This window comes from Mirounga leonina, unplaced genomic scaffold (genome assembly GCF_011800145.1).
Source record: "Mirounga leonina isolate KUSES-001 unplaced genomic scaffold, KU_Mleo_1.0 Mir_171, whole genome shotgun sequence".
NCBI lineage: Eukaryota > Metazoa > Chordata > Mammalia > Carnivora > Phocidae > Mirounga > Mirounga leonina.
Genome location: NW_023270436.1, coordinates 16,201,739 through 16,272,740, shown reverse-complemented (window position 1 = coordinate 16,272,740; position 71,002 = coordinate 16,201,739). Strand labels below are relative to the sequence as shown.

The window sequence follows — 71,002 nt, the reverse complement described above, 5'->3', positions numbered from 1 at the left end:
CCTGGCTCATCCTTCAAAAGTCAAGTCTCTTTTCCCAAAGTATCGTGGCCCCTGGGCGGGAGTGTCCTCTCTCCTTCCCTGTTCATCCTGAGTCAGCTGTCTGCCGTGATTCATGTCCCGGCTGTGTGACTTTGGGCAAGTCATGTCACTGCTGAGTCTCCGTTTCATCATCTGTAAAATGACAGTGTTGCCCTCTGCCCATTACTTATGAAAATTAACTTTTCTAACAAAAATGTAGCGATGCCTGCCTACCAGATGCCAGGTACTGTGCTAGGTAGGCCTGGGGTGTGCCGAAGCAGAAGAGATCGTGTAATCATGGGATAGCGTGTGAACATTACTAATAAACTCCAAAGCCCATCAATAATCTATACAGTGTGTTAGATAATGGCAAGTGTCAGGAAGAAAAACTGAGCAGGGAAGGGAGTCAGGAATGTATTGCATGGGTGCAGTTTTAAGTAGAATGGTCAGGGAAGGCCTCATGAGAAGTTGGCATTTGAGCAGAGACCTGAGGAGATGAGGGAGGAAGACCAGCCAGGGATTATTCTAGAAACCTGGGAAAGTTTGGACCCATCTCCCATTAAGAACAGATGAGATCTAAAAATGGGCCTGGCATCCCCATTGAAGCTCGCAGTTCTGCGGGCTTCCCTTATTGGAAGGTGGGCAGCTCTGCTGTGGGTTTCTCGCAGCTGATCCTGAGGAAGTGGAAACAGCCTGTTACAGGTACGGGGATTCACAGCCAACAAGCTCTTTCCTTGTATCTCCAGAGAAGTGGGTGTTTCCCTCAGTTCATTCGAGAAGGGTCTGCCATGCCCTTGGAAATTTCTACTTTTTGCTCCATTGGAAACAAAAAGAAGCAGGAAGACAGAATTAGGACCTGTGCTGACATTTTGCTGGAATGTCCTATCTCCACCAGGTTCCCAAATACATGTGGAGGCTCCTTCACACATACGCATCTGCTCAAAGCCCCTCACAGACCCAAGAGTGTTGGCACATGCCCGCGCACACACTTGAACACTTTGCACAGAGAAGTCTAGTCTGGGAAAAAAATATCAAGCCAGGCCTTGGCCAGCTCTCCTTTTAGCAAGGAAAATCTCAGGAGCCAGGCTGAAGCAAGAGAGCCCCCGGACTGTCCACACTGGGAGGCCACAGAGTCCAACAAACTAAGGCCCAGAGAGGTGAAGTTGGCTGTCCAAGCGTACACAGCAAGTCCATGAAAATCTCCCTGAACTCACACAGTCAGCAAATGTTTTGAGCACTATACATGTGCCAGGCACTGTTCTTGGTGCTAGGGATGCAGCAGTGAGCAAAACAGACAACAATTCCGGCCCTCTGGAACCAACATTCCAAAAGAAGGAGACAAAGGAGAAATTAGTAATATGGGCAGCATATTAGATAATGGTAACTGTTGTGGGGGAAAACTGCGCAGGGAAACAGAATAAGGAGTGTATTGTATAAGGTGCAGGGTTTTTTGTTGCTGTTATTTTGAGAGAGAGAGAGAGAGCACATGCGGGAGCTTGTGCATGTGCTGGGGTTGGGGGGGGGGGGGTTAGAGGCAAAGGCAGAGGGAGAGAGAGACTCTTAAGCAGGCTCCACACTGAGCAGGGAGCCCAATGCAGGGCTCGATCTCACAACCCTGAGATCATGACCTGAGCCGAAATCAAGAGTCACTTAACTGACTAAGCCACCCAGGTGCCGGGCGTGGGTGCAGTTTTAAGTAGAATGGTCAGGGAAGGCCTCGCAAGAAGTTGGCCTTTAAGCAAAGAGCTGAAGGAGGTGAGGGAGGAAGACCTGCCAGGATCTGGAGGAAGAGGGTCCCAGGGGGAAGAAACAGAGCAGTGGCCCCAAGGTAGGAACATACCTAGTGTGTTCCCAAGAGCCGCGAAGAGGCCTCTGGAGCGAAGTAGGCAGGAGGGAGGGTAGGAAGTCAGAAGAAGCAGGGTCCAGATGGTGTATGAGCTTTGTAGGCCACTAGGAGGACTTTGGCTTTTACTCCAAATGAGACGAAAAAGCACTGGAGAGTTTGGGGCAGGGAAATGACATGATCTGACCCAATAAAAAAAAAAAAAAACCTGGAGGGGCGCCTGGGTGGCTCAGTCAGCTAAACGTCTGCCTTTGGCTCAGGTCATGATCCCAGGGAGTCTGCTTCTCCCCCTGCTCCTCCCCCCAGCTTGTGCTCTCTCTCTCTCGCTCTGCTCTCTCAAATTAATTAATCAACTTAAAAAAACCCTGGAGCTACTGCTATTCATTCATTCACTCATTCAGTCATTCAGGCGTCTTAGGTGCCAGGCACTCTGCTCATGACAAGCTAGACAGCCCCGGCGTGAGCCATGGGGCCCTTGGGTGTGCATTTTGTTTGATCAGAGCGTCCAGAGCAAGGAGAAAGGAGGCTCAGCTGGTGGCCTTCCCCCACCACTTGCCTTCTCCTCCTTGCTGTGCAGCCCAGGGAGAAGGGCCCCAGGTAGCTGCAAGGCTCCATGCTCCGGAGGCTGCTAGAACCTGCAGGTTATAAATAGCATCTCCTGCGCCTGGGAACTGAGCTGCTCCGTGTGAGTGAGTCAGAGGCTGGGAGCCACAGCCCCTCAAACTGCAGCATCACTCCCTAATCCCACCACTCCAGCCCCGGCTCCCTCACTGACCTCTTAATCAAGGCCAGGCCTCTGCTTCTCACCGTGACCCTCTCTGGCCCTGTCACTCCCCAATTATCCCAGGCTCTAACCCCTGTAGCTCCAGAAAGCCCCCTGATTCCTTAGACCTGAGAGACAGGATTGCATAATATTGAAAAGCCCAAGATCTTCATTTGAGCCTACCTGGATTTCAGGCCCAGGGCTGCTCAGTTCTGGCTGTGTGACCTTGGGCAAGTCACTTCCCCTTTGCGAGTCCCATTTGCCTCACTCATAATAATAACAGTATGATGACAATGTGATATTATGATAGTATGATGATGATAATGATAATACCTACTTCGTGGAAGTGGTGCGGGGAATGCAACAAGATACCCCACCTAGACTGCTTAGCCCAGAACCTGGCAGACAGTAGCTATTCAGCGAACGGAGTGATAGAGCCTGTGCGCAATTAGATTATAACCCAGAGAAAGGTAAGAATAAATAAGAAAACGGCAGCTTTCACCTGTTCTACTGAGCATCCACCATGTGTTTGAAGTACGGGTTCCTGACATATAATGCATATCCCTAATCTTCCATAACCAAGCAAATGTCACCATCTCCATCTTACAGAGGAAGAAACTGAGACTCGGAGGGAGCTGTGTGACTCGTCCAAGCCACGCAGTACCTGGTGAGGCAGAACGTGACGTCAGCAGAAAGGCCCAGCCACCTCCCCTCGGGCCCTGGGGGCATGTGCAGCTGCTTGTTCCTAGCCCACCCCCATCTGACATAGCACTGTGAGCGGAGCCGGGGGAGAAGGGGAGCAGGTGGGTGGGAGTGCAAAATATCTCTGCTTCCCCTGGCATCCCTTCCACTTCCTGAGATGAGAAGTTCTCTGCCACTCCCCAAGGCACAGATTAGCTCTCCTTTGGGTGATATTGAGTAAAACTCTCTACCTGATGGCTCCCCAAAAGATCTGCTTAATAATTTTTTTAGGTCACACACTTTGTTTAAAGATGCAGGTGATGGTGACAATTTGGCTTTTCATTGACACCCCCACTTTGGTCCTCCAGAGTTGTGTCTAGTCACCCCCCCCAACCTCCAGGTGCCAGAGACATCCCCTTAAGTCCCCTCTTCCACCATGCTGGAAGCCTTATAAAATAGTAGAGGGGCGCCTGGGTGGCTCAGTCGTTAAGCATCTGCCTTCGGCTCAGGTCATGATCCCAGGGTCCTGAGATTGAGCCCTGCATCGGGCTCCCAGCTCAGTGGGGAGTCGGCTTCTCCCTCTACCCCTCCCCCCAGCTTGTGATCTCTCTCTCTCAAGCTCTCTCTCTCTCTCAAATAAATAAAGTCTTTAAAAAAAAAAAAAGAAGTGACGGGGCGCCTGGGTGGCTCAGTTGGTTAAGCGACTGCCTTCGGCTCGGGTCATGATCCTGGAGTCCCGGGATCGAGTCCCGCATCGGGCTCCCTGCTCGGAGGGGAGTCTGCTTCTCCCTCTGACTCTCCTCCCTCTCATGCTCTCTGTCTCTCATTCTCTCTCTCTCTCAAAAAAAAAAAAAAAAAAAAAAAGAAGTGACATGAGAATAAAGAAAATGAAACAAGGCAGTGTGCTCATAACTGGGGTGGGGGCAAACGTGAGCTCGCTCTTAGACAGGGGGTCAAGAAAAAGTGGCGTTGCTTCTTCCGAACAAACGACGAGCAGGAGTTGGCTAGGAGACCTCGAGGCAGAGTGAAGCGCAGGCACTCGGGCCTTGAGAAGGGAATGAGTTGGAGAAGGCATTGGAGCTGGCGTGGTGGGAGTGAAGTGAGCCAGGGGGAGAGAGCAGGGAGATGAGGTCAGAGAGGTAGGCAGGGACTAGATCGCAGAGCGCCCAGTGTCGAGCAGCCCAGCCTTGGCGTGCTGGTGCGCATTTGGCGAGAGGATGCATACACTAGCCGGGGACCTGGCGTGCAGTGGGTGCTCCATACGCAGTAGCTGTTATGCTTATGAGCCTTCCTTGTCCTCCTCCTCCTCCTCCCGAGGACCCTCATGTCCCGCCCCTGCCTCTTGGCCCCCTCTGCCCCACCATCCTTCCCTGGTCCCAGGAAAAGGACAAGGACACTGGCAAGGATCACAGCAGGAAGGAGGAAGCACTTCCCACCCTCTCTCTCACCCCCTTCCTCCTCCAAACCCTCCCACTGCAGCCCAGTGATTTTCCTGCCTCTCACAGGCGATTTTATTAAACATCTCGAAAAAATATTCTCTCACTCCCTCTCTCTTTATTTATAAAAATCAACTTAACACCCTGCTCCTTTGTTCTATTTGGAAACTGGAACAGCCTGGTTTATATTTAGCCGAAATCCTGCTCCTTTCCCCACAGACTCCAGCACAGCCCGATGAGTTAGAGGGGCTAAGGAAGGAGGAGTAGGGAGGCTGGGGGAGGAAAGGGTGCTACAAAGGACAGAGGGTCCCCCAGAAGCCCAGGTTCCAACTAAGTCCAAAGGACCCGGAAGGATAGGAGCTGAAGAGTCCTTCCCAAGACGTGGGGTGCCCCAAATCCAGGCTTTGCCCGTCATGCAGTCACTCTCTAGTCCCATCCAGATGTCCCCAGAAGAAGAACGACAGGGGAGGTAGAATACAGAGAAGAAAAAAAACCCAACCCCAATCTAGAACGAGGCTTGGAAAGGCAGTACTTATGGGTGTGGGTCTCGGTTCAAATCCAAACTCTCCTCTGCCCCTCACTAGCTGGCTGACCCTGGGAAGTTAACACGTTCATTGCAGTGTGTGGCACATAGTATGTGCTTGATAAACGATGGTTATTATTATTAATCACGGTGGGCTCAAGGAAACTGCTCTCCTCCTCAAACCTCAAGGCTCCACTCAAAAGCTGCTTCCTCCATGAAGCCTTCCCAGATTAACACCTATCTGGTCAGCTAAGAGCAGAGGGCTAAACACTGGGGATATGGAGATGAATGAGCAGGAACAGACAGGGCCTCCAGTGTGATCAGGAATGGACATACATGATCGTCAGAGAGCATACTAAGTTCCAGAAGAGAATAACTCCACTTGGGGAAGGCCAATTCTCCTCTGTTCTCTGCTGTATCTGGAGAGCTAACGACAGCACCTGGCACGTGGAAAGACAGCATAGAATAGTGGTTAAGAATATATCTGGGTAGGGGCTCCTGGGTGGCTCAGTCGTTAAGCGTCTGCCTTCGGCTCAAGTTATTGTCCCAGGGTCCTGGAATCGAGCCTGCATCAGGCTCCCTGCTCAGCGGGGAGCCTGCTTCTCCCTCTCCCACTGCTCCTGCTTGTGCTCCCTCTCTCGCTGTGTCTCTCTCTCTAATAAATAAATAAAATATTAAAAAAGAATACATCTGGGTAAAGAAATTGTGGTGTTTCCATACAATGAAATATTACTCAGCCATAAAAAGGAATAAAGTACTTCTAGGGGCACCTGGGTGGCTCAGTCGTTAAGTGTCTGCCTTCGGCTCAGGTCATGATCCCCAGGGTCCTGGGATCGTACCCCAGTCTGGGTCAGGCTCCCTGCTCGGTGGGAAGCCTGCTTCTCCCTCTCCCCCTGCTTGTGTTCCCTCTCTCATTGTGTCTCTGTCAAATAAATAAATAAAATATTTTAAAAAAAGAAATAAAGTACTTCTACATGCTGCAGGGTCAATCAACCTCAAAAATGTTATGCTAAGTGAAAGAAGCCAGACACGAAAGGTCACATATTGTACAACCCCATTCATACAAAGGGTCCAGAATAGGTAAATCCATAGAGACAGAACGCAAATTGATGGTTGCCAGGAGCTGTGAGGAGGGAGAATGGAGAGTAACTTCTTAATGGGTGCAGGGTTTCCTTGCAGGGTGATAAAGGTGTTTTGGAACTGGATAGAGGTGGTTGGGCAATGCCACGGAAGGGCTCACTTTAAAAACGGTTAATTGTATGTTAGGTGAGTCTCATCTCAAAAATTTTTTTTTAAAGATTTTATTTATTTATTTGAGAGAGAGAGAGAGAGAGCACAAGAGGGGGGAGCGGGGGAGGAAGAAGCAGACTCCCCGCCGAGCAGGGAGCCCGATGCGGGACTCGATCCCGGGACTCCAGGATCATGACCTGAGCCGAAGGCAGTCGCCCAACCAACTGAGCCACCCAGGCGCCCTCAATTTTTTTTTTTTAAAGGATATATCTGGATCCACTTCATGGTCATGCCAATTGATGTGAGAAGACATTTGATACCATCAACACCCATTCATGATTTAAAAACAAAAACAAACTTGAGCAGGGCCAAAATAAAGAGAATTTCTTTCTTTTTTTTTTTTTTTAAGATTTTATTTATTTATTTGAGAGACAGAATGAGATAGAGCATGAGAGGGGGGAGGGTCAGAGGGAGAAGCAGACTCCCCGCCGAGCAGGGAGCCCGATGCGGGACTCGATCCCGGGACTCCAGGATCATGACCTGAGCCGAAGGCAGTCGCTTAACCGACTGAGCCACCCAGGCGCCCGAGAATTTCTTCAACCTGTTGAAGGGCAGCTTCAAAATACCTACCGCTGAGGCACCTGGCGGGCTCAGTCAGTAGAGCATGAGACTCTTGATCTCCGGGACATGAGTTTGAGCCCCACGAAGAGATTACTTAAAAAAAAATTTTTTTTAGGGGCGCCTGGGTGGCTCAGTTGGTTGGGTGTCCAACTCTTGGTTTCAGCTGGGGTTGTGATCTCATGGGTCATGGCATCGAGCCCCGTGTCAGGCTCGATGCTGAGCGAGAATTTGGCTTAAAGATTCTCCCCCTCTACTCACTCTCTCTTTCTCTCTCTCTCAAATGGATACATAAAATCTTTTAAGAATAAATTAAAAAGAGGGATGCCTGGGTGGCTCAGTCAGTTAAGCGTCTGCCTTCCGCTCGGGTCATGATCCTAGGGTCCTGGGATCAAGTCCCACATGGGGTTCCCTGCTCAGCGTGGAGCCTGCTTCTCCCTCTCCCTCTGCCTGCTTCTCCCCCTGCTTGTGCTCTCTCTCTCTGACAAATAAATAAAATCTTAAATAAATAAGAAATTTAAAAAAAAATTTTAAATCTTTAAAACAAAAAACCTACAGCTAACATATGCTGAAAGTTTAAACAATTTCACCCCTAAGATTGGGAACAAGGCAAGAATATCTGCTCTCACTACTTCTATGCAACATAGGACTGGAGGTCCTAGCCAGGACAACAAGGGAAGAAAAAAATGGGGAAAGGATGAAGTTAAATTGTGTTTATTTGCAGATGGCATGATTATGCACATAGAACATCCTAGAAATTTACAAAACAAAACTATTAGAACCTTGTTTAACAAAATGAAAGGATACAAGGTCAATATATAAAAATGCATTTCTCTATAACCAGCAACGAACAATTGGGAAGTTAAATGTATGAAAACATTTCCAAAAGCATCAAAAAACATAAAATATTTAGGGATGCAGTTAATAAAACATGTGCAAGATTTGTACACTGAAAACTCTAAAATCGTACTGAGAGAAATGAAAGACCTAAATAGATGGAGAGATATACCACGTTCACGTATAAAATGTCACTTCACCCCATACCGATTCTATAGATTCAGGCAATCCTGATTAAAATTTCAGCAGGTTTGGGGCGCCTGGGTGGCTCAGTCATTGAGCGTCTGCCTTCGGCTCGGGTCATGATCCCAGGGTCCTGGGATTGGGCCCCGCATCGGGCTCCCTGCTCCCTGGGAGGCCTGCTTTTCCCTCTCCCACTCCTCCTACTTGTGTTCCTGCTCTCGCTGTCTCTCTCTCTGTCAAATAAATAAAATCTTTAAAAATAAAATAAAATAAAATTTCAGGTTTTTTGTTGTTGTTGTAGAAATTATCAAGTAGATTCTAAAATGTATATGGAAATGCAAACAAACTAGAAGAGCCAAAACAATTTTGAAAAACAGGAACAAAGTTGCAACACCTAATGTTACTTGATTTCAAGAATTACTCTAAGTCTGCAGTAATCAAGGCAGTGTGGAATTAGCATAAGGATAGACATATAGATCAATGAAACAGACTGAATTCCAAAAATCCATATGCATCCAATCAACTGATTTTGCCAAAGGTGCCAAGATGATTCAGTGGGGAAAGGAAGCTGGTAGAACATGTCTGTGCCAAAGAAGAAATGAACCATGACCCCTACCTCACACCATATCAAAAACTCACTCCAAATCGATCAGAGACCTAAATGCAAAAACCAAAACTATGAAACTTCTAGAGAAGAGTATAAGAGAAAACCTCTGTGGCCTAGGGGTAGGCAAAAATTTCTTAAGCACACAAAAGCACAATTAATAAAAGCAATTAATTGATAAATAGGACTTCATCAAAATTTTGAACTTCTGTTCTTTGAAATATACTATTAAAAAATGAAACTAAGCAGCAAGCTTATAGAAAATATTCATTTTATGGATGTGTCTGTGTGTGTCTGTGTGTATCTCACAAAGAAATTATATCCAGAATAGATAAAGAACTCTTACAACTACATAATGAGAAGACAAATAACTCAGTAAAACATAGCAAAAGAATCAGATAAATACTTCCCAAAAAAGAACACACAAATGACCAATATGCACATGAAAAGATGCTCAATATCTTTAGTTGACAGGGAAGTACAAATTGAAACTACAATAAGATATACACAGATTAGGAGCGCCTGGGTGGCGTCTGCCTTCCGCTCAGGTCATGATCTCAGGGTCCTGAGATCAAACCCCACGTCAGGCTCTCTGCTCAGCAGAGGAGTCTGCTTCTCCCTCTCCCTCCACCACTCATGCTCTCTCTCACACACCCTCTCTCTCTCTAATAGATAAATTAAATTAAATTAAAAAGATATACACAGATTAGAATGGCTAAAATTAATGGTGATACAAAATGTTGGTGAAGATATGATACAACTAGAACTCACATCCTCTGCTGGTAGGAGTATAAAATGACACAGATACATTAGAAAAGTTTGGCAGTTTCTTATGAAGGTTAATATACACTGACCATTTGATCTAGCAATTCCACTAGCTTTTTACTTGAGATAAATGAAACACAAGTCCATACAAAGACTTTTTTTTTTAAAGATTTTATTTATTTATTTGACAGAGAGAGACACACAGAGAGAGGGAACACAAGCAGGGGGAGTGGGAGAGGGAGAAGCAGGCTTCCCAAGGAGCAGGGAGCCCAGTGTGGGGCTCGATCCCAGGACCCTGGGACCATGACCTGAGCCAAAGGCAGACGCTTAACGACTGAGCCACCCAGGCACCCCCATACAAAGACTTTTACATGGAGTTCACACCAGCTTTATTCATAATAGCCCCAAACTGAAAACAACCCAAATGTCATTGAACAGGAAAACTGGATCAGGGACTTCTCCTATATCTATGCAGAATACTACTCAGCAATAAAAAAGAAAAAATTACCAATGCATGTAATAATATAGATGAACATTGCAAACATTTTTGTTCAACAAAAGAAGCCAGGCACAAAAAGGAACATACTGTGTGGTTTCATTTACATGAAGTTCTAAACAGACAAAACCATCTATAGTGACAGAAAGCAGATGATTGGCCGGAGCAGAGCCCAGAAATGACCGCAAAGGGGCATGAGGAAAGATTTGGGGGGGGGGGGGGGGAAAATGTTCTGACTCTGTTAGTGTTTTTTATTGTATGTGAATTATACCCCAATAAAATTGATTTTTTAAAAAAGACCGCCTGGGTTGGGGTGCCTGGGTGGCTCAGTCAGTTAAGTATCCGATTCTTGGTTTTGGCTGAGGTCGTGATCTCTGGGTTGTGAGATCGAGCCCCGGGTCGGGCTCTGCACTCAGCACAGAGTCAGCTTCGGACTCTCTCTCTCTCTCTCAAATAAATAAATCTTTAAAAAGAAAAAAAGAGAGAGAGACCACCTGGGTTGAATTCCTGGCTTTACTACTTACTAGTTGCATAATCTTGGGCACATTATTTCATTTTTCTGTGCCTCTATTTCCCCAACAGAAAAGTGACAATAGTAATAACAATAATACTTCCCTCATAGAATTTGTTTTGTTTGTTTATTGTTCTTGTTTTTTAAGTAGGCTCCGTGTCCCATGTGGGGCTCAAACCCATGACCCTGAGATTAAGAGTCACATGCTCCACCGACTGAGCCAGCCAGGTGCCTCATGTTTGTTAGGTTTTTGTTTCGTTTCATTTTGTTTTCTTTCGTTAGATAAGCTCATAGGATTGTTGAAAGGATTAAATGAGCAAATGTATTACGAACTGTGGTAGTCAACCTCTAAGAAGGACTCCGATGGTTCCTGCCCCCGTGGAGTCCCCTCCACATTGAAAAGACTGACCCGTGTAACCCATAGGATGTCGAAAATTTTTGAGACTAGGTCAAAAAACTCATCGAGCCTTCTGCTCTTGGATCACTCTTTCTGGGGGAAGCCAGCCACCAAGTCATGAGGATTTTCAAGCAGCCCTGTGGAGAGGTCGGGATGGCAAGGAATTGAGAGCTTCTGCCAACAGTCAGCACCCGGGCACCAGCCATGGAAGGGGGCCAGCTGGATCCTTCATTCCCAGCTCAGCCTTCAGATGGCTGGCCAACAGCTTGACTACAACCTCAGGAGGGACCGTGAGTCAAAACCACCCAGCTGAGCTGCTCCCAATTCTTGACCCACAGAAATTGTGTGAGGTAAGAAATGTTCATAAGCTTTGAAACTGCTGAATTTGGCAGTAATCTGTCATGCACCAATGAACAACAAATACAAGCACAAAGATAAGAGCTGACGTTTTTGAGCATTTATCCATGTGACCTACTATGACTACTGGGAGGTGAGAAACTGGGGGAGTATCTTCCATTTACCTGTCTAGAACCACTCTCCACCCTCTTCCACTCGGCTCTGTGCCCACGGAGACTGACTTGTTCAGACTCAACAGTCTCCTATATCCTTTGCCTTTTAATCAGGTTTGGCCAATGGGGAGCCTCCAGGGAGATATGGAAAGGAGAAGGAAGAGTGAGGTCAGGATAGTTCTTCCTGCGCTCCCTCCCTGCAGGGCACCTCTGGCTGGTGCTGTTCCTCAACAGAAGGTCACAGCTTCTCCCTCAAGGTGGTTCTCTCCGTACAACCCCTTCTGAGCCGGGGGAACTGCTCCCTTGGCAGCCAGGTATAGGAGGTAGGAGCTCTCACACTGTAACTTGCCCAGGAACGCACTACCCTGGTGAATCCCCGACACCCTGCTGACACCTAACTAGTCCCTTTATTCAGCCTTCCTCAAGTTACCCAATTTGAGCGTGCCATCTGTTTCCTTCTGGGACGGACTGGCCACCCTAATTAAAATCCCCCTACTTTACAGAAGGAAGTAGAAATTCGAAGAGGACCAAGGAGATTACTCAGAAATACATGGAAAAGCAACAGGCCACCCAGAAGTGTGCTCTGCAGGCAATGGGCACTGAAGATGCTCGTTGAATAAATGAATGAATGAATGAATGACTTGGTGGGCGCCAGGAAGGACTCACTCGCCCTGCTTCCTTGAGGGCTATCGGTACTAAAACAGCAATGTCAGCAGCTGAACTACTTCAGCCAGACAACTGATACCCAGCTCCCCAGCCCAGCCCAGAGTTGGCTTCAGGAAGTCTTGCGTTGGAAGGATTAACACACAGCCTGGGACACCAAGGAAGCAGCCCCCCACCTCAGTGAGACTCAGGAGTTATTTTTGAAAAGCAAGCAAGGCCTGCGGGCGGCCCTGGCAGAGCGCAGAGCTGGAAGAGAGAGCCAGAAGCAGAGAGAACAGACAGATACAGCGGAGCCCACGCCCCGTCCCTGTGACGTCAGCCCCACGCACTGTGACATAACATGGCGGCGGCGGCGGGGAGGGGGGTGTCCTGCATCCCCTTGGGAATTTTTTTTATTAGCTGTGGCAAGATGCACATCCCATAAAATGTATCCTTGGGAATTTTTGAGCCACTCCCACCCAGGCTGAATGACCCTGGGGAATGAATTCCAACAGGAACAGGGAGTCAGATCACCAGCCAAAAATATCTGTGTCCAAATGGTGTGTGAGATTTTTGCTCAAGTCTGGAAAAATCCTAAAACTGAAGGGAGGGTCACTGCTATGAGGCAGAGTCAGGGGCCAAGGATCAGGAAAGAGTGGGCAGCCTTCACCCCGACCAAACAGCAGGAAGGCAGGGGAGGGCTGTGGGGCAGGGGAGGAGATGAGCTGAGCGGAGAGCAGGTGTTGGGGCTGGAGTCTGAGCTGAGGGCTGCAGGGGGCAGAGAGCGAGCAGCCCAAACGGTAGCTAATGAACCCTGCAGTCCGTGGGAGAGGTGTGTGCAACGGGGTGGGGGGTGGAGGGGGAGGTCAGAGGCAGCCATCAAGGCCCCAAAATAACTCCTGCTTCTGCTGGGAGGCTCTGGAACTAATCAAGATGGGGATAATCTGAAAATCCATCAGTAGGAGGGTGCTGAGAGGGCTTGTGTCTCCAAGTAGGGATTGGAGGGGAGGGACCTTAACAAAAAGATATGCTTTGCAGTGAGGAGTTGTTGTCCTAGAAGATGGAGCCGACAGGAAAGCAAGGTCTCCCCAGCGTCCCGTCTGTGGAGCACCGGCCGCGTGCCCAGCGCTGTAATATCTGGCTAAGGACGTGAGTCCTGAAGTCAGCCTGCCTGGGTTTGAATCCCTGCTCTATTTCTTGCTGGCTGTGTGATCTTGGGCAAGTCACTTTTTCCCCCACTCTGAGCCTGCCTCCTTACCTGGAAAATGGGGATAAAATTCATACCTGCCCCCATAGGGTAGGTGAGAATAAGCTCAATGTATGAGAATGTTTAATAGGATCTGCCCAGCAACCCCGAGGAGGTGGGGTGGTAGGCTTCCATCCCCTCATCTTACCAGGGGGCAAACTGAGGCTCAGAGAGCCCAAAGCTACGTGGTTAATAAGTAGAAGTGTCAGGAGTCTGATTCAGGTCAGTCTAAGTCAGAAGCTGCCCCGGCCCCGCCTCACTAGCGTACAGACAGGGCTCAACCCCTCACCCACTACCTCTCTCCAGGCCCCATGTAGGAAGGCAGATCCAGCGTGGACATTGGAAACAGTCTCCAGGTGACACACGTAGGGTCCACTGGGGAGAACATTGCCTTCGACTCACTATATGACCTTGGCTGAGTCCTTTCCCCTCTCTGGGCCTCTGACTCCTCAGTTGCTGAACAAGGGGCTGGTAGCAGGTGATTGTAGTCCTGGAAAGTCTAGGTTCTCACTTGCTGTTCTCTCCCAGTGCCTGGTGCAGGAGGCAGTGAGGAAGGGAGTAAGAAAGAGACTTGGGGGGCGCCTGAGTGGCTCAGTCGTTAAGTGTCTGCCTTCGGCTCAGGTCATGGTCCCGGGGTCCTGGGATTGAGCCCCGCCTCGGGCTCCCTGCTCAGTGGGGAGTCTGCTTCTCCCTCTCTCACTCCCCCTGCTTGTGTTCCCTCTCTCTCTGTCTCTCTATCAGATAAATAAAATTTAAAAAAAAAAGGAAGAGACTTGGGCAGGGGTGCCCGGGTGGCTGAGTCCGTTAAGCGTCCGACTCTTGATTTTCAGCTCAGACTATAATCTCAGAGTCGTGAGATCAAGCCCCTCTTTGGGCTCCCTGCTCAGCTCAGAGTCTGCTTGAGATTCTCTCTCTCCTTCTGCCCCTCTCCCCAGCTCGCTCATATGCACGCATGCACACTCTCTCTCAAATAAATAAATAAAATCCTTAAAAGAAAAGAAATGAGACCTGGGCAGCCAGAAAGCAGTGTTTCCTTCATGTTCCCTTCCCTTCCTCTGGGGAATGGGTCTAGGCAGAGGGAAGAGCAAATGCAAAGCGCAGGTGATGAGAGCAGGCATGGCATGTCTGGAGGGCTGCAAGCAGAATGATCTAGGAGCCCCATTAATTCATCCACTTGATGATTTAACCAATGTTCATTACCATGAGCCGGACATTGTTCTAGGCACTGAGGACACAGCAGTGAACAACACAGATGAAACCACCATCTTTAGGGAGCTCACATTCTATTTGGGGGAAATGGGGAAAAGCAAGTAAACACCACCAACCAGGATAATTCCAGGATGGGACAAGTGCTCGATGCATGATAGCAAATATTTGTAAAGCACCTAATAGGGGCCAAGCATTGTGAGCAGGTGTTAAATAATGTCATCTTTACTACAATCCATGGGGTACATGCAATTATCACCATCCCCATTTTACAGCTGGGGAAACTGGCACTCAACTTGCCCAGGGCCACACAGCTAGGAGCATCTCAGCATTACTGAGATTCAAACCCAGGCCATCTGGCTCCATTGTGAGGACATCGTGGGGACATCGTGAGGACAGCATTAAATAGGGCAATTCATTCAGGGAAAAACACTCTAAAGAGGTAAAATTTGAGCTGAGACACATAATAAGACACCAGCCATGGGAAGTCCAGGAGGCAGAAGGTTCCAGATGGAAGCAACACTGAGTGCAAAGGCCCTGAGGCAGCTAGGGGCTTCCCAGGGTGGAAGAGGAAGAAGGAGGCCAGTTTCCGATGGAGCAGAGGGACAGAACAGGTCAGAGGGGCGCAGGGCAGACACGTGGAGGGAGGGAGGGAGGAGATGCAGGAGATGCGCCCAGGATCTTCTCAGCTGGGACGCCGAGAAGCTCGGTCTAAAGCGGTTCTGACAAGCGTGGCACCCTCCTCTCCTCGCTTCAGGCCAATCTGGTCCAGGCAGAGCTGAGCTTTCCCCCAGGGTCTATTGCTGGGAAAGAGCTTTAGCTGGGCTGCCTGCCTACTGTTTATCTGCTGCCACACCTCCACTGGGCGGCCACCTCCATGACTGACGGGGACCAGAAGGAAGGACTCCTCTCATTTCTCACCGCCAGTCCTAAATCCACATCCTCCCTCTCCTTGGGCTCCCCACAGACCCACCCATGAGGGCCTCCTGGCCTCCAGCAGAGGCTAAACTGTCTTGCCCCTGCCCTCAGGGATCCCCTAGGCCTGAGTCTAGTCCAAGCCAAGTGAGAGGGTGGACTGTTCCTCAGCCTGGCCTAGTCCTATAGGCCAGGGTTAGAATCCACATTCCACCTCATGTGATCTTGGGCAAGTGGCTTCACCTCTGTAAGCCTCAGTATCCTCATCCAAAAAATGGGAATAATGCCTCATAGGATCACTGTGAGAATTAAATATAACGGGCCCAAGAGGGAGTTTTCTGGGGGCTGGAAATGGACTATAGTTTTACCTGGGAGGTGGTATATATAAAATTTAATGAACTGTGCACTTTAGGTTTATTCGTTTTATACCATGACCATTATAGCTCAGTTTTTTAAAAAGTGTTAAGTGTCTGGCCCACGGTTCGTGCCACACAAATGTTACCTAGTGTATTAGGTGTCCCATAACTATCTGTTGAATGGATGAAAACTTTAGTGTCCTTCCATATTTCATTTATCATGTATGTGATTTCCAATGCTCTCGGTGCCTGGATGCTAAAGGAGCTCAAACTCATCATGTTCAAGACTGAGTTCTTCCCTTCACCTAAGTCTTCCCCATTTGCCCAGATTAGAAATGTAGATGTCACTCTGCCCGCCCTCTCCTCTTCCCTCCTTCCCCAACCCCTCACAGCTAACCCATCACCAAAACTGTCTCCAAAGATAAACCCCAACAATTCCTTCCCCTCGCTGAAAGGGCATGCTGACCTCCAGTCAAGAGAAACAGCTTAACCACGTGCAAAAGAATGAAGTTGGACCCCTACCTCACTCCATAGACAAAAATTAACTTAATGGATCAATGACCTAAATGTAAGAGCTAAAATGACAAAACAATTCATAAGGGTAAATATTCATGACCTCAGATTTGGCCATGGGTTCTTAGATTTGACACCAAAAGCACAAGCAACAAAAGAAAAATAGATAAATGGGATGAAAAGTAAAAATCTGTGTGCGTCAAAGGACATTATCAAGAAAGTCAAAGGGGGCGCCTGGCTGGCCCAGCTGGCACAGAATATGACTCTCAATCTCAGGGTCATGAGTTCAAGCTCCACATTGGGCATGAAGCTTACTTAAATTTTAAAAAAAGAAAAAGTGAGGGGCACCTGGATGGCTCAGTTGGTCAGGTGTCCGACTCAATATCAGCTCAGGTCTTGATCTCAGGGTCGTGAGTTCAGCCCCAGAGCTGGGCCCCATGCTGGGTGTGGAGCCTACTTAAAAAAACAAGGACGCCTGGGGAGCTTAGTCGGTTAAGTATCTGCCTTCAGCTCAGGTCATGATCTTGGGGTCCTGGGATGGAACCCCGTGTGAGGAATCCCTGCTCAGCAGGGAGTCTGCTTCTCCCTCTCCCTCCGCCCCTCTTGCCTCCCAGCTCATGCTCTCTCTCTCTCTCTCTCAGATAAATAAATAAAATCTTAAAAAAAAAAAAAAAACAACAGTGAAAAGGCAGCCTACAGAATGGGAGGAAGCGTTTGTAAATCGTATATCTGATAAGGGTTTAGTAACCAGAATATTTAAAAAAAAAACTCTTAAGAACTCAGCAACAAAAAAACAAACAACCCAAGTAAGTAAAGGACAAAGAAAATATACAAAAGGCCAAAAAGCACATGAAAAAATGTTCCACATCAGTGGTAACTAAGCAAATGCAAATCAAAACCAAAATGAGATATTACCTCCCATCTACTAGAATGGCTTTAATAAAAATAAAAATATACAGAAAATAGTAAATGTCAGCAAGGATGTGGAGAAATAGGGACCCTCATACATGCTGGTGGGAATGTAAAATGTTCAGCCACCGTGGAAAACAGCTTGGTGGTCCCTCAAAAAGTTAAACATAGAGTGACCATATGACCCAGCAATTCCATTTCTAGGTATATACCCAAAAGAATGTAAAACAGAAACTCAAACAGGTATTTATATACTGATGTTCATAGCAGCATGATTCACATTATGGTAGAAACAACCCAAATGTCTATCAACAGATGAATGAATAAACAAATCATGGTCTATCCATACAATGGAAAATTATTCAGCCATAAAAAGGAGTGAAGCACCCATGTATGCAACTTGGATGAACCTTGAAAACATGATGCTCAGTGAAAGAAGCCGGACAGGAAAGTTCTCATTTATAGGATTCCTTTTGCATGAAATACCCGGAATAGGCAAATCCACAGGGACAGAAAGCAGGTTGTCAGAGACTGGGGAGCAGGAGATGGGGAGTAATGGCAAAATGGGGATGGAGTGTTCTTATGAGGTGATTAAAAAGTTGAAATTAGGGAGAGATGTTGGTTGCAAAACATTGTGAATGCACTAAATCCCACTAAACTGTACAGAAGGAGGAGGAGGAGGAAGAGGAAGGAAGGGGAGGAGAAGGAGGAGGAGGAAGAGAGGAAGAAGTGCTGTTTCCCTTAACCCTTAAATCAGGCTGGTCTTAGGGCTGGATTTCACCAACAGGACGCAGCAGAAGTAATGTTTCTGAGACTTTTGAGCCGAGGCCTTAACAAGCCCGACAGCGTCTGTTTCTCAGAAGCCACCTGCTACGCCGTGAGAACCCGCATGGAGGTGAGCTGGGGCCCCCCAGCCAGCAGCTCCTGCTGAACTCCCAGCTGGCAACCAGCCATGCGGGTGAGGCCATTGTGGAGCCCTCCGGCCACCCCAGTGCCCCCCCGGCTGTCACCACATGAAGCACCCCCGGAGAATCCTAAAAAAATAAGTTGTTGCTTTAAGCCACAAAGTTTGGGGGTGATTTATTACACAGCAATACATAACCAATTCTACATCTAAAAACTTCACAAAGCGCCCGTGGCTCTCCACGCCCACCCCCAGCACCGGAGGCCAAGTCTCTCGTCTCCCTCCAGGCAGTTGCTGCCTCCTCACTGGCTCCCCTCCTTCAGTTCAGCCTCTTGAGGTTCACCCTCCTCCAAAGCTGGAGGGAAACTTCTAGCCTTCCAGATAGCAGCCAAGCCCGTTAGTGTGGGCAGCAAGGCCCTGAATGACCCAAGCCCATCCATCTCTGCAGTCCCGGCGCCCTTCACCCACACCTCCAGCCCCTACCACTCACACTTCCTATAAGCCAGCACTACCACAAACTGTCCACCTACCCAGAACACTCTTTCCTACTCCTCTTCTCTTCTCCTGGCTCTCTTTTGCCTCTGGGCCTCAGCTCAGACATCACCACCTCCAGGAAGCCTTCCCTGATCTCCCAGACTGAGTTAGGTACCTCCTCAGGGTACCTTGTCCCCTTTCTAACCCTCATCACAGTAGCTGCCTCTGAACTGTTGTTGACATTTCGCCGCACTGTGAGCAATTTCAGGGTAGGAACAAAGTCGTCTTTGTGTTCTCAGAGCCTAGTACAGGCCTGGCACATAGCAAGTACCCAGGGAAACCCAGGGGAATTAGGGAGTGCGGGCTGGGAACCCCCTCACATCTCATACGGGACTGTGTTGGGGCCAGAATAATGACTGTCAAGGCTGGGAGAGTGGAGCCCTCCCATATGCCCAAAGCCTGACTGCGCGAACAGAACGACTTGTCTGACTCATCTGTCTCCCCAGTAAAGAGACAGTGACATGCAGTGGCTCCTTGTATGAGCTATGTAGGCGGGCAGCTCGGGGTTCAAATCCTGAGTCTGCTACCTCCTGGCTGTGTGACTCTGAAGAAGTGACTTCACCTCTCTGGGCACACTTCCCTCCTCTGTGATAATGGCGCCTCATAGAGAGGTATCGATGAGATGATATCGGTAAAAATGCTTAGCTCAGTAACTGGCCCATGGCAGGCTCTCTGAAAGGTAACTGGTCTCTTCTTGCCACACGGGAGCTGCAGGATCCAGGCCTAGCACGGTGCCTGGCATATGGTGGCTGTTCAGCCAATGCCTTAGGAATGAATGAGGAAGGGGTCTGGTGATAAGACAATAATAATCATAACAGCACACAAGTATTAACTCTTTCAGTCTTCGCTACCACTAAAGGAGGTGGGTACTGTTACGATGTGCATTTTATAGGTAATGAGATTGAGGCCCAAGAGCACGCAGGTCTTCAGTAATGGAGGTTAGATTTGGATCGAGACAGTCTGAGCCCTTTCACCCTCCAACCACCACCCAGACTGCCTCTCAACACCCAAGGCCTGCTCCTCCTGTCAGCTTGGCTTCTCAAAGCAGCTTTGTGGTCCCAAGCACATGAATCTCTCTCTGGGCCTCAGTTTCCCCATCTGCCAAGAGAGAACTGTAGGAGCCAGGAGCCAGTGTGGAATCCAGGCCCAAGTCATTCTCTGGCCGGGGCTGGGGACCTGCTGAGCAGCCAGCCCCGGCCGGGGCCATATTCTCCATGGGCTGGACTGTCACAGGAGGTCACTGCATATTGACCACCGCACTATCTCCCCACGTTGGGAGGAGTCTGGCCTCTGCTTATTCCTGTCCCCCTCCCCAGGGCCCCTGAGGAAAGCTGAGGCGGCCACCCCCAGATGTCTATTCCTGTCCCTGGCCTAGCGCCGTGCTGGGGAAGCAACAGCTATTTTGAGGCCCTTCTCCCTCCAAGCATAAGCGGTGGGAAGGCGCTGGGAACATCCCGAACTAGGAGGCCGCCCGTCGCAGCCTCACCCTGGATCTGGGCCACACCAGCCCTGCGGCTCTGCCCCTTCTTCCAGCTCTTGGCAATGTGATCGGTTCTGATCACAGCCACCACGGTGGGATAACCCCGGAGAACCAGTTCCCAAGGACTTCCACTAGAGGCTGGAGCACAGGGAGGCCGGGCCTTGCCCTTTCGGGAAAGGACTGGAGCATGCACAGCTGGACATGCCAGCTGCGAGGAGGAACTGCTCTGAGCTTGAAATCGGGGAAGACAATGTTCGGGGCAATAATATAAAAATACCTAACATTTCTTGAGCGCTTGTGATGAGACAGGCCCTGTTCCAAGCACTTGACACGGAGGTAAGTCTTTTAATCCTCACAAAGAGGAAAACTTCGCTGAGGTTTGGAGAGGGTAAGTGACTTGCCCAAGGTCACACAGAGGGTGAGTGGCTGAGTCAGGACTTGAACACGGGCAAGCTGGCCCCGGCATCCATGCTTTTAACCCTCTGAACCTTGTTTTTCTTCCCTCTGAATCTTGCAAGCCCACGGGGCTAATATAAATTAAGGGAATGAGCACTGGCTTGAGAGCCAACCCCCTCTTGTCATCCCCAGTCACGTGGCTGCCAGCCCATGCAGGGAGTTCCAACTTCCTCACCTACCAAATGAGGATGATATTACCCACTCCCAGAGTTGAGGTAAGGACTAGCAATAACATGCTTTGGGGACTCAGAAACGCCTCTAAATTATGAAACGAACACGTGCACCTGGTAAAACAGAATGGTACAAAAGGGGACCCAGGAAAAAGGGAGTTCCCCTCCTACTCCACACCTTTAATTCTTCTCCCCAGAGGCTACTTCCGCCGATTGCTTTTGGATCACTTTTTGGAAATTCTCCATGCACATAAAGACAGAGAAGTTATATTCGCATAGGGATTTAGAATATGGGCTGCCTGGTACTGCTGCTTACTATCTATGTGAAGCTTGGGCAAGTCACCTGTTCCCTCTGGGTCTCCCTTTCCTCACCTGTAAATGAGTTACTAAAATTAAAGTATCTCATGTAAAGGGTAGCTGTGAGGGTTAAATGAGTCAATCTACGTAAAGTGTTTAGAACATTCTCTGGCCCACGGTGTCCAATAGATATACACATACAGTGGATCCTTTCTGATAGACATTGAGATAGCCTCGTGCTATCAGAAACAATACTGCAAGACGCATCCTCGTTCACCTGTGGACTGCAAGAATCTCTGTGGGATAAATTCCTGGCAGAGAAATTGCTGGGTCAAACCTTAGTGCCCTTGTAATTTCAATTAATGTTTGGATGAGTGAACCCTCGCGGCAGGCAGGAAAGAGGGAAGGAGGTCCACGAGGCAGTGAGGACGAGGGAGGAGTGAGATGCAGTGCTCCGTCTCTGAGGCCCAGAGAGGGCCATGTCTGTCCCCCCTGGAACCTGAAGGATGCAGCAGCTCCCTAAGCCCCTGGCCAAGCAGACGGAGGGTTGAATTTTACACAGATTGTTCCCATAAATGTTTTACAGGGAATTGGTTGATTGGATTAGAGGGGCAGGCGCCCCTAATGAGCAGCAGCTGCTTAACAAAATGCTGCAGCAGATACAATTTCCCTTTACCACCATCCACCATGGCAGCAAGCATCCACACCCTGGTAGGGACGCTTGGATGCCCGTGTCACCTCAGAATGACACCCCAATCGGGTTCGCCTTCTCCGAACATCCTTCTAGGTTCCAGACATCCCAGAAGAGATAGAGAGCAAGGGGTTAAGGGCACAAGGTGTAGGGGGAGACAAAAAAGGTCTTTTGTCTGCTGACATTACATTGAGACCTTGGACAAGTCATTTGCTCCTTGACCTCAGAGAAGGTTGTCCTGAGGGCTAAATGAAAGTGCTTACACAGTGCCTGGCACACAGTGAGAGCCTGATACATGGAAGCCCCGAAGATACAGATGAAGAATAAAAGCAGCTACTCTGGACCCCACCCCAGAAGAGCCTGGGAACAAGGTACACAGCGGTGGCCCCCCATCCCCATCTAAAGAGAGCGATTTAGCATTTGCCCCAACCACGTCCTAGGGAATGTTCCAGATGTCCCAGTCTGGAAAATGAGATGTGTGACTTATGTTTCCAAGTAAGTTTTAAAGTTCCAAAGCGAATAATTCCATTTTGTGTCTGATCCAAAAGAGCAAATGGGAACTCTCAAGTGAGAAGAAGGCACTGGAAGGAAGTTTCCCAAGCACCCCCACCTTCCCCTTATTGATCTGATCTAGGCTCTGCCCTTTCAGAGAAGTCCCAGGAGTAACAACAGCAAGTACCCCCACCGATCAGGTAAGTGCCCAGGTTCGGGGTCAGATCGCGATTAGCCTCTTCCCGCCTGAGTTCTGTACCTGTGAGCTCGAGCCTCGGGGCCCTCCTCCCCGTAGGGTGGGGATCACTCAGGCGCTGCGGTGGAGGTTCGAGGAGCGACTGCGGGCGAGCGCCCCGCCCCCGCCCGGCAGGCATCCCGGGGACCCGCGCCGCCGAGCGCGTCCACGCCTCCACGGGCGGATTCCCCCGCGGCCTCCCGCGCCGCGCGGCGGGACCCGGGTGATTGCAAACAGCCGCCGGCCTCATTAGGAGACGTGTAATTAGCGGCTGGCGGAGCCGGAGCAGGCGCGGGCTAATTACGGCGGGGAGCGGGCTGCGCCGCCCACGCCGCCGCCCCGGCCGCCGGGCCACCGCGGGTGTCTGGACGCCCCGTGCGGCCGGCGGGGGCAGCGGGCCCTGGTCCCGAGGAGGGGAGGCCCGGGACTGCCCCAGTGTGCTTGCTCCCGGGGCTACGCGGGGGCCGGGGAGGAGGAGACCATTCACTCAAAACGGCGTGTACGCTGCGCTCCCCGTGTCGGGCGTTTCGTCCACGCTATCGCGTTTCTCTCCGGTTCACTCGCGAGCGAGGGACCACCGTCACCCTGTTGCACAGATGAGGAAACTGAGGTCTAGGGACGTGAATTAGCCTCCCCGGCAGCAAGGGGCTGGAAAATAGAGTGGGGACAGGCAAAACCGTGCACAGGACAGCAGCTGCTGCGTGGGCGAGAGTAAGGACTCGAGCCGGGTGGCCTTGAGTTCGAATTCTAATCTAGCTCCTTACTGGATGTGACTTTGGTCTGAGCCCCAACTGCATCAATAAAATGGGCGCGGTGTTGGGATTAAGCGAGTTGAAAGCTAGGAAGTGTTGGTGTTATTTTAGGGACGCGAGGCGCAGGAAGGGGTGCTCTGAGGCTCTTCTCCGCGCACAACGGGCCTCTGACGCCCCCTGCTGGCCAAAGGGGGACGCTGGCGAGACCGTTTTTGGATAAACAGGTTGTTTTGGGATGAGGAGAAAGCGTAGGCACAGGTCCCTCAGGTTCTTCATTTTCTTTCCCCCTGTGCCATCGGGCCTCAAAGTGAGGTCCAGGGACCACTGGGTTTTCTGAGACTCTTTCCAGGTGTCCCTAATGTCAAATTAGTGGTGGCAAAGAGTTGAGAGATGAGGAAATTGAGGATTCATTCCAGACTTTGCAAATACTTGGCCTCCCTTCATGGACCTCACAGGGCCAGCCAATTCCACAATTCTACAAATAGGGATAGGTATAAAGATCAAGTTACAAAGCTGTGAACCAGCGTGCTGGGTATAACAAAAAAAATCTGGAACTAATTTGAATGTCTATCGTGGGAATACTGACCAATTTAGCAGTGTTACATCTGTGCAGCTGAAAAACAACATTGCAGAATGGTTGACATGAAAACATAGTCAAACAAGAACGAATCTTACAGACGTTATGTTGAGCAAAAGGAGCCACACACACACATACACACACACACAAACATATTGTTGGATTTTTATATAAAGTTCAAGAACAGGGCGCCTGGGTGGCTCAGTTGGTTAAGCGGCTGCCTTCAGCTCAGGTCATGATCCCAAGGTCCTGGGATCCCAGCCCAGAATAGGGCTCCCTGCTCAGCGGGGAGTCTGCTTCTCCCTCTCCCTCTGCCCCTCCCCCCTGCTCGTGCTCTGTCGCACTCTCTCTCAAATAAACTTAAAAAATAAAATCTTTAAAAATAAATAAAGTTCAAGAACAGGCAAAGTTGATCTTATGATAGAATTCAAAACAGAGGCTACTTCTGGGAAGGTTTTGACTGGGAAGAGAGCAAGGAGCCTTCTTGGGTGTGGAAATGCTCCCTATTAATATGGGTGGTAGTTACAAAAGTCTACACATATGTAAAAATTCATTAAGCCTTACAATTAATATGTACTTTATGTATAGTACACCTCAATAATTCAGTTGTAAAAAAAAGATACTCAAGCAAAAAAAAGTGCTAAACAGTTTGATCCTATTCATAATAAGAAAATAAAAGGAAAAATATAATTAATCATGGAGCAGCAGTTCTAAGTTTTTTGTCTCAGGACCCCTTTACATTCTTAAATTATTGAGGATCCCAAAGAGCTTTTGTTTTTATAGGATATATTGATACTTATTATGAATATTAAAACTGAGAAATGCAAAGATTCCAAGTAAACAAATAAAATTGAGAAGTGTTTAAAACAAAAAGAAAGTCCCATTAGCCATCAGAGTGATAATGTCAGCACATGTCACATAGTCTCTGGAAAACTTTACTGTCCACTCTGAGAAAGTGAAAAAGGCAAAAAACATCTTAGTATTATTATGACAGTAATTTGACATTAGGAACACCTGGAAAGAGTCTCAGAAAACCCAGTGGTCCCTGGACCTCACTTTGAGGCCCGATGGCACAGGGGGAAAGAAAAGGAAGAAAATACACTACATGAGAAATTATCTCCCGGTGCTGAGATCATAATTTTTTATTTCCTTCTTTGTACTTTTTTTTTTAAAGTAAAATATAACAACCACGAATTGTTTCTGCAAACAAAAGCCGAGGCAATATACATGTTTCCATAAGATTGTTGAAAGACCCAAACAGTAATAATATATTTGGCTGTACGAAAAAATTAAACAGAGCCCTAACCTGAAACTAAGGGTCCGATTTACCGTGTCAATCCCAGGCGTGTAAATGCAGGGTCTTGCCCTCAAAAGTTCTGCCGTCTAGCTTAGGGAGCGAATATAAGTGCATACACAACTTTACTGCAAGGTAATAAAAAGTAAATACCCCGAGAGCCCCCAATGCAGCGGCTTCATCCTACACAGAATTGCAAACTCTGGCGTGTTGCAGAAACACCCAACGCAACCACACGCCACTTCGTCGCAGATCTCCACCCCCAAACAGCTAACTCGGCGGGGCTGTCAGCAGGACGCATGCGCTCTACAAACGTAGAGGGAGGTATGGCTTAAAGGAGACTGACACTGGGTTCGGCCTCCCAACCCTCTAGCCCCCGCCCTCCTACCCTGCTTCCCTCTCTGAGTGGTTGCAAGACTGCGGAGGGTAATTTCCCATTGGCAGCCAGCAAAACCGCAGATATCCGGTTTGGGCGCGGGGCCGCCGGGCGCGGAGGCTGCCATGGTGCGGTTCAAACACAGGTAAGGAGCCCTTGTCCCAACACCCGCTGCCCTGCCGGGTCCCCGCGGCCTCGGCCCCGCGCTCACTTTCCTGCTGCCCGCCGCAGGTACCTGCTCTGCGAAGTGGTGTCTGATGACCCCCGCTGCCGCCTGAGTCTGGAGGACCGAGTGCTGGGCGGCCTCATACGGGACACGATCGCCCGCGTGCACGGGACTTTCGGCGCGGCCTCCTGCTCCATCGGCTTCGCGGGTGCGAGGGTCCTGGGGAGCTAGGCGGACGGCGGGATTGGGAGGGAACGGGGGCCGGAAGAGGGAGAAAGAAAGGGTACGAGCGACCGCAGGAGCTTCCAAGCCCGATACACAGACCTCACCCTGCAGTATCGTCCTCTTGAGGCCCCTCGGAGTCTAAGCCCGAGTCTGGACGAGTCCGAGGTTAGGCGGAGAGCTGAAAGGCAGTGGCACTTTGGGCAAGAACCTACTTTATTTCACACGTGTATATTGGGGATTGTGATTGAATTGAGCAGGATAATGAATTAAATGGGGGAAGCCATGTGTAGTTCCGAGTTAAGTTACTTGGTTACATTGACATCCCATGGGGGAAAAATTGTCAAAATTACCCCTAAAAAGCCCTTAATAGGGCAGATAAAATACAGAACCCACCACCGTATGTAAATGAGGAAGAGGATTCTTCTGACAGGCACGCTTTTTTTAAGTGTTTTGTGGTGTTTTTTTGCGATTTTATTTAAATATTTATTGGAAAGAGAGAGCGAGCACGAGCAGAGAGGATAGGGAGAAGCAGACTCCGCGTTCAGCAGGGAGCCTGACACAGGGCTCCATCCCAGGACCCTGGAGTTAAGACCTGAGCTGAAGGTAGACGCTTAACCGACTGAGCCACCCTATTGTGACTCCCCTAGCCACACTATTTAATATTTAAATGATCTCTTTTACCCTTTGCTTAAAATTGAATACTGTTGAATTACATGCACATAGGCACAGTTCACTTACATTGGGTCATTCTCAGCCTCTTCAAGAACCTAGAGAGTCCATTTGCAATAGAACCTGTTTTTCAGGGGGTGCCTGGGTGGCTCAGTGCCTTAAGCATCTGCCTTTGGCTCAGGTCATGATCCCACAGTGCTGGGAGTGAGCCCCCCATCAGGCTCCCAGCTCAGGGGCAGCCTACTTCTCCCCCTGCTTGTGCTGTCAAATAAATGAAATCTTAAAAAGAAAACACCACCACCACCTGTTTTTCAGCCAAGGGTTTCCTCTGAGGAAGATGTTCCCTGCCAATCCCAACCCCACTTATCAGTTAATCAGTGAATTAGAGGAGCATTTAAAATTCCAAATTCATTCACCAGTTCTGAGTGGTGTGCAAAGCCCTGGGTGTGGTTTATCCCTTTTCCATAAATAAAGGTCTGTCCTAAGGTTTTTTTCCTTCAGAAATTGGTTTTTACTCACTGATGCATCCCAAGTGCCACTGCCTGGCACACAGTAGACTCAGTTACTCTAAGATTTTTAAGTGAATCCAGTTTCCCAAAATGATTTTTTTCCCCCCCGCTGTAGTGCGATACCTCAATGCCTATACTGGAATAGTGCTACTTCGATGCCGGAAGGAATTCTACCAACTCGTGTGCTCAGCTCTTCCTTTCGTCACATACTTGGAGAACAAAGGACACCGTTACCCGTGTTTCCTCAACACCTTACATGTGGGAGGTAGGGGTGCATGTGGTATGGCTGCTGATTTCCAATAATAACAGGTCCAGAGTTCAGTCTTGACAGGCAGGTGGGTCTTCCTGCTATCCTGCCAAGAACGAGAGGCTTTCGCCTAGCTTGGAAAGTCTTTGAGGCAGACACCTTTCACAAGCTGTTGACCACGGAGCTCTTTCATGTGCCAGGTACAATTAGAACATGTCAGAAGTTCCTGATTCGTTACAACAGGAGACAGCTGTTGATCTTATTGCAGAACTGCACTGATGAAGGTAAGCAACATTAGCCAGTGCCCACTGAGCAGTAACTAGCCTGGCTGAGTAAGAGGTCACTCCCAAAGACCTCTTTCATCTCTGCTCTGCTTGCCTTTGCAGGAGAACGGGAAGCTATCCAGAAGTCTGTCACCAGAAGCTGTCTACTAGAAGAGAGGTCAGATGAGGAGCTTTCAGACAATGACGGTGAGGAGGCTGCTGAAGCGATGGAGTGAACCTCTCTGCAGGCTGTCCTGGGCCTGAGATTCAGGGTCCACTTGTTGGAACAGGACATTCTGGAGGGCAGCAGCATCTGCTAGTTTGCCAAACTGGATGACTGCGGACCAGAGGCCAAGGTACCAGCTCAAAATGGAGGACTTGTTCACTTAAACTGAAGTCACCTTTACCTAGCGCTGCCTGGTTAAGTGGTTCTGCAGGCAGTGAATCCCCAGTAGTTACAGACGTCTCTATCTAATTGCCTGGCTGAGTAGGTTTAATAAAAGTACGTGGCAAGGCGCCTGGGTGGCTCAGTCCGTTAAGCATCCGACTCGGTTTTGGCTCAGGTCATGATCTCACGATTGTAGGATTGAGCCCTGAGTCGGGCTCTGTGCTCAGCGTGGGAGTCTGCTTCAGATTCTCTTTGCTCTCTCCCTCGCCCCTTTCTCAAATAAATAATATCTTAAAGAAATGTACGGGGCACCTGGGTGGTTCAGTCGTTAAGCGTCTTGCCTTCGGCTCAGGTCATGATCTCAGGTCCTGGGATCGAGAGCCCCACATCGGGCTCCCTGCTCAGCGGGAAGCCTGCTTTTCCCTCTCCCACTCCCCCCTGCTTGTGTTCCCTCCCTTGCTGTGTCTCTGTCAAATAAATAAATAAATAAAATCTTAAAAAAAAAAAGAAAGAAATGTACTTGGCTTCTGTAGCATTTAGTATACTTACGAAGTTCAAGCTTGGCCAGGTTTCCTTCCCTCTCTATCCCTGGCCTCAGTAGGAAGACTGGCTCCCTATAATGCTAGATGTATAGTCTCCCACTTGAGGCCTTGTGCCCCCACCCCTAGGATGAACCCTAACCAATCCAGGTTATTTAGAGTAAAATTATTAGTGAGACATGACAACTGAACTGGCACAAATCTATAGCTGGTCTCCGTACTGACCCACAGGGCCTTAAAAATACGAGATTCCTTACCAATCCTTAATCAGGTAACAGGATAACATGGTTCTTGTACTTTTCTTGGGGGGGTTGGGGGGGTGACAAAACCTGGCCTTGCCTGACATTACAAAGCCAAGCAGCAGCTATCAACTTCGTTTTCCACAGGCTGGGCCACCTGAAACCGAGTGACACCGCCACACTCACAGAGGTTATAGGAGGATTTGGATCCACTACTTATAGGATCTGTTTTCTTGTATAACAAAACAGATGTTATTCAAAATCACTTTTACATTTAACAGAAAGATTTGTAATGTTTGCTTCAACGTGTCCCCTCACTTTCAGGGCTGGAACACCCTCATGCACCCAGGGCAGTTCCTGTCCCAGGATTTCTGAACCTCTTTAAGAATGACACGTAAAGCTAAGCCCTACTCAAGAACCCCTTAGGCCTGACACTAGGGAAAACATCGCCCCATGACGGCAGAGTGCTCAAGCTTGTAATAGCTGTTACTTTAACCTATTTAAGAAGTGTGTCTAGCTAACCTGTGATGAACTTTAAAAAACCAGAAAGCTCAAAGTTGCTTGTGCAGGTGATTTATTGCAACTGTTTGCCTTCACATTCTATTATACCTAGAGGTCACTTTATTAAGCAGCAAAATAATTCACATCACTCAAATTCCGCTCCAAAGCCATAGACTGCTCTAGAAAACAGGGAGGCAGTGGGCACCACCACTGCTTTCAGAACTGCCTGGCTCTGCCTCCAGGTGTGCCAGACTCCTGTTCCTACAGCTCAGGCCACTGTCACTCGAAATAAGCTTCATCTAACGGTTGGCAGGTTCCAGGGCTGCTTTAGTGACAATTACAGCTTTCCTTGCCAAATGAGCCACATACAAGATCCAAAACCCTCTAGCACACAGGTAAGCAACCCAGGCCCCGGCACCGTAGCCTGGCCATTTCTCAGAAGAAAAACTGCAATTCAAGCTGGGTGTCCTAAATCCATTTTATTCCCATCCTCTGTTTCTTTAACAAGAGGAAAACTAAACAGGAAAGACTCACTATTATTAAAAGACACACTAAGCGGTGTGTTGAAACCATGAGGCTCTGACATGTCAGCAGACAAGTGCTAGAACACTCGGGTGTGGGCTCACACTCAAACTTACTTGGGTTGAGCAGAACTAATTACACATGGGTCAGAAGACTAACCCTGGTATCAAACTAAAAATCTTGGCAGGAAGAGATCTCTTGTGAGTGTCAATACTTTATTTTGGTGTAAAGATGGGAAGCTGGAAAATACACTGTATTTAAATTTTTCTTGGTTCCCCCTCACGCTGTGGAAACCCCCTCCCCCCAGAGCTAATCTGTTCAAACTCAAATACTTAAAAATTACAGCAGCAAAACAAAAGCACAGGAAAAAGAAAACCAGACGGAGAAGGTAGCCGGGCCAGTAGTGTCACTTGGTGTGGACGACTGAGGTGCTGAACAGGAGCTTTTGTTTCTGTTTTTTTCTCTTCTTTCCTCCTTTCTCTTCTAAATGGAAACACAGAAAGAGCTTAGCTCTGAATGCCATCCCCTTGCCCACAGCCAGTTTTCACTCCTGAGAGTCCCAGAGAGGCAGCTAAGGGTCTAGGATGAGGACTGCCTGGATCCAGGTACCAGTCCTCGCGTGCTCCAGGTATTTGGGCAAGTCCCTTTACGTCCCTAGACCCATTTCCTCATCTGCTCTACCTGTGATAGTTCTACCCATTTAATATAGTTGGTGGGAGAATAAAATGAGCACAGTGCTAAGCACAGAGAAGGCACCCCCTAAATGTTAACGTTCTTGTCTAACTGGATAACCACAGAGTGGTGTGGGCCTCAAGCCTGACTTCTCTATTAGCCACCCTCTACCAAACTCAGGATTCTAAAATACTCTCCACAACTATGTCTTAGACGGGAAAAAATAAAGACTTTCTCAGCATTTCCCATCTAGGCCTCAAGAATTAATGTGGGGTGGCAAAAAGGTCCTATCTGACATACCGAAAGGACTATTAGCTGACGACAGCATGTGAACCTACAGGCTCAGAGAAAAGTGCCTCATTAGGGATGTCCACCACCGGATCCAGGTGGGAATGACAACCCTGTACTGAGCACTCCATTTCTTTGCCTTTACCAGAGAGGGGATCTGACGTAGCTGGTGTGTCCAGTTTCATGAAGGCCGCTTCAATAGCTTGGCTGAAGGAATTTTGGAAACTGGGCACAGGAACACGGTCTGAGTTATCACTCTCCCCATCGCTGTCCACAGGAGCAGGAGGAACTAAGCTGTTTTCATCTATAAAATGCCAGTGTTACAATTTTAGAGACGATTCTAGAGACTGACGTTCTGAAAGGGACCAAACTCCCCCTCCACCAGAAGGTCATTCTCACCTTTTTTGGGAGCAGTTTTGGGCCACACATCTGCTTTTGCTTTTCCAACCCTCAGCATCTGCCAAAGTGGGAAAGAAGGGAGAAAAAAATGTAAGTAACCAGTCCACAATTTCTTTTCCAGACTTGTGTCTTGACACTAACTGGCTAGGAGGACAAAGAATTATCACCTCTGGAAAAAAGGATTTTCCAGGTACTTCTTTCAACACACTATTTCGGTCATGTTCTCTATATCCTGACCAGTAGAACAAGCAGTGAAGTTCCCAAGGTTTAAGACCAAAGCCTGTTTTGTTCCTTAGGAAACAGGTAAAGAATAGTATATAGACAGCACAAGAGGTTCTTACTCAGTTGGGAAAACTGACTTTGTGTCACTCCCTTCTGATAAGTTTTCCCCGCTCTTCTTGGGACCCCTAAAAACATAAACCTCTTGGAATAAGCAGTGTGCAGTGCCCTCCTATTTTAAAATGAACCACCTGGCTATTGAACTCCAGTTATTTTAAGACCAAGAAAACCAGAATAAATTTAACTTTATCCTGAAACTGCTCCAACAACCTTCATTACCCTTCAGTCTGCTTTTCCAATGGCTCCTTAATAATTATTAACTTTTAGATCCAGCCATAGACCAGATTCCTCCATGTACAGTAAAATCAGAACGATCCTTCCTGCCCCTGAATGAGGAACTCTTTCATCTCGTCTGGCCAAGGGCAGCTTCTTAATTAATGAGGGCCAGTGTGAGTCCCATCTGCCACACATGCCATGCTCAAAGCAGGGGGAATTTTATTCCTGGAAAAATACCACAAGACAAGCCCCAACAAGATTCAAATAGGAACGTCTTGTCCTAAAGTATGTGTCCCGAAGTGAGGTATGATATTATTCAAATGGAGTTGGGCTGGCAGAGGTTGATTTCATTGAATAACCTTCCTTTATCATGATCTTTTCCCTTGGTCCCTGGGAGTTTGGGGTTCAAATAATATGGCATCTGAATCATCTTACTCTTAAAAGGTCATTAAAAAATATATCACCTATGTTTTATTCTTGCCAGAATGTTTAGATGTTTAACCCGAATCTACTCATGAAAAAAAGAAACCAACAAATCCAAACTCTAGAGCTCCATATACAACAAATGGCCTGGATGCTTCAAAAATATCCATGCCATAGGAAGAAAACAAACAAACAAAAAGAGGCTAGAGAAACCGGTATAGATCAAAGAAGACTAAAGAGACTTGACAAATACATACGATGAGCAATCTTTGATTGGACCTGACTGAAAACAATACAGGACCCTTGAGACAAATGGAGAAATAGAAACATATACTATATGAGGTATTTAATTAGCTGAATTTCTTTGATGTGGTCATGACAACTGTGCTTATACAGAAGAATGTCATTTGGGGGCCATTTGTCTCGTATTTGGTGGTGAACTGTCATTCATGAGGTCTGTAACTTTTCAACATAGTAAAACAGTAAAAAGAGAATTGTTAGCAAAATGCTAACAACTGGTGAATCTAGGTGAGAGGTAAAAGCGTTCACTATGCTATTCCTTCAACGCTTTTTAAGTTTGAAATTGTTCACCATATAATGCTGAAAAAAAGCAATGGCAATAAAACCTAGCATAAAAAAACAACTTAAGCATTTGACGTAACTCCTGCGAGCCACTTGCATAATTATCACCTCTGAAGCCTACCAGTTAATACTTGGGATTGCTCTCAATTATTTCTTCCTCCTTGACTTCAGGACTCTCCTTACCAAAGTCCAATTCCTGCTTATTTCTCAGCACACACTGCCATTCGTTGTGAGAAACCTGCTCTAAAAAACTGTTAAGCTAATGATTCCAAACTAGCCCCAAAAAGGTTAATAATAACTTCTAATGAGGGTGCTTGGCAAGCTGTCCATCCATCTTCCTTAGTTATCTCAATGCAGGAATGCTGAGTGTTGGTTTGTTGTTTTAAAGATTAATAAAGTCATCTGACATCCTTTTGTGTCGCTGCATCCGAGAGAGCAAGCTGGGTCACCAGCAGCTCTACCTGAGCCATCCAAGGAAATTTAGCCAGGGTTCTTGTTCTTGCTGTGTCTGCTCAAAGCCACACGGTCTGAGATCTGGAAATAGAGCCTCAGTATGTGCCACCAGTGTTTCCATCAGTACTCAAAGGATACAGGCTTCAGTAAATTGGATTAAGTGAACTTCCTTCAAGAGACCTACCTTAATGCTAACTCGTACATAAAATAAAAATACTTCAATTACTGGGGCGGGGGGGGGGGGGGTCTGACAAGTGTCACTAGCCTAGTGTTCCTCTAACCCAGCTGCCCAAGAAAGCTGATCTGGCTAGTTATAGAACAACCAAGACCTTTCCCTTCCCAAAGTGAAGAGGAATGGTTTATTATCTGTAACAGATACACACTACCTGAATCCAAGGTCCTAGAACTAGGGACCAGCTAAAATTGACTGATGTCTCCCCAGCCTCTACAACAGTGCTTACTACGCAAGTATCTAATGATTTGCTAAATAACTGAAGCTCTGATTCTCCCTCAGCTACTCTTGGCCTCTTTCCTTGGTAAGTCTATACAGTAATATCTGAGATTAAATCCATGAGATTTCCTCTTAAAAAAAAGCTTTCCACGATTATTACCATCCATGCAACATTAGCCTGTAAGTCTCTCCTTTTCCAACGGAAAGATTTCCAGAAAGAACAAGCAGCAGAGTTCATGTTAGATACCCTTGGGCTGTTTTACAAGCAAAAGATTTACCTGGGCAAAGGAAGGGAAGGGAGAGTCTTCTTCCAGACTCCCAACGCAGAATGAAGGACTGCCCTGACTGGCAGTGGGTGACAGAGGGGTCAGCAGAAAGTCTGAAAGGAAACCAGAGACCTGATTATGTAAGTCAAGCTCCAAGGAGCTAGTCTTTTTTTTTTTTTTTTTTAAAGATTTTTATTTATTTATTTAACAGAGATAGAGAGCACAAGTAGGCAGAGCGGCAGAGGGAGAGAGAGAAGCAGGCTCGCCGCTGAGCAGGGAGCCCAATGCGGGGCTTGATCCCAGGACCCAATGATCACGACCTGAGCCGAAGGCAGCTGCCTAACCGACCGAGCCACCCAGGTGCCCCGAGCTACTCTATCCTTTTTTTTTTTTTTAAGATTTTATTTATTGGGACGCCTGGGTGGCTCAGTCGGTTGAGCAGCTGCCTTCGGCTCAGGTCATGATCCCAAGGTCCTGGGATCAAGTCCCACATCAGGCTCCCTGCTCGGCGGGAAGCCTGCTTCTCCCTCTCCCACTCCCGCTTGCTTGTGCTCCTGCTCTCGCTATCTCTGTCTCTGTCAAATAAATAAATAAAATCTTTAAAAAAAAAAAAAAGATTTTATTTATTTAATTGAGAGAGAGAGAGAGAGAGACAGCAAGAGAGGGAACAAGCAGGAGGAGTGGGAGAGGGAGAAGCAGGCTTCCCACTGAGTGGGGAGCCCGATACGGGACTCGATCCCAGGACCCAGTGATCATGACCTGAGCTGAAGGCAGACGCTTAATGACTGAGCCACCCAGGCGCCCCGAGCTAGTCTATTCTTAAGAGAGAAAAGATGAACCCTGAATCAGGTCTGGATAATTACCAGCCCCACCTCAAAAAGCAAACCTGATGCAATTTCAATTCTGCCATGTTCTTAAAAAGTCAAGAACATGGCCCACTATTCACACTAGTGATCTAGGGAGAGAAAAGTTTAGTAGTCACAGTAATACTAGAAAGCATGGCAGAATCTATTCCCACACTAAGAAAAACCCTTTCCAAAGCAGCTGACTCTTGCCTTAGAAAAGCACATACACAAACACAATTTTTATATCACAGATAATGTAGTTAATGTTATGCAAGAGCAGCTGGATGGTGCTAGGAATGAGAGTACTTAAATAGCCTTGGCTGACTGCGGAAGGGTCTACTACTGGGAGAGTGAATAGGCCCTTCCCTCCCAGCAGTGATCAGGACAGTGGATAGACCTGTGGGAAATGCTCAACTGTAGGTCAGAAAGGATGGAGACTATTACCTAGGGAGTATCAAGGAAAAGCTTGCATCTTCATACTGGATTTTGTTTGTGTGTGTTTGTGTGTGTGTGTATTTTGGATTCTAACTGAATATTCCCAGGTCAGAGACATCTGGTCGGAACATAAAGGCTAACCTGATCACATTTTATTTTTCTTGAAACTTTTTCATTCACATAAAACTAGTCCATGACAGTCCCTAGTACCTAGGCCTGGAGAGTCAGCTGAGATGATGATGTTCTGCCATATTCCTCTGTATAGCAGCTCTCTTCTTAAACTAAAGAGCATAATGGTCATGCGCATGGCCCTCAAGATGCATGTTTCAGTCATATTCCTGTCACTAAGCCCCTGCCTTAGCCTCAGGCTCCTAATCTGCAAAGTGACAGGCATATGATCACAAGAGGGTCACCAAGAGTTTTAACATTCTGCTTTGGACATTTTATTAAAATGGCTGGCAAAGAAATACATGTTAATTATCAAAAACTATCAGCCATGTGGATGAAGATTAGAAAAGATAAATGTTTAATTTCATAACACAATACATTTTTTTTTTAATTTTTATTTATTCATGAGAGACACAGAGAGAGAGAGAGAGAGAGAGAGGCAGAGGGAGAAGCAGGGTCCCAAGGAGCAGGGAGCCCGATGTGGGACTCGATCCCAGGACCCTGGGATCGTGACCTGAGCCGAAGGCAGATGCTTAACCATCTGAGCCACCCAGACGCCCAATACATTCTCTCTTTAAAAAAGTATTTTAAAAGGCTAAAGCCTCTTTGAACAACCTCTGAATCCTTACCTCACTTCCTAGAGTAAAACACCATTACCAGTTTGGAACATAATCATCTCAGTATTTTTTTTTTTTTTTTAGATTTTATTTATTTGACAGAGAGAGACACAGAGAGAGAGGGCACACAAGCAGGGGGAGTGGGAGAGGGAGAAGCAGGCCTCCCGCAGAGCAGGGAGCCCGATGCGGGGCTCGATCGCACGACCCTGGGATCATGACCTGAGCTGAAGGTAGACACTTGACAACTGAGCCACCTAGGCACCCCTCAGTATTTTTCTACACATTTAGATATATAAACCCATAACAAAATGCTGATTTTTCTGTTCTTTTAAAATCCACAAATGTGGGGTGCCTGGCTAGTTCAGTTGGTAGAGTATACAACTTGATCTCAGGATCATGAGTTCAAACCCCACATCGGGCATGGAGCCTACTTAAAAAAAATAAATAAAACCCCCAAGTGGTATCATACTTTGTCTTGTTCTACAACCTCCTTTTATAAGTCCACCCATTAGTTTATGAAGATGGCTATTAACCTCTTCAATAGGTGTAAAGTATTTCATAGTATAAATGCTATACAATTCAGCCATTACCTTACCACCAGATTTCATAAGCTTCCCCCACCCCCATTATAAACAATGCTACAATAAGGAGACATGTACAAAGACGCTTAGGCATACAAGGGGATTATATCACAAGTATAAACTAGAAATAAAACAGCTGGGTCACAGGGAAGAATCTAAGTAAAACTGTCCTGCCATATGAACTGCCCTGAGGTTTTGAGATTTTTAGAAGACAGCAGGGTATAAAGTAGTCAGTACCGCCAATGGGAAAGGTGAATCAAATGGCAAAAATCTGACGTACCTCAGGAATATATTAACTACCCAAAGTAATGTTAGTCACCTAAAGATCCCACCATGCTGAGTAGGTCAGAGTTATAAATTCAGACACCAGGGCTTTGCTTAAGGTCTGTGGCTGGTGGCCAACTTCATTCTTTAAATCCCAGTTCATTTACCTGCTTGGGAACCTGGACTTCTGCTAAGAGGAGAAAGGGAGAGGGCACCATGGCCCTCGGTGCTGGTGGGACCCAAAGCAGAACCGGAAGTGCAGGTATAGGAATTGAAGGCAGGAAACTGCTGTAGATTCTCTAGGGGAATGTGGACTTCTGGGTCTGCAAAGAAAAGATGAGAATGGTAGGCCCATTTAGAATATTCCTCAAATCTTTTCCAACAGTTGAGGACCATCAATATGAATCCCCCAAGGATCTAAAAAAAGGATATAAACAGAAGCTTTAAAACCCAAATTTAGGGGCACCCGAGTGGCTCAGCAAGTGAAGCGTCTGACTCTTGATTTCAGCTCAGGTCTTGACCTCGTGGGTCGTGAGATAGAGCTCACCATGGGCTCCACCCTCAGAGGGGAGAGTCTGCTTGGGGATTCTCTCCCTCTGCCCTGCCCCCTCTATCCCCCCCCCCCACTTGCCTGTGCATGTACTCTCTCTGAAATACATAAATCTTTTAAAAAAGTGAAATAAAAAATAAAAATTAATAAATAAATCCCTTGTTCTTACTATTCCTAATTGAAGCTAGACGATAAACATGGGGCTTAACTATATTATTCTATATACTTGTCTTTGAATATTTCCATAATAAAGAAGGCAAAACAAAAAGCCCCTGTTCCTGAAACACCAGTTTTTCAAACATTTGGGAAATGTCCCAAACAGCTATATAGCACTGGGACCCCAGCTATATACTTAACCTAGTTTAAGAAGTAAAAAAAAATTTAAGATTTTTTTTTTTTAATTTATTCATTTGAGACACAAAGAGAGAACATGAGCAGGGGAGAGAGGTAGAAGGAAAGGGAGAAGCAGACTCCCTGCTGAGCCAGGAGCCTGACGTGGGGCTCGATCCCAGGACCCCAAGATCATGACATGAGCCAAAGGCAGACACTTAACCAACTGAGCCACCCAGGTACCCCAGAGAAGTAAAATTTATGTTTACCATACTATATGTAGTCAAAAACAGTGAAGTCCTTTCCTAGCAGAGGACTCAATTCTTTGTTTTCTGGAGGAAAGTAGGCCCTCATGTCACACTAATCTCCTGGGTTCAATGAAGCTTATGTTGGAGGAGCAGATCAAAAGACTCTATACTTACTGGTATGAAAATCTAACCTGGACGTATTTCCTAGTTTGTCATGGTTTCTACTATACAGACCCCCTTGGCAGACATGCTCTACTAAGTATAGATGTCCCCTTTAATACAGTCAAAGGTGGGATCAATGTTCCATCTAGAGTGCACAGGAGACAAATTAGACACCAAATTCAGCAGATCTCCAATTCTCTTCCCAGAACATGTTTTTTCACCACTACGCCAAGGATGAATTTAACCTCATCCCTTAAGAGCTATGAGCTTTGACTCACATTAACCCACTTAATTCTCAAACAAGCCTATGAAGGAGGTACCCTCATGATTCACATATAAGAGTTGAAGAAAACAAGTGGCAGGGCTGAGATGTGAACCAAGCAGTCTGGCTCCTGGGCCCAAGCACTGAGACTCTCCTAAGACCACGCACAGCTGTACTAATCAATTTTGGGAGCTCCTGAACTTACACTTGCCCTGTTTCTTGTTCTCCTCCATCTCAATCCTGCACTCCCGGCGGCGCTCCTCCCGAGCCTTCTTCTGGCGCTGACGCTTCCTCTTCTCAATGTCATCTGTGGGTTGGTCAGATGGTGAGGAGGCAGCCCAAGGACAGCCTAACCATTAACTCCTCCCAGGTGACTAGTAGCTAAGGCCACATAAGGGAACAGCTGGACTAGATGAATAGATGGAGTGGTTCTGGAGGTATGGAGGCTCATGATGGAGCTCCTTAATTCCTCCCACACTGGGTTTCCAGTCAGAAGAACCCCTGAACTCCTCCATGAAGAGAAGCAGAGTGGGTGCATTCTTACCTGAGAATATCTCTAGGGTTTCCTTAGAGACCACAGGAGGCTGCAGAGCCAGCTCACAGATGCTGAACTCACAGGTGAGCGGCAGGTGAGAGAGGTATCTATGGCGCTGTCGAACGTCCTATCATGGAAAAGGGACCAAAACTCAACTAACACCGGGCCAGGCTCTGAGGACAGAGGTTCCCACCCCAGACAGCCAACAGTACGCACACTCACACACAGCACGGGGGCTCAAAGAGCAGTACTCAAGTTACCACCATTTTGCAAAGCCAAACAGAAGCTGTCAATTAACATACAGTAAGGTAGAATGAGCAACCAAAAGGCAGTTTTTAGGTTTGTGCTGCAAATGAATAAATTGGTAATAAATAATCTAAAGCTGATCAGCTATTTCTGATTTTCTGGGGCCCACAACTGAGGGGGGAGAACAAGGGGAGATAAAAGAGTATTTGAAAACCTGGGATCCACAGACAAAATTAATGGTAACTGGGAAGGCAGATAAAGCAGATTTCCCTATGAATAAAGCTTGGCCTGAAACAGTGAAAAAATGAAGGCCATCTGGGGCACCTGGGTGGCTCAGTTGGTTAAGCAACTGCCTTCAGCTCGGTTCATGATCGTGGAGTTCCCAGGATCGAATCCCACATCGGGATCCCGGCTCAGCGGGGAGCCTGCTTCTCCCTCTGCCCTCTCCCCTCTCATGCTTTCTCTCTCTCTTGCTCTCAAATAAAATCTTAAAAAAAAAAAAAATTAAGGCCATCAATTTAAGTTTCTTTTCCATTCATTTTCTGCATGTTTGATGGAAAATTTATGGTACTCATAGTCTCTAATTTTGAGGCTTGTAACAAATTTGTGATCAACACAGGGATAACTCTCAAAGGGTAAAAACTCACATATGTAAATTATCAGACAATAATTAACAGGTTATCTGCTGAGCCAAAAATGTGTTTCAAGCCTGTATAACCTAGTGTAGAGCATCCAAGAACTTTTCGATTCCTTGGACATTTTTCCCAAGCCATACAGAAAAAGAGAAAAACAAACTCATCTTGAGTGAAACTGGGACAAACCACAACAAATGAGCCTGTGAAGCAGAGAGCAGTGGCGACTAACAGAACCTCAGCATGATAAGGGAGCACGATTTAATCTCTCAAAACTTTGCGGGCATCGTCAGTGACAAAAATAGACTTACAAATGCAAGAGCTACGATCCCTGAAGGATTGGGAGCATGGGCTGGCTAGCCCACGTCAAAGAGAACAGGTTGATGGCACTCCGGAACCGTGCCCCTCAGGGCAGGCAGGACCTTACCTCGGACATGGAGTAGCCGGCAATCTCCACCACTACCGCCGAGATCTTCTCCGGGCTCTGCTCCAGGCTGCCGTACTCCCTCACAAGGCAGCGCACATTCACAGGGTGCAGGAACATGTGCTGCCCGTCCTCCGCTGAAGACAAGCGCTCTCTCACACAACAGTCTTGGCCGGTCCTCAAGAGAGGGCCCCCCGCAGAGCTAGGCCTGCCTCTCCCTCCCCAAGGCCGAAGGCACAACAGACCCAAGTGCCCACAACCAGCAGCAATACCTCCTCCTACTAAGAGGCCAGGTCATATGGCTGAAACCTCTCTATGGCAACCCAGCCCTCCTCTCGGGGACACTCACCTTGGTAAAAGTAGTAACAAGGAGAGCTGCTCAGGTGTGTGAAGCCTGGCTTGGTGATGGGTTCCTGCTGGCTGGACTCAGGACAAATGGTCCCCTCTCCGAGACTGTCATCTGCTAACTCTGAGTCATCACAGGCCTCGGGCTCTGGGTCAGACACTGCTTCCTCTTCCTCCACCAGAGGGAGAGCAAGAGGACGAGGGGAGCCCAGAGAACAAACTTCGGTGGTCTCTTCATCAAAAGCAGACAGATACTCTAGCACACCCTGTTGGGACAAACTCTACATCAAAAGAAAGTACATGTGGCAAAGGCAGGCACCGGAACCCAGTTCTCTGGATGTTTTTTTTTAGCTGTCACATTCACGGATTTAACATCCCTGGGTGAAGAACTAATAAGCACGCAGGAAATCTCACAGCCCCTCCTCCCCCCACAAAGTCCAGCGCCTACAACCTCAACAGCAGCACTGACGCACGGCAGCCGTTTAGTCTGGAACAGGGACACACTCACCTTCCTGGGTTGAAAAGCGGACTCCTTCGCCAAGGGAGCCATCAGCACCAGTTGTTCCAGGGCCGGCACAACACCAGGGACCTCCCTTCCGCTTTCAGTCAATCCTGACAGAGCCTCTTCCCGAGTCTAGACAACCAGAGAGAAGACCAGAGAAAGCTAAGTTTCCAGAAACACTGAATTTGGCAAGGGCTTACAACGGACTCTCTCCACAGAAGCGTAAGTTAAAAGGCAACAAGACCCAATGGGAAGAGTGCTCCCATCCCCCCTCACTGCTTTATTTTTCTCCATAGCATTCATTTCATCTAATCCTATATATTTTGATTATTTATTTTGACTATTTTCAATCTTGCTCTTAGAACGTAATTGCCAGGGGTGCCTGGATTTTAAGTACTAAAAATCCTCAATCTTCAAAGGAAACAGGAAGCAAAAAGCACTTGGTACCCAAATGGGATGGTATTCTGCTTAGAATCTGTGACAGTGACAATGGTAACACTACACAAAAGCTTCCTGAATACAAATCCAAGAACACGGAACTCATCTTCTTGTCTTTTTTTTTTTTTTTTAAAGATTTTATTTATTTATTTGAGAGAGAGAGAGAGAGCGCAAGAGGGAGTAGGGTCAGAGGGAGAAGCAGACTCCCCGCCGAGCAGGGAGCCCGATGTGGGACTTGATCCCGGGACTCTGGGATCATGACCTGAGCTGAAGGCAGTCGCCTAACCAACTGAGCCACCCAGGCGCCCTCGTCTTCTTGTCTTTATAAGCTACGCTTAAAGAGCCCCAGTGCAGGAGGCAGGGGTTTGGCCAACACCCACCTCAACCTGGACAGCTCTACTTCTTTTTTTTTTTTTTTTTAAGATTTTTATTTATTTAACAGAGAGAGAGAGAGAGAGAGAGAGAGAGAGAAAGCATAAGTAGGCAGAGCGGCAGAAAGAGGGAGAGGGAGAAGCAGGCTCTCCGCCGAGCAGGGAGCAAGATGCGGGGCTCGATCCCAGGACCCTGGGATCATGACCTGAGCCAAAGGCAGCCGCTTAACCGACTGAGCCATCCAAGCGCCCCTGGACAGCTCTACTTCGATACAGCTTTTCTTCTCTGAAATGCACTTGAACAAATACTCTGCATTACAGGAAAAAAACCAAATTAAATACACAGTACCCTGCCAGAGAAGGCTCAGAAAAGACGAATTCAAATAACAGCTTCACCTCTTATTAGTTATATGTCCTCAAGCAAATTACCTTACGTAACCCATGACTCCATCTCCTCATCCATGAAAGGGGATAGTTGTATCTATCACACCAGGATATGACGCTTAAGTGAGATAAATGTAAATAGCGGTACCTTCGCACAGGGCCTGTCACATGCCAATCGCTCAATAAACAAGGCCTTCTGTTGCTCTAATTAAGATCTGTAATTCTCAAAATATGGTCTGAGGATGAACAACATCAAAATCACCCTGGTACGCATTATAATGCAAATTATTAAGCCTACTTCGCCCAGCCTTGACTGAATCCACTTCTCAGGGTGGAGCCCGACAACCAGGGATTCTGACACCTACTAAAGGGTACAGAGCTTGGGAAATTCTGTACTTGGGGAATTCCTGCTGCTCCAGATCCTCAGCCGGCATTGCTGGGGCCTGCTGGGTAGGCCACACTTTCTTCAAAACGCCCCTCAAATACAAGATCTCTAAAAATATATCCAAGTGTTTTCTTAGGGAAAAAAAAGTCTTCCTTGCTTAACTCAGAACCTAAGAGATTTCAGTGACTCAACTAGATCATTTAGTTTCTTCTATAAGATCATTTTAGTTTCTTCCTTTCAGCTCCAGAGAGCACTTTGAAAACCACTAGGTGCCCCCGTCAAAATAAAAAAAACAACACTAGGTCAGCCCTTCCCTCCCATCACCAAAACGCAGAGCAAACGGGCTTTTTTAGCCTTTCTCTGGTCACTATCTTAAATGTGGGACCGAGGTAACTTATCCCCACCTTCCTATCCTGTTTCCAGGCATCGTCTTACCTTGAGCTCCTGAATAGCTGCCTCAATAAAGCAGGACTCGGGAGTGTGCTTCTCCTCTGCCAGTTGCTGCTCCAGAGCTACTTTCTCTTCCCGAACTACCCGGCGCAGCACCTGCTCCTTAGAGGCCAGCAGCAACTTGGAGAACTGGCTGTGCTGCTCATCTACAGGAAAGCCAGCAAGATCACAAAAATGCAACATTCAAAGCAACCGCATGGCTACAGAGGAACTTTTACACACAGCTTTTTTGCCCTAAGTTGTAAAGATGGAGTAATTTAATGTAACTTTTTACACACAGCTTTTTTGCCCTAAGTTGTAAAGATGGAGTAATTTAATTTAACTTTCTAAAAAATAATTAAACAATGACTTTAATACAAGGTTTCTAACTCTGACCCCATTTTATAAAGAATCTAAGAAAACAAAAGATGCAGTAAAAAAAATTTTAGCCAAACAATATTCAATAATTACATCATCATCTATAATATCAAAAAAGCTACTACCAACCAGTATGGTCCAATAACAAAGAAATAGTTAATGACATGATGGCCTATTCATTAAAGAGAATTTTGCAGACATTAAAAATGGTTTTCTGGGGCACCTGGCTGGCTCAGTTGGGAGAGCACACAACTCTTAATCTCCAGGTCATGCGTCTGAACCCCATGGTGGATGCTGAGATTACTTAAAATAAAAATAAATAAGCTTTGCACAAACAATGAATCATGGAACACTTCATCTAAAACTAATGATGTAATGTATGGGGATTAACATAAGAATAAAAAATAAAAATAAATAAAATAAATAAATAAGCTTTAAAAAATTTTTTTTAAATAAAAATGGTTTGCTGAGGACACTTATTGACATGTAGAAATACATTACGTGAATAAAATGCAGACACCAAACTAGAAAATTTAATCCTAATCTCCCAAAAATATACATGCATAGAAAAAAATCTACAATTTTGGGGTACCTCTGGGTAAAAGGATCGTGGAGGATTTATTTCCTTTACTTCCCTCCCCCATATTTTCTGTACTTTTTCAAAAGTTTAAGACAATATTCTTTTGAGAAACCCTCCAAATACCATTTCCGCACTCTCCCATCCTAGTACCCACCCAGAAATAACCATTTACAAATTTCAATATGTATTCATCACATCTTTCTCTATACATTTATATACCCATGTTCATTTAAAGAAATAAAGGTTTATCCATAAATTATAAACTCTAAGCTTTGTTCATTTTTCATCCAATATGTGCTACAATCTCTCAAAATATTAATACAGAGATCCAATTTTTACCTTCTGTATTGTGCTCCACAATATGATACCCTCTACTTTGAATAAGTTCCTTATGGAACATCCAGCTTATTGTCAACTTCTATTACGGTTTTGTTTTTTTTTTTAAGATTTTATTTATTTACTTGAGACAGAGAGAATGAGAGAGAGAGAGCGCACATGAGAGGGGGGAGGGTCAGAGGGAGAAGGAGACTCCCTGCTGAGCAGGGAGCCCGATGCGGGACTCGATCCCGGGACTCTAGGATCATGACCTGAGCCGAAGGCAGTCACTTAACCAACTGAGCCACCCAGGAGCCCAACTTCTATTACGTTTTAACAAAAAATCCTTATACATGCTCTCTGGTGCAAATAATTTCCTTATGATATTTAAATATAAATGCTGGATCAAAGGTTGTGCTTTTTTTTTTTTTATTAAGTTTTATTTAAGTAATCTCTATACCCCATGTGAGGCTCAAACTCACAACCCTGAGATCAAGAGTCCCACGTTCCTCCAACTGAGCCAGCCAGGCACCCCTGTGCATATTTTAAATACTACCAAATTGCTCCCCCCAAAAGGCTACATCAATTTATATTGCCACCAAGAACAACAGTACTCATTTTCCTACCCCTCCCAAAACCTGGTATTTCCAACATTTTTTTTCTTTTTTGTGTGTGTCAATCTGATAGGCATTTTGATTTACATAATTTTTTTTTTTTAAGATTTTATTTATTTACTTGACAGAAAGACAGCAAGAGTGGGAACACAAGCAGTGGGAGTGGGAGAGGGAGAAGCAGGCTTCCCGCCAAGTGGGGAGCCTGATGCGGGGCTCGACCCCAGGACCCTGGGATCATGACCTGAGCTGAAGGCAGACGCTTAACGACTGAGCCACCCAGGCGCCCTGATTTATATACTCTTAGCAAAGCTAAATCTCTATAATTCTTGGGAGGTATTCCAATATCCTTTTCTAGAAAATGCTTTGCACATGCTTAGCCCATTCTTCTACTGGGTTGTTAATCTAATTTATAGGACACTAATATGTCCTGTACATTAGTTTTAAATGTGTAAATCTGGGACACTTGGGTGGCTCCATCAGTTAGGCATCTGCCTTAGGCTCAGGTCATGATCCCAGGGTCCTGGGATCAAGTCCCGCATCGGGCTCCCTGCTCAGCGGGGAGCCTGCTTCTCCCTCTGCCTGCTGCTCCCCCTGCTTGTGCTCTCCCTCTCTGACAAATAAAATCTTTAATTAATTAATTAAAAATGTATAAATCTTCCCCTAGTTTATCACCTGTTGACTTCAAGGAATCTTGTCAGATTTCATTCTTATAAAATCACATTTATTTATTTTTTCTTTTATAGCATCTATGGTTTTAGCCTGGTTCAAAAATCCATCCCTGAGGATTTATAAAGATACTGTCCTATATTTTTTCTTAACGGTTTTAGATTTTTAAAAATTCAGTTACTCAATCCATGAAGAATTGATTTTTATGAATGGTATGAGACAGGGATCTAACTTTTTCTTCCATGAGAAGAATCAATTGTTTCAATACTATTTACTGAGAAATATCTTTTGCCCAGAGACTGAAATGCCACTTTAATCAATACTCGTTTCTGCAAGGAATACAGAACATACAGCCCTGTGCACTTTCCTCACTGTGAATACTTCTCACATTCTATATTCTAATTGCCTGGCCACCAGTATGTCTCTTCTACTAGACTACTGTAGAGTTCCTTGACAGGCACCATTTCAACAAAATGAAAAATTAAGGGGTGCCTGGGAGGCTCAGTCAGTTAATCGGCTGCCTTTGGCTCAGGTCATGATCCCGGAGTCCCAGGATTGAGCCCCGCATCGGGCTCCCTGCTCAGCGGAGACCTTGCATCTCCTCATGCTCTCTCCCGCTCTCTCTCTCTCTCTCTCTCTCAAATAAGTGAATAAATAAATCTTTAAAATTAAAATATATATAACTGAATCATACTTGAAACCAAGGGTTAAGCTGCTCTCTGCCAACTCCCCTCTAACCTACCAGAATTCTAAAACTGATCTGGAAATGCTAGAAATGGCTTGCCCCAAAGGCTCAATTTCTGATTAGAAAGATATACTCAGTAGCCTTAAAGGATGTACCCAGGATTATTTACCCCCTAAATTAATAGAACTCACCTCCTAGATGAATAGGATGGTCTACATTCATCCATTTGGATTTGGGCAAAGCCAACAAGACCCCTTTCTCCCTCTTCATCAGCTGCATCGTAATGGTATCACCAACAACATACTGCCGTGACTCTGTGGCAACAACACTGTAACATGGACATTTAGATGGAAAAGAGCAAGGAGTCAGCAGATGGGGGTCTAATCTATTAAATGTCTCCATCTCACCTCTTGAGATCCTTCTTATGCACAGAACTGTAACAGATGGGACATTTACTCCAGGTCTTCTCACTCAGTGAAAGGTAGTGCAGAATGCATGCCCAGCAGAAGATGTGTCCACAACGGGTTATCTTGGCTGCAGTAGGTGGATATAGGCATATTGGGCAAGATGGCACTTCATGGCTACAAATGCGCTGAAACAAAACAGAACCACAAGTTACACTGCTTTCAAACTGACATAGCACTGTCAAAGTTAAAGTCTCTTCTCTCCCATCCCCAACCCTGTACATCTCCTACTCAATACATCTTCACAAAACTGTTCAAAAATGCAGGTATATTAAAAGGAAAAAAAAGCAGGTATATAATAACACTTTAAGTAAATCATTAAGGAAACCACAATGGCTTAATAACAATGGGCACCTGGGTGGTTCGGTCAGTTAAACATCCCATTTTTTTTTTTTTTTTTACAATTTTATTTATTTATTAGAGAGAGAGAGAGAGCATGAGGGGGGGAAAGTCAAAGGGAGAAGCAGACTCCCCACTGAGCAGGGAGTCCAATGCAGGACTCGATCCTGGGACTCCGGGATCATGACCCAAGCCAAAGACAGTCACTTAACCAACTGAGCTACCCAATCACCCCATAAGCATCCCACTCTTGATTTCAGCTCAGGTCATCATTTCAGAGTTCTGGGATCAAGCCCCACATGAGGCTCCCCACTCAGCACTGAGTCTGTCTCCTTCTCCCTATCCACCCCCACCCCATGTGTACACACATGTGCATGCTTTCTCTCAGTAAGTAAATCTTCAAAAATATATATATGTATATATATACACATATATAACTACACAAAAGGTATTTTAGAGGTTCCACAAAGGGAAAAAGTGACAAAAATCAATATATGAATCAATATATGATTTCTTTTGTTTTAAAGATTTTATTTATTTATTTGACAGACAGCGAGAGAAGGAATCCAAGCAGGGGGAGTGGGAGATGCAGGGCTCAATCCCAGAACCCTAGGACCATGATCCGAGCCGAAGGCAGACACTTAACAACTGAGCCACCCAGGTGCCTCTATGATCCCTTTTTTTTTTTTTTTTTAGATTTTATTTGACAGAGAGAGACATAGCAAGAGAGGGAACACAACCAGAGGGAGTGGAGAGGAAGAAGCAGGCTTCCTGCCGAGCAGGGAGCCCGATATGGGGCTCGAACCCAGGACCCTGGGATCATGACCTGAGCCGAAGGCAGATGCTTAACAACTGAGCCACCTAGGCGCCCCGATCCCATTTTCTTAAAAATATTTTATTTATTTGAGAGAGAGAGAGAGCGAGAGAGATAACATGAACAGTGGGGAGAGGGAGAAGCAGGCTCCTGGCTGAGCAGGTAGCCCAATGTGGGACTTGATCCCAGAACCCTGGGATCATGACTTGAGCCAAAGGCAGACGCTTAACTGACGGAGCCACCCAGGCGCCCCTATGATCCCATTTATTAAAAAAAAGATTTATATGTACACATACACAAAGGCATTAAAAAGGTCAAGAGATAATGTACCAGTAATTTTCCAGCAGAGAAGTCAATGAGACTCACTTTATATGCATCTTTATTTTTTAACCAATGAATATAAAACTTAGGTTTCATAGGACTTCTTTGTCATTCTCTGATGATTTTATGGATTTTCATACTTAATGGGAAGCCAGGCTTTGAGGCCTACAGTTTTGGTTTTTTTTGTTTTTAAAGATTTTATTTATTTGAAAGAGCTAGACACAGCGAGAGAGGGAACACAAGCAGGGGGAGTGGCAGAGGGAGAAGCAGGCTTTCCGCGGAGCAGGGAGCCCGATGGGGGGGCTCGATCCCAGGACCCTGGGATCATGACCTGAGCCCAAGGCAGGCGCTTAACAACTGAGCCACCCAGTCGCCCCGAGGCCTATAGTTTTATTTTTTATTTTATTTTATTTTTTTTTAAAGATTTTATTTATTTATTCATTAAAGACAGAGAGAGAGAGAGAGGCAGAGGGAGAAACAGGCTTCCCGCGGAGCTGGGAGCCCGATGCGGGACTCGATCCCAGGACCCTGAGATCATGACCTGAGCCGAAGGCAGACGCTTAACGACTGAGCCACCCAGGCGCCCGCGAGGCCTATAGTTTTAAAAAGTATTTTACATCCCTATAAGCTAAGAGCAGCAAGGAAATACCCAGAGCTCCTAACTTCAACAGAAAACAAAACGCAACAGTGGCTTAGACAGCAGTGCAGCTAATGGCTCATTCACCTGCCACAAGACTGAGGCCTAATTTGATACTGATTACTACAAACGGCTACCAATGAAGCCATGTCCATGCAATGAGCCCATCCTAGTTCAGGAGGGTAACCAGAGTTGCTCATATATTTCCCTGGTTCCTTCTTCCCAGGAGAGGTCGTAGAAAGGACTGCTTTGATACCTTTTTTTTTTTTTTTAAGATTTTATTTATTTGAGGGCGCCTGGGTGGCTCAGTCGTTAAGCGTCTGCCTTCGGCTCAGGTCATGATCCCAGGGTCCTGGGATCGAGCCCCACATCGGGCTCCCTGCTCCGCAGGAAGCCTGCTTCTCCTTCTCCCACTCCCCCTGCTTGTGTTCCATCTCTCGTGCGCTCTGTCAAATAAATAAATAAAATCTTAAAAAAAAAAAAAAAGATTTTATTTATTTGACAGAAAGAGACATAGCGAGAGAGGGAACACAAGCAGGGGGAGTGGGAGAGGGAGAAGCAGGCCTCCCGCAGGGCAGGGAGCCCGATGCGGGGCTCGATCCCAGGACCCCGGGATCATGACCTGAGCCGAAGGCAGACGCTTAACGACTGAGCCACCCAGGAGCCCCTGCTTTGATACCTTTTAGATGAGAGTCCTCCAATTCCCCAATCCTGCAGACCAGCCAATTAGAGAGCACAAAACGAACTCGAGGAGAAACCAGAACTGATCTCTGGGGAATGTCTACAGTGTGGCCATGCAGAAAAATGTATCAACAGTGAAACCAGCCAACAGCTGCTGTGTCACCCTGGTCCATTTCCTCAGTTCTTTCTCCCACTAACAGCTTACAAGCTTAGCTGAGCTACTCACCACTTGTTCCACAAAGTCCCAGTTGACTAAGATATCAGGATCAGCAAAATGAACTGTGTAGTCCTGGTCTTCAGACACTACAAATTGGCAGCTGGAAATAGGGAAAAAGACAAGGAAAAGGCAGACTGTCAGAATCCACCAACATGCCATCAGCAGAGAGTCATTACTCCTTCACTTAGTAATCAAATACAGGCCATCAGCAGCCATGGTTTGTGAAGCACTGAACTAGGACTTCAGCCTCAGTTCTCAGCCCTGGCTCTGGAGGGAATCCAAAGACTTGGCAAGTAGGAGTCTAAAACCATGAACTCTGTTTCTTCCGCTTCCAAGCCCAGCCAAGCTGCTGTAGGCCTCCCTGAGCTAAAATTAACCCAGACTGTGGCTCCATCAATCAGCAGGGAGCCAGATTTCTTCCCTCCCTGTGAGAAACCTCAGCACACAGCTAATCTTCAAGGCAGTAGAAAGACTATTCTCAATCATCTGACTACCAATTTATATAAGGTACTAACCAGTTACTTCAGTCTAGATCCAAGGTCAAAACTTACATTATGACTAATGACACACAAAAGGAAACAAAAGGGATCAGTATTTGAGCAAATATATGCCAAACACTCCAACCTGTCATCCAATTCTTCCTTAAGTAATTCTCCTCCTTTATAGGGAGAAGCTGAGTCTCAAAGTGGCTAAACAAATTACCCAAGGTTGAAGGCCAAAATAAAATTCAAATTTGGGTCCAATTCCAAAGCAAACACTTTTACTACCTCATCATGACACTAAAAGCATTAATTTTATCATTAATTTATTTAAGTATTATATTCTTTTAAACATCAAGAACATCCGCTTGAAAAGCTGTTTTTCAACACTTGCCACCGCCCCCCCTCAAAGAGAGAGAGAGAGAGAGAGGGAGAGGGGAAAAAGAACCAGATCAATCCCCTTTCTACCTCTCTCCCACAGCAGTTTTTTTGTTTGTTTTTGTTTTTTTAAAGATTTTATTTATTTTTTTGACAGAGAGAGACATAGCGAGAGCAGGAACACAAGCAGGGGGAGTGGGAGAGGGAGAAGCAGGCTTCCCGCAGAGCAGGGAGCCCGATGTGGGACTTGATCCCACTGGGATCATGACCTGAGCCGAAGGCAGACGCTTAACGACTGAGCCACGCAGGCGCCCATCTCCCACAGCAGTTTAAAAGAAGCCTCTTCTGGGGCACCTGGGAGGCTCAGTCAGTTGAGCAACTGCCTTTGGCTCAGGTCATGATCCCAGGGTCCTGGGATCGAGCCCCAAGTTGGGCTCCCTGCTAAGAGGGGAGTCTACTTCTCCCTCTGCCCCTTACCCTGCTCGTGCTCTCTCTCTCTCTCAAATAAATATTTTTAAATAAAATAAGAGCTTCTCCTAAATTAATAAAATAAAAGATGCTTCTCAGCTCCAGCAACTGCCCAGAGGCTCAACTGCACTTTCCTCCTAAGAGCAGACATACTCACTTGGCCTGTAAAAAGAGTTCCTTGTTAAAAGGCTTATGCCCCCACTTGTTCCTTTTTCCCCAGCTGCCATGTCCACTGCTTTCAAAGTGACCCGCCTGGCCACGGGGTTCAAAAGTGAAATTCAACAAGTGGTTCAGATTGATCTTCTTCGGACCAGAGAACTGGGCAGGGCTAAACTCTGCCCTTTGAGCCTCTGCTACCTAGAACAAGAATGAATCAAGTATTTCAGATTATTACTTATTTATAGCAGAAACTAGCACAACCCCTCCTTCTACATGGCTTAAAATACTAACTAAATGAAACACAGGCTTAAATCTTCCTAGGAGACGGTAATACAAAAGTCCACCTAAGATGTGGATGCGAGTGGAGAGGGGGACCAGGGCCTTTAACATACAATTACTTAAACTGTTCAGCCTGGCCTGTGAAAAGGCAATTAACCATTAAGTGACAAAACCCAACATGAACTCCTCTAGCTATCTTGAAAGTACAAAGATTTACTTACTGGATTAATCTTTTGACAGTCCCATAGGACTCCTACACCTTCAACTCTTATTAGCTACTTGTTCTTTGGTTTGTTTCTGGCAAAAGCGAGTCTGTGGAACTATACTCTGGAGGTGGCTTGCAGGCAGCTGCTAACTGCCATGGGCTTCAGGATCCTGCCAGAGAGACCTCCTGTGTAAGACACGCACTGCTGTTCATTGTTAATTAAAACTGACGGAATTAGAACATGTAGGCAGACTACCTCTGTGTCCAGAAATAAACCCAATCAGCAGATTCAGAAACAGTTTAGAAAGTGGCAAGAAACCACATGGGAGAAATACCACTGCACACAAAGATGGAAGAAATCATGCTGGGGCTTTTTCGGCTCTTTATTTTTTAAGGCTTTATTTATTTATTTGACAGAGAGAGAGAGAGAGAGCACAAGCGGGGGGGGGGGGCGGCAGGCAGAGGGAGAGGGAGAAGCAGGCTCCCCGCTGAGCAAGGAGCCTGATGTGGGGCTCGATCCCAGCACCCTGGGATCATGACCTGAGCCGAAGGCAGACGCGTAACCGACTGAGCCACCCAGGCGCCCCTTTTCTTGGCTCTCTTAACATTCCCAAATTGAAATGGTAGCTACCTGTTAAGTCAGCTAGTACATTTCCTAATCCCAATTTCTCATTTAATGTTATGAACACTTTGCCATGTCAGTCATATTAGCATATAGTCACTTTAAATCCACTACATCATATAGGTATACTATAATGCCCCCTGTAGGACACACTATTCATAGCTTCTCCTCTGTAACAAAATCATGTTATGATAAACCTATTTTGGGATAGATCTTTGTGCACAAATATTTGGCCACACGAAAATATTTCTTCTGAATGTATAGTAGGAATTACTAGGTCAAAGGAAATATAAATTTAAGGCTTTTGCTACCTAGTCAAATTTAGAGATTAGTAAGCAGCACCTGCACAGACGTCATAAAGAGTACAGGGGCGCCGGGGTAGCTCAGTTGGTTAAGCATCCAACTCTTGATTTCGTCTCAGGTTATGATCTCAGGGTCGTGAGATGGAGTCCCACATCAGGCTCCATGTTTGGCACAGAGTCTGCTTGAGATTCTCTCTCCCTCTTCCTCTGCCCCTCCCCCTGCTCATGCTCTCTAAATAAAATAAATAAAATCTTAAAAAAAATCTAAGAGTACAGAAAGGGATATGGTGAAAAATACCTTACACTGCAGAGGCAACCAATATGACCTGAGATATCCTACGCATATAGACCAAAGTATACGACCCTTATGATTAAGTACAGTGGCAATGGGGCGCCTGGGTGGCTCAGTTGGTTAAGCGTCTGCCTTCGGCTCAGGTCATCATCCCAGAGTCCTGGGATCGAGCCCCACGTCGGGAATCCCTGCTCAGCGGGGAGCCTCCTTCTCCCTCTCCCTCTGCTGCTCCCCCTGCTTGTGCTCTCTGTCAAATAAATAAAATTAAAAAAAAAAAAAAAAGTACAGTGGCAAACCATAAACAATTTCCTTTCATCTCAACAATAGATCCTGGGAGACAACACCTCCGACTGTTTATGTAACTGACCACAGGGAGCTCATGACTTCCAGGTCATCTGTTGCCTCTCATCCCCGGGATGCTCATTTCCATGTAGCTCTGCTATCCCCTCCTCAGTCTTCCACCCCCAATGCCCCAACCCTACGTAAGAGCTTGTGCTCACTCCACAAAATCCTCCACACCTTCAACCTTCTATCATCACCTTATTATCCTAGTTGGCCCACTGCCACCCTCTTCAATACTGCCCACCACAATTCCTGATAAATTATCCTTCCAAAACACTGACCTCTCAGTTCCTTGACCCTCACCTCCTTCAATTAGCTTGCCCTCCACTCTACCTCAGGAACGCAATTCCCAAGGACATACCATCTAGATCTGTGCCATCTTATACAGCAACCACTACTAGCCAGATGTGGCTACTGAGCACCTGAAATGTGGCCAGTGCCACATAATGCCATTTTAGCTATATTTGGTAAAAACATAAAAATTTCATCATTTCTTTACTTTTTTAATGTGGCAACTAGAAGTTTAAATTATGTATGTGGCCTGCATTTCTACTGGACAGCACTACTCTACATCTAGGCTGTTAAGAATAACAATCACACCTCTTGCACCATCTTAACTTTGAGCACCCAACATCCAAGCAGCAACTCCCTCCTTTCCTAGCTTGTTCCCTTTAGTCCTGTTTCCAACAATTCTTTAGCCCCACTGGGATCTCCAAACCAGTGATCCAACCCACCCCTACAATTTTCTTTCCTTACTTGGCCTAGATCCTATGGTCCACTACCCGCTTCTCTTTGTCATCTGTACTCACCTGGCAAAACCTTTCCCTGATTAACCCAACTCTCTGCCTATGTATTTCCACACCAGCACCAGATAGTTATATACAAGAACACAACCACACCACACTGACCAGTCTCACTAAGTAGACCCTTAGGCTGCCTGGCAATACTACCACAACCTGATGACATTTCTGTACCCGCTTAATTCACCAGTCACCCAGTCATCCATTCCTCAAGGCTTCCAAGGCTCCTCCCTCAGCTCACCTTCCGTATTTCACCGAGACAATAAGAATAATCAGTAAAGAATTCCTACATCCTCCTATACCAGTACTCTGCCTTCCTCTTGTTACTGAGGATGAACCGGAAAAGCTCCTATCTAAGCCAACTCCTCCACTTGTACACAAGATCCCAACTCCTCAAGGACTCAAGGACACTATTCCAGCAATCCTCCCCCTTTCCTCTGCATCATGTTTGCCCCCTCAAAGGACAATCCCATTACCAGAGATATGCTGTTAATTTCTCTAACTTTAAAACCTCTCGACTTCATACCCCCTCAAGCTACTGCCTCACCTCTCTGCTCCCCTTTAGAGCAAAGCCACCAGAAAGTACTGTCTGAACTTGCTGTTTCTTCCTCCCGTTCTTCCATTCTCTCTAAATCTATGCCAATCAGGTTTCTGTCACCACTCCACCAAAGCAGCTCAAGGCCAACAACCTACCTTCCCATTATGAAATCTACTGGTCCACTTTCAGTCCTAATTTTCTGCCTACCGGCAGAGGGCAAAACTAACCACTTTCTCCAAATGGCTTTCTCCCTTTTTGCTGATGCCTCATGATCCTGACTCGGGCCTCAGTCCTTAAATCTATTCCCTTTCTGCAGCACTACTCCTTAATGATCCCACTTAGTTCCACAGTTGCAAACACCAAATGCGTGCAGATACCCAGCTCTAGCCCGGGCCTCCTCCTCTAACTCCAGATCCCATTGACTGCCTATCTCTTAGAAATCCAGTAAACATCTTCACGCAAATATATTTCCAAAATGAAGTTCTTTATCTCAACTCCCCTTCCCTCCCCTCCACCCCCAAACCCTGTACTTCTCTGAAAATCTTCCACACTTGTGCATATGGTATCTGAATTGAGCTCCTGCCAAAAACATTCATTTTTTCAAAGTCATTCATTTCTCTGCTCAGACCCCATATCTAACGTATTAAGAAAGTCATGTTGGCTCTACCTTCATATATCACCCCAGTGGGCATGCCTCTCACCAGCTATCACTGTTTCAAAGCTTCCATCACTCTCACCAGAAATCTTAACAGCCTCCTAACTAACCTCCCTGGTTCCACTCTTCGCTTTAAAACTCCAGGTCAGATTATAGTACTTCTCTTCTTAAACCCCCAACAGCTTCCCATCTCTCTGAACAAAAGCCAAAGTCCTGCAAGGCCCCACATGATCTGACCCCTCTTTCCCATTCTTTAGCTTCATTCCCTCCTCCTCCTCCTCCTCCTCCTCCTCCTCCTCTTCCTCCTCCTCCTCCCAGTGTAGCCTACTTGTTTACCTCAAACAAACCAAAAACATTACCACCTCTGATCCCTTGCTGCTTGTGCACTTTGTTATTCCTTCTGGCTAAGATACTCTTCCTCAAAATTGTATGGTGTGCTCCCTTGCTTCATTCAGGACTCTACTCATACTTCACCTTCTCAGAGCAGCTTTCCTTAGGCACCTTCTAAAACTGTACCCTTGGGGAGCCTGGGCGGCTCAGCTGTTAAGCATCTGCCTTTGGCTCAGGTCATGATCCCAGGGTCCTGGGATCGAGCCCCACATCGGGCTCCCTGCTCCGCGGGGAGTCTGCTTCTCCCTCTCCCACTGCCACCCTCCCACACACTCATGCATGCTCTCTCTCGCTCTCTCTCAAATAAATAAAATCTTTAAAAAAATAAAAAATAAACTGTATTGTTACTCTCTATCCCTAACTCTTAGTCTACTTTTCGCTAATTCAGTAAGCACTTACCTTTGGATTTATTATACAGATGACTCTTGAACAATGCAGGCATTAGGAGCACTGACCCCCTGCACAATCAAAAACCCATGTATGACTGCTGACTCCCAAAAAAACTTAACTGCTAATAACCTACTGTTGACTGGAAGCCTTATCAGTAACATAAACACTCAACACGTGTTTTATGTTATAGGTATTATACACCGTTATTTTTACAATAAAACTAGAGAAAAGGAAATGTTATTAAGAAAATCAAAACAGGGACACCTGGGTGGCTTGGTTGGTTAAGCGTCTGACTCTTGATTTCAGCTCAGGTCATGATCCCAGGGTCATGGGATCAAGCCCCATGTCAGGCTCCATGCTCAGCGTGGAGTCTGCGTAAGATTCTCTCTCCGTCTGCCCCTCCTCCTCCTCACACACTCTCTCAATAAATGAAATCTCTTTTTTTTTTAAAAGATTTTATTTATTTATTTCAGAAAGAGAGATAGCAAGAGCAGGAACACAAGCAGGGGGAGTGGGAGAGGGAGAAGCAGGCTTCCCGCTGAGCAGGGAGCCCGATGCAGGGCTCGATCCCAGGGCCCTGGGACGATGACCTGAGCTGAAGGCAGACGCTTAACCACTGAGCCACCCAGGCGCCCCTCAATAAATGAAATCTTAAAAAAAAAAAAAAAAAAGTCAAAACACATTTACAGTACTGTATTAAAAAAAAAAATCCACATAAGTGGACCCATGCAGTTCAAACCTGTGTTGTTCAAGAGTCAACTGTGTAATCATTTTTATTGTCTCCCTAAACTAGAATATAAGCTCCTGAGGGACAATATTCCACTCAGTACTGTATTCCAAACTGAATGGTATTTGTTACACAGTAGAGGAGAACTAAATTTTTGGTGAATGAATGAATTCTTTCATAAGTACATTAAATCTGTCTTATTCTATAATGGTTACAACGTATGGAACATTCAAAAAGAAAGATAATTTAACCAGCCCCTTGCTAATTTAGGTTGTTTCCTAGATTTTGCAACTACCAACAATGTTACAATGAACTCCCTTGTACAAGTCTCTACAGACTTATAAAAGGATACCTAAGAAACTCCTAAAATCAGAGTACCTGGGACTAAGGATATAGCATCTTGCATTCTGCTAGATACTATAGGGCAAATGTCATTAATTAATTGAAGTCACTTTATTACCTAAATATTCAAGAGGTACCTCTAATTCAGGAGTGATGACAGAAGGACTATACAAAGTAAGGTACCCCAAATTTGCTATAATTTCTCACAATCCAGGATTATGATGTCTTCTTCCTCCAAGGAAATTTTCATAACTTTCAAGGGAAGAAAGGAGGCAAAGTTCCAAACCTAGTTAAATCCTCACCTATTCAAGACTGCTTTAGTTATTTACTCTTCCATCTGTTTCTCCCCTCCTCCCCAACTAATGATAAACTGGGGGGGGAGGGGATCAGAGCTCTTGCTTCTTATTCTAGAAAGACCATTCTTAAATTCCATACCTCATCTCGTCTTCCACCATTAAAAGAAGAGCTAAAGACTTTGCTGCTGCCACCACCCCTCTGTGGAGGCATCTTGTTAAAAGTTTTGCTTTTCTGTGAATTGGAGCGACGGGCCTGGTTGCTAAAATTTTCATTTTTGGGATAGGAAGGTTCACGTTTGCGATTAAAACGCTTGGATCCACTTGAGTTCTTTCCATCTGAAAGCAAGAAATGTGAAGAATTAGTTAAGAAATGATACACAGGGCTCCTGGCCGATCAGCTGGAAGAGCATGCAATGCTTGACCTCGGGGCTGTAGGTTCAAGCATCCCCATCAGGTGGACACTACCTAAAAAAGTAAAATCTTTGGGGCGCCTGAGTGGCTCAGTTGGTTGAGCGACTGCCTTTGGCTCAGGTCATGATCCTGGAGACCCTGGATCGAGTCCTGCATCGGGCTCCCTGCTCGGCAGGGAGTCTGCTTCGTCCTCTGACCCTATCCCCTCTCATGTGTTCTCTCTCTCTCAAATAAATAAATAAAATCTTAAAAAAAAAAAAAGTAAAATCTTTTAAAAAATAAACAACAGGGGTGCCTGGCTGGCTCAGTCAGAAGAGCCTGCGATTCTTGATCTCAGAGTTTTAAGAAAATAAAATCTTTAAAAATAAAGGTAAATAGGCCCTTCCACAACCTCTAAGAAATCTGGGTTTGGACAAGAACTTTGGGCAAGACATCTCATAGTAAGGTGGTTTTTACTTCTGCTTTTTAAAATTTTTTTTAAAGATTTTATTTATTTATTTATTTATTTGAGAGAGAGAGAGAGAGACAGAGCCCGCAAGCAAGCACGAGCAGGGGGAGAGGGAGAAGCAGACTCCCCACTGAGCAGGGAGCCCAATGCAGGGCTCCATCCCAGGACCCCGGATCATGACCTGAACCAAAGGCAGGCGCTTAACCAACTGACCCACCCAGGTGTCCCTACTTCTGCTTTTTAAATGACAAAGCCTAAAGGGTCCCTCCTTCAGGAGGGATACAAATGCAGATGAAACTACATAGATTCTTCGATCACAATGTCTCCCTTTTTTACAGGGTTTAACCACTGCTCTTATTAAAGTCTATTTAAATGAAGTGATAGAAAAGGGAACAGCCTGGGGCACCTGGCTGGCTCAGTCCATACAGCACGCAACTCTTGACCTCAGGGTCCTAAGTTCCGGAGCCCTACGTTGGGCATGGACCCTACTTCAGAAAAAATTTATATACATATTTTTTTGGTATATTTTTTATATATATATATATATTTTTTTTTTTTTCGGACAGAGAGACACACAGTGAGAGAGGGAACACAAGCAGGGGGAGTGGGAGAGGAAGAAGCAGGCTTCCCGCTGAGCAGAGAGCCCCATGTGGGCTCAATCCCAGGACCCTGGGATCACAACCTGAGCCGAAGGCAGACGCTCAGCGACTGAGCCACCCAGGCGCCCCAAAAGAAATTTTTTTTAACTAAAAAAAAAAAAAAGAAAAAGAGAACAGCCTATCTGTATTAGGGAAAAGTATTTTATCTGGAAGCAGGATAGAAGACATTATTCTTCTTAAATTACTACAACATAGCTAGATTCTATAGTGCAAAGGCTTGACCTAGGCCCTGGCAGGTACATTCAAGAGTCATAAAAGCAAAACAATATTTACATATACACTAGACCTCAAACTGAGAAGCCATTAAATTGACAAAACAAAAGAAGCTGAGTTCTAAGAACATATTAAATCAGCATGAGTCATATCCTTTTTTTTTTTTAATTTTTTTTTTAAGATTTTATTTATTTATTTGACAGACACAGCGAGAGAGGGAACACAAGCAGGGTGAAGGGGCAGAGGGAGAAGCAGGCTTCCCGCCGAGCAGGGAGCCTGATGCGGGGCTCGATCCCAGGACCCTGGGATCATGACCTGAGCTGAAGGCAGTCGCTTAACCGACTGAGCCACCCAGGCGCCCCATGAGTCATATCCTTTTAAAAAATATTTCTGGGGTGCCTGGGTGGCTCAGTCAGTTGGGCAGCTGCCTTCGGCTCGGGTCATGATCCTGGAGTCCTGGGATCGAGCCCCGCGTCGGACTCCCTGCTCTGCGGGAGGCCTGCTTCTCCCTCTCCCTCTGCCTGCCACTCTGCCTACTTGTGTGCTCTCTCTCTGTGCCAAATAAATAAATAAAATCTTTAAAAAAAAAAAAAAAATTTCTTGGAGCGCCTCGGTGGCTCAGTAAGTAAAGTGACCAACTGACTCTTGGTTTCAGCTCAGGTCATGATCTCAGGGTTGTAAGACTGAGCCCTGCACCAGGCTCCGCGCTCAGTACAGAGTGTGCTTGAGATTCTCTCTCCTCCCTTTGCCCCTCTCCCTGCTCACACTCTCTACCTCTCTCTAAAATAAAATCTGAAAAAAAAATTTTTTAAATATATTTTTTGCTTTTTTTTATCTCCAGTTGTAAGAATATACGTTCAATTTTGAAATCTGGAAGAATTTAAATTTGCCACTATCCATATACCAACTTACACACAGTGCATAATTTCCTTTCACTCTCCATTTTATACACTTGTCACATCTTCCACAAAATGACATACAAAATATACTGTCTTCTATTACTCCATGAGCATTTTCATGCATCTCTAGTCTTCAAAGCATGATTCATGGCTGCATTGTCTACCATATGCTTATAATAGAATATAACCAATCTCCTACTGCTATATATTTAGGTGGTTTCTAGTTTTTTGCTAGTTAGCATTGCGAGTCGCTTTTATAGAGGACTGTGTGTATGATTATGTCAAATTCTCAGAATGAGGGACGCCTGGGCAGCTCAGAGGGTTAAGCGTCTGCCTTCGGTTCAGGTCATGATCCCAGGGTTCTGGGGTCGAGCCCCGTGGATCCCCAGATGGAGCCTCACATCAGGCTCCCTGCTCAGAGCGGAGTGAGTCTGCTTCTCCCTCTCCCTCTGCCACTCCCCCTGCTTGTGTTCTCTCAGGCTCTGTCAAATAAAATATTAAAAAAAAAAAAATTCTCAAAACGAAATCAGCAGATTAAGTATGATCATTAAAACATTTTATGCAGGGGCGCCTGGGTGGCACAGTCCTTGGGCATCTGCCTTCGGCTCAGGTCATGATCCCAGGGTCCTGGGATCGAGCCCCACATCGGGCTCCCTGCTCCACAGGAGGCCTGCTTCTCCCTCTTCCACTCCTCCTGCTTGTGTTCCCTCTCTCCCTGTGTCTCTATCAAATAAATAAAATCTTTAAAAAAAAAAAAACCTTTTATGCATTCTCAAGTTGCTTTCTAGAGCCATTATACCTACTTATTTATACTCTAACAACACTGTAAAAGAGAAAGTTTAGGTCACTACATTATTGACAATGCAGAGTTGAAATAAACTTTGTTAAACTGAAGGGTCAAAATTCTTGTTTTAAATTTTATTTTCTCTGACAAGTAGCAACAAATACTTTTTCAATCTATTGACCATTTGTATTTTGTGTAAAGAGCACTTGTTTGTATTCTTTTCCCCATATTTTCTACTTGGGGGCTGAAGTGCATATTTTGTCCCAAATTGAAAAAAGAATCCTGACAAGACACATTTAAAATGTGCCAAGGTTACCTGGCTTAAAAAAAAAAAAAAAAAAAAGGAAAATGAAACCTGAGAACCATATACATCTAAATAACTAAATGTGGAAGAGGTACCCAAATTAGTCTTTGGACAAAAAAAAAAAAAAAAAAAAAACACTACTTTATCTTTCTTGTCCCTTCGCCCATTCCATGTTGTCTTTTTTTTTTAATCTCAGAATGAAATTTATTTTTTTAAAGATTTTATTTGAGAGAGAGAGCATGAGAGAGAGAGAGAGAAAGCAGTGGGGAGGGGCAGAGGGAGAGGGAGAAGCAGACTCCCCACTGAGCAGGGAGCCTGATGTGGGACTCTGTCCCAGCACCCTGGGATCATGACCTGGGCTGAAGGCAGACACTTAACCAACTGAGCCACCCAGGTGCCCCCAGAATAAAATTTATTTTAAAAAAGATTTCCATCCTGTCTTGGATTTGTCTATAATCACTTCATGTTGTCTTATTTCAACATGGAAATCTGACCAAATCAAGCCTGCATACTAATTTAATGGCTTTCATTTAAGCAGAAACTTAGAATGGAAGTTGGGAGACTTTTAATGAATAAACGCATTAGGCTTAGAGGCTCAAACCTTAAGGGGATGGTAGTTTACAAAGCCAAGAGGATTCCGCCATGAGCTTCAGAAACTACAAAGTTTTTCCCCCCAAAATAGCTTAATCCTGTTTATGTTAAAAATATAGAATTCGGGCGCCTGGGTGGCTCAGATGGTTAAACGTCTGCCTTCGGCTCAGGTCATGATCCCGGGGTCCTGGGACTGAGCCCCGCACTGGGCTCCCTGCTTAGCAGGGAGCCTGCTTCTCCCCCTCCCTTTGCTGCTCCTCCTGCTTGTGTTCTCTCTGTGTGTCAAATAAATAAATAAAATCTTTAAAAATATATATCTATAGGGCGCCTGGGTGGCTCAGTTGGTTGGGCGACTGCCTTCGGCTCAGGTCATGATCCTGGAGTCCCTGGATCGAGTCCCGCATCGGACTCCCTGCTTGGCAGGGAGTCTGCTTCTCCCTCTGGCCCTCCCCCCTCTCATGTGCTCTCTCTCTCTCATTCTCTCTGTCTCAAATAAATAAATAAAATCTTAAAAATATATATATATATATATATATAAATACATATAATTCATAGAAAAATAAAGACACACACACACACCAAGAAACAGACTCTTACCTAAGGCACACAAACTGATGATGACCAGAGGGGAGGTGGGGGGGGGTGAAATAGGTGAAGGGGATTAAAGAGTACACTTATACCATGGTGAGCACTGAGTAATGGATACAATTATTGAATCACGATATTATACACCTGAAACTAATATAACACTGTTAACTATACTGGAATTAAAAGTAAAAACTTAATTAAAAAAATTTTTTCTAGGGACACATATATGTGTGTGTTTGTGTATATATAAATATAACTCATAGAAACAGGTCTGGAGGAGCACCTGGGTGGCTCAGCCGGTTAAGCGTCTGCCTTAGGCTCAAGTCATGATCCCGGGGTCCTGGGATGAGTTCCACATCGGGCTCCCTGCAGAGCAGGGTGCCTGCTTCTCCATCTCCCTCTGCCTGCCGCTCCCCCTGCTTGTGTGCTTTCTCTGACAAATAAATAAAATCTTAAAAAAAAGAAAAAGGAAGAAAGAAACAAGTCTGGAAAGGCAATGCAGCAGGCTGTTAAGACAGTTAACTCTGGGAAATGCAGCTTCATTTTTACCTAATCGAGTGGTTCTCAATTCTGCCAGTTTGAAGGCATCACCCAGATGAGCTTTTAAGGGATTCCTATGCTCAGGCCTCACCCTCTAAGATTCTGACGTAAGTATACAAAAAGTTCTGTATACTTATCGTTTGGGTAATTTTATCTTCTGGGTAATTTTAAAAACTATTAAGTACCTAGAAAAAATTATTTCTAGATAAGATGACCAGCTTATCTTATAGCAGACTAAGTAAATCCAAGATGAAGCGTATCCTCAAAGAAAAAAAGGAAACGTGAGCTGATAAAATGAGAGTCTGAATTTTGAAAGCAACCACTTCACACTTACTTTGTCACCAACATGGGATAAATGAGTTAATGCCATCCTCTCCAAACCTGACCAAACCACAACCTGGGAGTCGAGCTAACAGTTACGGGAGACGGCAGCAATGCAGAAAGAGAACAGATGGGTCACAGAAACTCTGCCAGGCTAGGTTTACCCCTACCAGTCACCTTTAAATCCCAGATAGGGAAAGTGACCAGAGTTTAACCTGAAGCTACAACTTAAGAACTACACTTTTACCTACTACTTCAGTCAGCCACAGTTATTGTCCAACACAGCATCACTGGTAACAGAAAGCGAAGCTTCAGATCTCTTACAAATGTTCTTACCTATGGAGTTGATAATAAGATTTCAAATAAGTAGAAAATTCAGAGGGATAAAATGCAAGCTAACTTTACCATGAAAACAAATGAGGTCTTACGAAAACAGGCATATACGGAAAACATGGATTCCCCAAACCTCATTACCTAAGACAGTTTGGGATGATACTGCATTTGACCCTAATACTTTCAAGACAAGCACCTAACAGTTTGCATAGATTCAGGTAAAGCCAGATTCTACATTTGAACAAGAAAGTTCTATTTTCTTTTCTTTTTTTTTTTTTAAAGATTTTATTTATTTATTTGAGAGAGAGAGAATGAGAGAGAGCACATGAGAGTGGGGAGGGTCAGAGGGAGAAGCAGACTCCCTGCCGAGCAGGGAGCCCGATGCGGGACTCGATCCAGGGACTCCAGGATCATGACCTGAGCTGAAGGCAGTCGCCCAACCAACTGAGCCACCCAGGCGCCCCAAGAAAGTTCTATTTTCATTTCTTCACTTATTACCACACAGGCAAGGAAACAGTTTCATCACATTTACAGAACTGCTTTCTGATGGACAGGGAACTGCTCATTTCTAAAACAGGTTACAAAACTGACCACATATGGATCCACAATTTTGGTTGCTAAAATCAACTCCATCTTGTCTTCCACTTGCCTAAGGGTATGAAGTTAGCTATCTAAAGTGAGAGGCTGGCTCTTATCTCTAGACCCAGGCAACAGGCAGCTAAAGATTGAAGGTACAGTCAGGCCTGTGACCCAGAGATAAAATTCAGAGTACTGTTTTTGGGATGTCTTGTAGACAACTTGCCAGTACACACATGTGAATAACGTGGAGGTAGAATCTGTCCTCCTTTCTCTGAAAGGAGATAGCAATGAAGTTGATCTGAATCAGATTTTGGAAAGCAGAAAAAAAAGTCAAGTTCCTAGCAGAAACATATTCTCTGCTGCAAGTTTTAAATTTCCAAGTGGTGGTTCTCAATCGTGGCTACACAGAAGAATCACTCGCAGATTTTTAAAACTGGACGCCAGGGTCCGAGGACCCAACCCAGACCTAAAGAATCAGAAAGAATCCCTAAGTAAGAGCTCCACACATCCCTATTTTTAAAAAAGAGCCTCAGGAACTTCTGATGCACAAGCCAGAGCTGAGAACAACTGCCAAGAACTACTGTCAAGACACATTTCAAAATGGACAAGACCATTATATTAGTAAAATGGCTCAAATCCAGAACTCGGGATCACAGAGTCAACAAGAGACTTGGAAACTTAATCCAGTGTCTCAGTTCTTCCACATCTCCCTAACAGAAAAGTCTCTACCAAATAACACATCTCAGTCTTTCCCCCCTTTCTAAATTAAAGGCCACAAGTTTTTCAGTTAAATAATTTGGCTTCATCGACATTTCTAGCTTTAGTTCTAACAGGTGGCACAACCTAGAGGTCAGAATACCAGCCAGGAAGTTTCTGCTGCTGATTCATGCTGTAATCACAAGCAAGTTGCTTACCCATCACTCAGAGTAGTTGACAAGCACCTCTGGAGGGGCAACATAGGGCCTCACTATAGAAACAACTGACAACAAATTGAATCCAGCTGAAATTAGTAATTCTTTTTTTTTTTTTTTAAGATTTTATTTATTTGACAAAGAAAGACATAGCTAGAGAGGGAACACAAGCAGGGGGAGAGAAGGAGGCTTCCTGCAGAGCAGGGAGCCCAATGTAGGGCTCAATCCCTGGACCCTGGGATCACAACCCGAGCTGAAGGCAGACGCCCAATGACTGAGCCACCCAGGCACCCCTGAAATTAGTAATTCTGAACAAAGGAAGAGAGAGATGGTATCAAGAATGACACGTGCCAAGGTACCCGCCTGTTAAGTGAATTTATACAAAGGGCAATTTATAAATATTGCCTAGGACTTTTTTTTTAAGATTTTATTTATTTATTTGACAGAGTGCTCACTTCGGCAGCACATATATTTATTTGACAGAGACAGAGAACACAAGCAGGGGGAGCAGCAAAGGGAGAGGGAGAATCGGGCTCCCTGCTCAGGACCCTGGGGCTTGATCCCAGGACTCTGGGATCATGACCTGAGCCGAAGGCACTTAACTGACTAAGCCACCCAGGCCCCCTGCCTAGGACTTCTTAAGAATTCACTTGAGGGGCACCTGCATGGCTCAGTCAGTTAAGCATCGAACTCCTGATTTCAGCTCAGGTCATGATCTCAGGGGCGTGATCGAGCCATGCCAGGCATGGAGCCCACTTAAGATTCTCTCTCTCCTTCTGCCCCTCCCCCCAGCCCTCACTCCTCTCTCTAAAAAAAAAAAAAGAATTCACTTGAACAAATCACTCTCACCCCCCTCTAAAGCCTTAGTTTTCTTGTCCATGATATGAGGCTTATCCTCTACCATGCCTCTCATAGGGCCATGAAGATTAAGAGAAAACTTCTATAAACGTCTACCACAGTGGTTGGCACAAAGTTGCCATTATTATTTGGAAGACTATTAATATATCTAAATCACTCCTGTCAAAAGCACCCCCTAGACTTCCAACAAAGCCATATAAACCAAGGACTCCAGCCAACAGGCCCAGAAATTCTTGTAACTTCTCTAAGTGATTTTTATTAAAGGTTCAAGTCACCTCAATTTTCAAAGCCATCAAAACCTCCAGGTCCATTTACAACTCAGAAGCATTCTTCAAGGCAGATTACCACTAGTAACCTGGCTCCTGGTACCGGAATAAGAGGAAGTATGTCAGGATAGTGCTTCATATCACCAACCTCAAAATAACTGCTTCAAAATACCTGACCTTCCCTTAACCTCCATGGTAGTACCATTCCCCGCCCAGGGGAATGGGGCAAGAGCCTGGTTCTGGGCCAGGGTCCATTGTTTGTCCATAAACTGCTTAGCCTCTCTTGCCTCTTTTTACTTTCTTTGCTTTTTCTAAATGACTTTTCCCAAACCCTAAACCACCTGTCTCCTCTAGGCTATATTCCTGGGCTACTCACTGTTAGTGTTCTTAGAATTACATCTTAGCCCTACTGGAACAAAGCTGTAGGAATATATCCAAGAAAAGGAATGTTATGTGAATGTCTGAAGCAATTAGCCAAAGCAAAGCAAAGATCAAGTAAATCTCAGGAGCCAAATTTACCTATTTCCTGCGTGCGTGAACTTAAGCCAACTGCAGGAACAAAGACTCAAGTATATTAAACATGTAACTAGGAAGCAAAGGACCATTTCTGACATGCAGTTTAGAACATAGAAGAGGGTCTTTTTCTCACATGAGGTAGGGAAAGGAGAGGAAAGGGGAATTAAATATTTAAATCTGAACAATCCTTGTTCCTGTTACTTTGACAAAAGAAGGCAAGTTATGTATTTTCACCTTACCCTCCCTTTTCTTTCTTCAACCCAGGATTCTGAAACTCAAGAGGTCCTTTCAACAGTTGCTAGCAGAATCTAGTACATGAAGTGTTGGGTCAGCTTCTGAAATACTATAGAAACCTCTCATGGAATTACGCTGAATTTAAGCCTACTGTTTTGTTAGAGCAGCCCTCCAGAATCACTGTATAAGAGGTCCTAAATGATATCTGCCATGGTCTTAGCTAGCTGTAATGTTCTTAAGGTAGCATATGCTACCCTTCAGTTCCACCTTAAAAGTTAGCCAATATCCAGCATTTCCTAAGCCGTTTTTAATATCTACTTATTCTGCCTTTGGTCTGTTCCTAAATGCGTGCAGTGGATTATGGCTATCAACTCTGTATTTAGCTACAAATCTATCCTTCCTATTTGCTAAGGGTACATACCAGTAACCAGAAAAGTAGGCACTGGCAATGGCAAACATGTACAAGCTTTCTGACATACTAAACAAAACCTAATGCTACCAGGGGGCACACTGTATATTTCTTAAAACTTAGCAAAAAATCCTTTACAAGAGGGGCGCCTGGGTGGCTCAGTTGTTAACCGTCTGCCTTCAGCTCAGGTCATGATCCCAGGGTCATGGGATCATGACTGGATCCCATGGATATATTCCTACAGCTTTGTTCCAGTAGGGCTAAGATGTAATTCTAAGAACAAATAAATAAATAAAATCTTTAAAAAAAAAAAAAAATCCTTTACAGGAGTTTTTACTTCCTTCCTCAGAAGCTTTCAATTAAGAAGGTGAACAAGTGTTTTAAGAACATTTTATAGTATTTGTCATTAAAAAAGCACTTTAGTCAAAATGAACCCAACAATAAATATTATATACAAGTCTATCTGAAACATTAACACTGACAAATATTTTCTTGGTCAAACTACAACAGAATTCTCTATCAACCTCTTGGGTAATCAGAGTTAGTCCTAATAAACATATTCAAAGTCAGGGACAAAATGAGTAAAATGTTCTAAAATACCTCAGTTTTCTTGTTTGGATTGTCACAAACTTTAACTACCGCCTCATTACAGAATAAACTGAAGGCATTTATGGCAAGAGACTCATTATTTTATGTCAGTGGCTTAAAGGGGAGCCCAGAAAAACCAGTTGACAATTCAGATAGCTAGGAAATCACCATCTTTAACTTTATATCTGGGAATAGAGTGCAAAAGTAGTTATTTATCAACTACCCTGAAAAATATTCAGACCACACTAAACCAGCAGTTCCAACACTGGCCAAGAGCGCTGACTACCCTCTATCTCTAGAGGGATCTGTGATAAAGCTACACATGTGCAAAACTCCCAAATTAATCTACATAATACTGCCCGAGAAAGTCCACACTAATCCCTGCTTAGATATTTAAAGCATTCATTTATTATCAAGACAACTACCCTCCACCTGGAATTCTATAACCAATTTCTAGAAGTACTCCGCATTCCAGGTAAACAAGTTTGCTATATCCAATAGATTAATTCTGAACAAGTCAGCCTTACAGTTGTTTTTTTCTTTTTGTTTTTAAGCCTTATAGTTTTTAAATCTTAAAAAGTTTTAAACTGGACCTCCACATTTGGGGACTTCAAATGTTCACCTGTCTGCCACACATCTCCGCTTCCACTGAAAACATCTTCCTATTACTGCTAATATAATCACAGCACAAAATAGCAGAGATTTGTACATAGGCTTTGAAGTAAGAAGGAGAATATTCAATTCCAGACTCTGCCAACTCCTAAACTCCTGGCCTCTCGGCTTTTTCCTTCTTTAGAAATGAACAATTCCGGGCGCCTGGGTGGCTCAGTTGGTTAAGCGACTGCCTTCGGCTCAGGTCATGATCCTGGAGTCCCTGGATCGAGTCCCGCATTGGGCTCCCTGCTAAGCAGGGAGTCTGCTTCTCCCTCTGGCCCTCCCCCATCTCATGTGCTCTCTCTCTCAAATAAATAAATAAAATCTTAAAAAAAAAAAAAAAAGAAATGAACAATTCCACCTTACTGGATAGGTTAATAACTGGAGTACAGATAACAGAAGTATAAACCTAGCCCACTCCCTGGCACATGGTAAGCCCTCAATAAATGGTAGCTATCATCACCATAATGGTCATAATACTGAGAGGCATGACTACAAAATTGACAAAATATTCCCTGTGAAAGGACTCTAACCTACCACAGAGAAATAGGCATGATGTGTATTTGGTGCATAATAGGTGTCAGGTATTCTTCTAAGCTCTTAGTTGATTTGCTTCCTAAGTTAATTTATTTAATTTTTATTATCTGCACATTTACAGAAAAAGAAATTCGAAGGCTCAAGGCCATCTAAAAAGACTGAATCAGAGCCCATGCTCTTAACCACTACTCCACAGTGAACAAAGCCATTCGAGGACGAGTCCTCTTCAACAGAGGGATGGATCTGGGACCAGGTTATTAAATATGAAATTTGAGTCTGAAAAATCCTTGGGCCCCACCCTCCCCTGTTTAAACTTGAACACTACCCAATGCTAATTCAACATTACAGGGTAGCACAACTTGGTGGTTTAGGAGCTTGGACTGGTGAGTCAGACAAACCAGGTCTTAAGGCGGGCCGTGAGGCACATACTGGCTGGGTGACCTTACCTTTTCTGAACCTCGGTTTCCTCATCTGCAAAATGGGGATAAGAATAGCACCTACTTCACCAATCTGTTTCGAGTATTAATGCAAGGTTAATGCAAGGATTCACGTAAACCACTCTGCACAGTGCTGATTAAGTGTTAATTTTTAAATAATGGGAGCCACGGAAAAATGGGAGAAAGGTAGGAAACCATAGTAGAAAAAGGAGCTGTCCCTGGATGACCCAGCAGACACCAGAGCGAGGATCCTCCCCAGCCTCCGGGGCAGTCGCACCCCCTCCCGCCCAGCCCCGTGGGAGCCCGCCCTTACCGCTCTTGGGTTTAGACTCGCCGGCCGGCCCCGCCGACGCGGAGCGGGGCGGCTGTTGCCCTTTGCTGCTGCCCGAAGAGGCGGAGGAGCTGCTGGAGCCGCTGTTCTTGTCCATGTCGGAAGCGGTGGCGGCGGCGCTGGGGGAGCTCTGCGGCATCAACGGGGGCCTCGGCGGCGGCGGCGGTCGGAGCGGAGCGGGCGCGGCGGGGACCCAGGCTCATGGCGTTCGGGGCCGGCGGGGGTCGGCGGCGGCAGCGGTTCTCGGCCTTCATGGCGACATTTTTCCCTGTTTCCTTCTTCAGCTTCTCAAACTGTAAAGAGAAGCGGCGGGTGGGGCTGTGGAGCCCGGCGGCGGCGGTGGTGACAGAGAAAAAGGAGGAGGAGGCCGGGGCTCGGAGGTCCGGGCCGGGCCTGGCGGGGCGGAGGCTGCGGGGGAAGGGGAGGCGAGGGAGGGTGCGCGAGCCCCGCCGGCCGGCCGGACACGCTCTCCCGCCGCGGGGCAGCGGAGAGGGCTGGCTGTCTTGGTGTCGGGGACAGGTGTCTCCGACACAGCGACCGACACTCGCCTCTAGGCCGAGGCCGAGGTGCTCCGGGAATGGCGACGAGTCGCCAAACAGCATCTCGAAGAACCCGGATGGACTATATATATAGTGGCCATGTGAGAGTGCCGCCCTCTGGGAAATGTAGTTTTCTATCTACATCCGGTCCCAGTGGTTCTCGGCGCCCCCCACCCCCTCACCACCACGCCAGCCTTTGAAAGCATGATGGGACTTGTAGTTCAGGTTTTATTTTTAGTACGCTAATAATGTGCATAATAATATAATATGCACCACTACTAATAACGGATCCAAACATTGGAATACCTGTGGAATCCGTTTACGTATTGCTTAATTTATAGTTCTTATTCTAGTATTAATATCAATTTATTTATGGCTCTTATTCTATCTCCCAATAATAATAAGGGCAAAAATAATGACAAAACCCTACATTTAATATCACTTTACAGCACTTCGTCATACAGAACTTCATTTCATTGTTAACAGTCATTTATTAATATAAGCCATTGTCAGGGCACCTGGGTGGCTCAGTGGGTTAAGCATCCAACTCTTGCTTTCAGCCCAGATCATGATTTCAGGGTAACGAGATGGAGCCCCGCCTCAGGCTCCTGGCTTACAGAGCCTGCTTAAGATTCTCTCTCTCCCTCTCACTCTGCCCCTCCTCTCCCCCACTTGCATGTGCATGCTCTCTCTCAAGAAAAAATATAT

At 45.9% G+C, this 71,002-nt stretch overlaps 2 protein-coding genes and 1 pseudogene across 3 annotated transcripts; 2 read left to right on the top strand and 1 right to left on the bottom strand.

Moving 5' to 3' along the window:
• Positions 1–25,510: 25,510 nt before the first annotated feature.
• On the top strand, positions 25,511–28,149 carry POP5 (POP5 homolog, ribonuclease P/MRP subunit). The gene is made up of 5 exons (XM_035017151.1): positions 25,511–25,604; positions 25,691–25,833; positions 27,144–27,293; positions 27,476–27,559; positions 27,662–28,149. Exons 1-5 carry the CDS (start codon positions 25,585–25,587, stop codon positions 27,772–27,774), a joined length of 510 nt encoding a protein of 169 aa, XP_034873042.1. The 5' UTR covers positions 25,511–25,584; the 3' UTR covers positions 27,775–28,149.
• Positions 28,150–29,261: 1,112 nt separating this feature from the next.
• Positions 29,262–70,364, bottom strand: RNF10 (ring finger protein 10). 2 transcript variants are annotated; one of them, XM_035017149.1, is made up of 17 exons: positions 69,738–70,364; positions 57,484–57,680; positions 51,163–51,362; positions 49,690–49,780; positions 46,615–46,799; positions 46,399–46,535; positions 42,976–43,136; positions 40,969–41,094; positions 40,465–40,726; positions 40,119–40,252; positions 38,823–38,940; positions 38,484–38,585; positions 36,894–37,049; positions 33,829–33,929; positions 31,087–31,144; positions 30,833–30,991; positions 29,262–30,210 (listed from the first exon to the last, which is right to left on the bottom strand). In XM_035017149.1, exons 1-17 carry the CDS (start codon positions 69,892–69,894, stop codon positions 30,134–30,136), a joined length of 2,421 nt encoding a protein of 806 aa, XP_034873040.1. In that variant the 5' UTR covers positions 69,895–70,364; the 3' UTR covers positions 29,262–30,133. The 2 variants fall into 2 exon arrangements, with proteins under 2 accessions (XP_034873040.1, XP_034873041.1); XM_035017150.1 differs by lacking the exon at positions 38,484–38,585.
• On the top strand, positions 33,033–33,259 carry LOC118018552 (annotated as a pseudogene).
• Positions 70,365–71,002: the final 638 nt, after the last annotated feature.

Coding starts and splice junctions, on each gene's coding strand:
- RNF10 (XM_035017149.1), bottom strand. CDS start 69,894: ATGCCGCAGAGCTCCCCCAGCGCCGCCGCCACCGCTTCCGACATGGAC. Junction 51,363..57,483: donor ATGGTGGAAGACGAGATGAG/GTATGGAATTTA, acceptor TTCTTGTTCTAG/GTAGCAGAGGCTCAAAGGGC. Junction 43,137..46,398: donor CCATCCTATTCATCTAGGAG/GTGAGTTCTATT, acceptor GCTTTCCTGTAG/ATGAGCAGCACAGCCAGTTC.
- POP5 (XM_035017151.1), top strand. CDS start 25,585: ATGGTGCGGTTCAAACACAG. Junction 25,605..25,690: donor ATGGTGCGGTTCAAACACAG/GTAAGGAGCCCT, acceptor TGCCCGCCGCAG/GTACCTGCTCTGCGAAGTGG. Junction 25,834..27,143: donor CTGCTCCATCGGCTTCGCGG/GTGCGAGGGTCC, acceptor CCCCCGCTGTAG/TGCGATACCTCAATGCCTAT.